This window comes from Vicia villosa, linkage group LG3, assembly GCF_029867415.1.
Source record: "Vicia villosa cultivar HV-30 ecotype Madison, WI linkage group LG3, Vvil1.0, whole genome shotgun sequence".
NCBI lineage: Eukaryota > Viridiplantae > Streptophyta > Magnoliopsida > Fabales > Fabaceae > Vicia > Vicia villosa.
In genome coordinates this window covers 39,031,630-39,103,718 of record NC_081182.1, presented here as the reverse complement: position 1 = coordinate 39,103,718, position 72,089 = coordinate 39,031,630, and the positions used below count along the sequence as shown (strand labels likewise).

General features: G+C 33.9%; 5 protein-coding genes across 8 annotated transcripts; 4 read left to right on the top strand and 1 right to left on the bottom strand.

Annotated features, from left to right (window-relative positions):
- The first annotated feature begins 30,255 nt into the window (after nt 1–30,255).
- LOC131655467 (putative F-box protein At1g58310) lies at nt 30,256–33,186 on the top strand. 4 transcript variants are annotated; one of them, XR_009299777.1, is made up of 5 exons: nt 30,256–31,268; nt 31,377–31,415; nt 31,464–31,616; nt 31,856–32,578; nt 33,029–33,181. XR_009299777.1 is itself a non-coding variant. In XM_058925333.1 (3 exons), exons 1-3 carry the CDS (start codon nt 30,336–30,338, stop codon nt 31,940–31,942), a joined length of 1,260 nt encoding a protein of 419 aa, XP_058781316.1. In that variant the 5' UTR covers nt 30,256–30,335; the 3' UTR covers nt 31,943–33,186. The 4 variants fall into 4 exon arrangements, 1 of the variants encoding a protein (XP_058781316.1); XR_009299778.1 differs by having other exon boundaries at nt 30,258–30,686; nt 31,161–31,268; nt 31,377–31,616; nt 33,029–33,177; XR_009299776.1 differs by having other exon boundaries at nt 31,377–31,616; nt 33,029–33,179.
- Nucleotides 33,187–42,401: 9,215 nt separating this feature from the next.
- Nucleotides 42,402–45,957, top strand: LOC131657904 (uncharacterized). The gene is made up of 3 exons (XM_058927254.1): nt 42,402–43,905; nt 44,047–45,058; nt 45,141–45,957. The coding sequence occupies exons 1-3, from the start codon at nt 42,402–42,404 to the stop codon at nt 45,955–45,957; spliced, it is 3,333 nt and encodes a 1,110-aa protein (XP_058783237.1).
- Nucleotides 45,958–46,175: 218 nt separating this feature from the next.
- Nucleotides 46,176–46,793, top strand: LOC131657903 (uncharacterized). Its single transcript, XM_058927253.1, has one exon. The coding sequence runs from the start codon at nt 46,176–46,178 to the stop codon at nt 46,791–46,793; it is 618 nt and encodes a 205-aa protein (XP_058783236.1).
- A 55-nt stretch (nt 46,794–46,848) lies between these two features.
- On the top strand, nt 46,849–48,301 carry LOC131655465 (uncharacterized). The gene is made up of 4 exons (XM_058925332.1): nt 46,849–46,936; nt 47,035–47,325; nt 47,406–47,507; nt 47,623–48,301. Exons 2-4 carry the CDS (start codon nt 47,119–47,121, stop codon nt 48,214–48,216), a joined length of 903 nt encoding a protein of 300 aa, XP_058781315.1. The 5' UTR covers nt 46,849–46,936; nt 47,035–47,118; the 3' UTR covers nt 48,217–48,301.
- An 8,474-nt stretch (nt 48,302–56,775) lies between these two features.
- LOC131655464 (probable indole-3-pyruvate monooxygenase YUCCA10) lies at nt 56,776–58,131 on the bottom strand. The gene is made up of 3 exons (XM_058925331.1): nt 57,520–58,131; nt 57,049–57,408; nt 56,776–56,952 (listed from the first exon to the last, which is right to left on the bottom strand). Exons 1-3 carry the CDS (start codon nt 58,129–58,131, stop codon nt 56,776–56,778), a joined length of 1,149 nt encoding a protein of 382 aa, XP_058781314.1.
- Nucleotides 58,132–72,089: the final 13,958 nt, after the last annotated feature.

Here is a 72,089-nt window from a genome sequence, read left to right as displayed (position 1 = left end):
GCTTTGCGGAAAAATAGGAATGATATGCATGCTATAAATGTCATGTTTATGCTACGCTCAAGTCTTATCCACATTGTTATTATAATATATTTATATATATATATATATATATATATATATATATATATATATATATATATATATATATATATATATATATATATATATTTATATGTAAGCATATATATGTCTATATATATATATATTATTTTTTTTCTTTTTTTTTTAGTAAGACTCTTTTTTCTTCTTTTTAATAATCCTTTTTGGTGAATAATTGCGAAGAAATTGAATAATGCGGAAATAAACACACTTTATTAATTCAAAAAACTTAAATGAAAGTACAATTTAACTTGTTCATATTGCAAAAGGAAATAAACAAACAAAGAAATTAAACTTCCAAATAAACAAAATAAAAAACTATAAATGACTAAGAACGCCTATGAATATCCTCCTTGAATTTGTCCACCATGTCTCTACAAAGCTCCATAAATTCTTTCACCGCTTCGGGAAGGATGATGGGAGAAGACTCCGCTCTTTCCAAACTCTTCGGAATGTCTAGGATTAAATCATTGCACAAATAGACTAGCTTATCGTAATTCTCACGACATTTCTCATATTCTTCAAGCATCTTGGGAACCATGCTCACATGCTCATTTGCCGTAGAAACAATTGTGTATTGTCTTTTCCAATAATCTCCTTCATCCCTTGCAGCCTCATATATCTCCCTTTGCCTTATAAACACTTGCCTAAGCGAGGCCATAGCTTGAAGTGCTCTATTGTACTCACCGGTGCGCTGTAAAAGTGCTTCTTCCGTGGTCAATCTCCTTGTGCGTTTGTTGAATGCAGTATAGGGCAAGCAACAAAGAAGATTTGGAAATATTGATCCAGGAATTATCGTCCACAGAGATGGAGAGATGCCATTCAATAGTTTCTACGGTTTTGAGCTCGGGATTGAATGAGAAAAAAGTAAACAAAGATATAGACAGGAAAAGAATAAACATATTCTTAGAAGAGAAATAACTTATCAGGAATGTAAATATATTCACTCTTCGCAAACATACACTTACCAACCCGTTATATTCAACCTACAATACTCATATATGTCATCACGTATCTCTCACATAAGAGTCCATTTCTGGAGCACAAACGAGATCATCTCACAACTAAGGTTATCTCTAACGCGAAGTCACGAGAACATCCGTATTCTCGCGTCGGCGATCTCTCGCGTGCCGCTCAAACACGAAAGCATTAAGTATAGATACCCACAGTGAATGCTAGCTCTAAATCTATCTCTAGAGTTCAGAAACTAACAGATAATCATCCTAGATAAGGATTCAAGAAGTTTATCTCTAAAGCACCCCAAATCCCCAACATAGAGCAAAAATCCAAGATAACATCAACACAGATTCGTAAAGCAAGTTAAATATAACATTATAATCGGTAAATCTACATAAGATTCAAGTAAATATACAAACAAAACCCAACCAAAGAGAAATACACAAAGAAGAAGAGAAATGAACCGAAGATCTCCCGGTTTGTCAGCTCCGTTCGACGCTCAATCCACCCCCGATCATCCTTATGCAACCTCCGAAGTTGTTTTCTAAGCTAATTTTGATCTAAGAATGAAGTTGATGGTGTTGGGACTCAAAAATACCCAACCCATGACCTAAAAATGTGATTTTGGCCCCTTTTAACGAGCTGCTGTCTTAGCAGGTCCACTTAGCGGACCCCCTCCGCTCAGCGGACTCAAAATTGCATCCAGACGCTGATTTGCTCCACTAGAGCTCCGCTCAGCGGACCGCCCTCCGCTTAGCGGAATCTGCTAAAAATCAGATTTTGTTTTCGCCATAACTCGAGAACCGTAACTCCGAATTGCGCCCGGGTCGAAGCGTTGGAAAGCTTATTCAATGCTCTATCCAATAATGAATGAATGGAAACCAAAATGATGATTTTTTTCATCCTTATTTTGAGTCTTTGGAAGTCCGCTTGACGGTGGCTAAGCGGGCTTTCACCAAAATTGCGAAATCGAAGCCGTGCCTTTGACACTTTATTCCTCAAGGTTCCAATAAGCATGAATACCTATAAAAACAAAGGAAAAACTATCAAATGGTATAAAAGTATATGAAAATACAACTATTCACAAAGTATACGTATTTATACAAAAAACAGGGAATTATTCAAACGGTATTAACAAAAGTATCGATAAGTGCCACTATTTACATACTCAAAACACCGACATTTTGGCACTTATCAGCGTTCTTCTTGTCCAGAATTGCGGGCTTCTTGAAGATGAAATTTCAGATTTCTTATTTCTACCTCTTGATCTTTAGTCCTATCTGTTAATTCAAAGACCACAGCTTCTAGATTTTTCTCGGATTCCGCTTTGTCATGGGAAGCTTTTTCGTAACGCCTCTTCCACCTTGCAATTTCTATACCCGCTTGTTTCAACCTTTCCTTATGTGAAATTAAATCAAAGTTGGCACTTAGGACTCCTTCGGTTGCAGGCTTTCTTTTATTCCTTTGTCTATCATTCTCTTCCTTAGCGGCTTGAAGCTCTTGGGTCTTCTCCTTAAGATCGAAGCGTAGTTGGCTTTTTTCGTTGGAAAGTCGATGTATGTCAAGCTCTAATTTTTCCTTTTCCTTACGGGACGCCTCTAGGGCAGCCTTGATTCCTTCTATCTCTTCGATAGATAGAGAAACAGGATTAGGAGAATCGGGCTTGTACGAGGGATCCACAACAAAAGGAAGCAAAATCTTTCCAACTCTCTCTTGAACCCATTTAGTGTAAGGTTCCTTAGCAACAACATTCTTCGGCCCATAGTTCTTTGTTTGAACATGCTTCCAAGCTTGAATTATTTTCTTTAATGTTCTTGGATCTCCTTTCCCATTTTCATGCAAAATTAACACTTCCACTTGTTGATCGGAAGGCTCACAATCCATAGAATGACCCAATTGGCGCAATGCTAACACGGGGTTGAAATTAATGCAACCTAAAGTTCCCATTAAAGGCACAGTGTTGAATTCCCCACATTTATAAATAGTTCTCTCAGAATTTATTTTCCTTGCAAACCAAAAGATAGAATCCACTTTGAGAGCTCTTAGTTTTTGAGACCATTCATGCCTAGTCAAATCTTTGATTAAATAGCTAGCCTTGTAAAGATGAGAAGTCAACCAAGAGTACAATAAATGAACAAAATAGGACATCGCTCCCCTTTTCTTTTCATATCGATCATGGATAGTGTAATACGGTGAACTGACTTTTTATCGATCGAAATGTCGCGATTAAGCATGAGTCGCCACCGACTTTTATTTTATCCAAACAAATTCAGAAAGGCTAAAAGAAACAGAAAAAACCTTTTAAAGAAATCTAAGTTCGGGGGGTAATTTATGCAAAGGGAAGGTGTAAGGCACCCTTTGCATCCATGGTTTTCCATGGGCTCTTAATTGCTTTGCTTGCTCGTTTTCAGAAAATGTAGATTAAAGAGGAAAAAATGGACTTTAGCTCGTAAATGAGCGTAGCCAGTTTTTTTGAAGAATTTTGAGAAAAGAATATAGAAAATTGAACATTGCAAGGCAATTAGGGGCAATTACCTTAAACTCAGATGATAGGTCTCTTTTTAGCCTTTCAGAATGAAAGGGTCAATCCTTGCCATAAGAGGGCAGGAAGCCTTTCGTTTGGAGGTAGAAGGGTCATCGAGATATCATTCGCCCAAAGACTGACCCATGCCATAGAGAGGCAGGTAGTCTAAAGGGAATGATCAGAATAGCCTTTTTCGTAGGCAACCAGAAGATACCTCAGCCTTATTCGTGGGCAACTTCCGAGGGTCGAGGTCATGTTAGTGTATCGAAGGCAGCATCATTTTAGGGTCTCATGACCTTTTATCGAGGCAACATGGCTGAGGTATCCTCATATTCGAGGGACTGGCTATTCTGCAAAAAAACACAAGGCAACAAGGCAACAAGGCAACAGAGAGGGTTACCCAAAAGTGTGCGTGTGTGCACAATCACGTGATTTGATTCAGTTATTTATCTTGTAATTAGTCATTCTAGGTTCAATTCGAGGTTATCACTCCCTAATTTACTAGCCACGCATTTAAATAATATAACCAAAACAGATATGGGGGAGGGAAATTGTAACCAGCGGATCCCCAATAGGGTTTGGCATAAGTAATAATAAAAACAGAAAATATCAGGGTTAGGGTTTAGGGTTATCAATACTCGTAGCTTTGGCAATCGACAAACCCTGAAAATTGGAAAAGAAGGAATAAACAGATGGGTGAGTGCATTATCAGTTCGGAGGCAAACGAGATTAACCCTAAAATAAAGAATAAATAAATTTAAAATAATAAAATAGGCAAAGGTACTTAGCTCTGATTTGATCTGATATGGTTGGCAGGGAACCTCGGAGCTAACCCTGAAAAATGGCAAAGCAAGTAATAGAGAAAGGTGAATGTATGCACAGTTCAGAAATATAAGGGCAAACCCTAAAATCAAAAGGAAACGAAACAGACTTTTAAAATAAAATAAATTAAATACTTAGCTTTGTGAAGGGCGTGGTGCACAGTCGGGGTGTATTTGAGAAGTAACCCTGAAAAGAATACACAAAAAGAAACAATATTTTTAGTGTAGATGTGATCTTCGTAAATCCAGATTAGGGTATGAATTAATCAAAATTAATAGAAGCAAAAGAAAAATCAATTTAATTAATTATTGGTTTTTCACCCTAATTAATTAAATTAATGGAAAATAAGTTTCGATTAAATCTGACCTACATATATTTTTAATTAATTAAAAGAAAATAATTATGGTTTTATAGAATTATTTGAATAAATAAATAAAAACCACTTTAATAATATGATTAAAACAATTAAAATAAATGTAATTATATTATTTGTAAAAAAAAGGAGAAATTTAATAAAACTATTTTATTAAAAGAAAGTATATATAAAAAAAGAGAAACAATATATATAAACATAAAACAAATGTTAAGTTATGTAATTAAATAAAAGTTAGAAAAACTTAGCTAAATATTATGGTATGGCGCATATGGAGGGATCTTGGTGAACCTACGCATTCTGGTCCTTCTGATTATGCCTTCAACAGATCTAACGGTTGAGAAGCGAGGGCGCATCATGGTCTTGATGAGGCTCGGCGCGCTGGAACTGTGGACAACAATTGGCAAAGAAAATCATGAAAAAACGTCCCCAGCAAGGATCGAACCTGTGCATTTGGGGACATGGAGCCTAAGTGCCAGCGTTCTGCCACTGAGCCAAGTGTTTTACGCTGTTTATGTAATGACTGCAATCCAAGTTAAACAAATAAACAATTAGAAGAAAAATTTAAAACAGCATCAGCGCTAACACTGTTCTTCTTCCTCGTTGGGCATTTGCGAAGAACACAGACACCTGCAGCAACGGTTTTATACCGTGGCCATAGAACTCTCTCCTCAAACCTGCAAATAAACGCCAATGAACGCAACAAAATTGCACAAATCGATCGTATAGGGCCTTGCGAATCCCATGAGGTCCTTAATTGAACATGAAATTGCTTCTATCGAATTTTCCCCAAATTTGTGAATATGAACCCTAACAATGGCATAATTCTATCCTCGCATCAAAACTTCAATCGAATCACTCAATTATCATCTAAATATCAATATTAACAAGATTATGCGGTTAAATTCGACTGGAATTGAGTGTATGTATAAAACCGAAAAAAAAGTTAAAGAAGAGAAAATAGTGAAACCAGAAACGTGACTCTGATATTCAGAATGCTATGCTTTTTTGTGGATGGCTTGGACGAATCAGTTTGCTCCGAGGAATTCGTAGAAACCCTTGGTATGGCCCTAAACCATCTAGAACCGTGATTGCAATTTCACTTTGTGTTATGGTTTTTTGACCTTTGAGTAAGGATTCCGGCTGCCTCCCAAAACTCTGTTTATTTTCTGATTAGGATTTGTTATTTATAGAGATGGTTTTTAGGTTACCAAGATGGACCAAATTTGTTTTAATCCTTATGATTGAAATCAATCAAAGATTTTGATTTGGAAGAGATTTGGAACTTGTTGATTCTTTTGACCAAGATTCACTTAGAGGCAAAGCTTCTCACGTCTTGTCGTTGGCTTTGGACCTCCAATGCAACTTGAATCAAGCCCATGTATTTTAATTGATTTACTTCATATTTTATCTAATTTGTTTTTGAATTTTATGCATAAAATCAAAAATAAATTAATAGATAGGAGAATAAAATTATGATGAAGTGTGAATCAACTTAGAAGGCCCATACATGTTTGGACATTAAACTTTAAGCCCAATAGCCCAAATTTCCAAGTTTGCTTAATTTGGTCCTTATGAATTTTCGCGTAATCAATCACCTTGTGCTACTTATAACTCGCTAAATTTTTATCGTATGGAAGTGTTCTAGGATTTTTTAGAAACCTTAGAGAGTCCTCTAACCAGTGTCTTTGGTCTCATATCAAAATGATTTTCCATCAGAGCGACAAAACCCTAGTTCCTTGAACATTGTGTAGGAGGGATGTTTTTGAGCCATGTGACTTGATTTGAATTTGAAGGAGAGAAGTAGTATGGGCAAATTTTGGGGTATGACAACTGCCCCTGTTCAATTATCTTAAACCGGAAGATGTAGAGTGGTTTGTAGGCCAGTCGGTATCTGAAGGTGGAAGATGATTGAACACTAGAATACCAAGAAATTTGCCCTAGCTGAAGTAGGGACTTTTGTCGGAGATGGGCTTGAAGATGCCATCCAGGTGTTTGGAGAAGATCTATGATGGAGATGGGCTTGAAGATGCCATCCGACTTGATATACTTGAGAGTCAGAATGTGTCGTACGTTAGACTGTTTCTGAGGAAAAGACTTAGGTTGAGTCGTACGTTAGACTGGGTCTAATTTGCATCAGCAGATGTCTGGAAAACCGTGCGTTAGGTCGAAGAATAAATCGTGCGTTAGACTATTCTCCATTGCATCCTCAGATGTCTGGAAAACCGTGCGTTAGGTCGAAGAATAAATCGTGCGTTAGACTATTCTCAATTGCATCCTCAGATGTCTGGAAAACCGTGCGTTAGGTCGAAGAATAAATCGTGCGTTAGACTATTCTCAATTGCATCCTCAGATGTCTGGAAGACCGTGCGTTAGGTCGAAGAATAAATCGTGCGTTAGACTATTCTCAATTGCATCCTCAGATGTCTGGAAAACCGTGCGTTAGGTCGATGGATAAGTCGTGCGTTAGACTAATCCGATTTGCATCCATAGATGTCTGGAAGGTCGTGCGTTAGGCTTTGCTTTGAATAAGATTCGAATCTTTGTAATGTACCTGTCACATATTCACTTGGTAACAATGTCAGTTTTATGCAATGTTTATGATGTATGTAATGAATGAGATGGGATTCTCAACAATAAATGGGACGCTTTGTATGTTATGCATGAATTATAACCGCATGTAATGTATGAATATGCTTATGACATATGATATGTGATTTATGTTGTCTTGATTGAGAAAATGGCTCTCTGTATCATTGTGACTTGGATATTTGATCTTGTTTTGATGATGTGTATCTGGGGATTTATGATTTTTGCTTGGGGATAACCAGTAACTTGATGTACCCTGACTGGGGATGAGAGATATTAATTACCCATGTCTTGGAGAAGAGCAAAGTGTTGGAGAACCGGTAGTGTTGAAGATATAAACTCTGTTGGGGAGCCATGTCTTTGTCGGGAGCGTTTGAAGATGTCTTCTTAATGATTACTCTGCGGGGAGGTGGTTTTGTGAACCTGGCTCTATGGGGAGACATGGGTGTCTTGAAAGTTGCCCCCAGTATTGTAGTAAATTACTACTCGATTCAGGACACGCCACTGAGTATTGATCAAGATGTTGAACTGGACTTGCATAGATTTGCCCTAGTTAGCAGGAACTTTGGAAAGATTCGCCTCGCGAGGATTTTTATGAGGTGTGCACGATGGGTGACATGCCCCTAGTACTTAGCATGATGCCCCTGACTGATCGGGACATAGCTTGAAACCCACTTGGGATGCACGCCTTTGGCTGTTTGGCATTTTGAGAGACTCTCGGAGTCTTGACTTGATTTCCCCAGATTGATTGGGCACAGCGTGCCATGCCCCTTGTATACGTAGAGACATTGCTTTTCGGAGTAATCTTGTCTATCGGGATAACTTTCAGTCATTAGTTGTACCCTGTGCAAGTTCTTTCTGATGCTAACATTTGAAATTATGTAGCAGAATACGTTTAATAATGAATTCATGAGATGCAATGCATACGTTTGTCTTGAGTTTTTTGAAAGAACATTAAAGCAAAAGATGTAATATTTGTAAAAACGTGATATTTGTGACAACGTGACGTTTGTAAAAACCGGATATCAACTTAACATTTGTAGTAAACCTTAAGGAGTCAGGATACCTTCTTGGTGACAGTATGCTTTCGAACTTACCATGCTTCAATTAGGACTTTCGAGGGTTGTAATGTGGCTTGGTTCACGGTTTAAGAAACAAAGGATAAAGGCTCAAAATTTGATTGTACCCACCCCTCTTCGTGATGATCTTCAGTCCTAAACTCAGTTAATTCAACTCATGCATTCAGGTTCCAAGAGACTTTTGGATTTGCACCTTTGATAATGACGATGGTTCACAAGCAAAGAGAACTTTTGAGATGGCAGTCACTTCTTCCTTTTGGTAGTCACAACATTGTGTTGTTCAGGAATTTATTGACTTCTCTTTTTTCATCTTTTTGATATCCCTAACTTTTGCCTGAACTGTCTATTTTGGAGTTAACAGTCAGCGGGACGCCTTGATTTTTGCCTAAGTCTTCTTTTTGATTTTTGACTTAGTAGGCTTTTCTTTGTATGTATGTTTTTTCCATTTTTTCTCTTTTTTTTGAAAGATATTGACTGCCTTGTTTGGATGATTGGTGAACCGTCCTTGTCTTTTGATTGACATCTCCAACACTTCTTTGATGTGTGCGGATGAGCGCTTGTGATTGAAACCTTTGTTGAAAGGTGTACTGAATGATTCTCTTAAAATAGAATGCACAACCAAATTAATTGAGAACTACCCTGCCCCAGGTTATGATCAAGGGTTTTAATTAGCACAAGAAAGGAACTTCTACTTCTTAGGCTCAAAGGGGTTGACGAGGGATTAACATCCTTATATCTCCACTGTTTAAGAATTGAAACAATGCCTGTACATCGTCAGCATAGTCCGCTCAAAAGCATACTGTATGAGGTTGCGGTATCATTTTCGTCATCCTCCCTCAAAAGGTATACAGCTTTAGCAAGAGTTGAGTATCATAAAACATATGCAAAGTAAAGATGCAGTTTAGATGAGTGATAGCGAAATAATTTATTCAAGACAAAAATATGCAATGCACTGATGATGATTATTAAAACAGATAATGTCTATCATAAGCCGAGTGTTTAAACAAACAAAATAGGAATTGCGCATGAAAGTAGGCCTAATGATCCAAAAGTTCGCCCGTCTAAACGTCAATCCGTCTTGTCATGACTAGTCATAGGAGCAGTGATTATCGCAGGAGTTTCGGGAGGGTTGAATTTGATTTCCACGTTATCGATTAGATCTCGAATCTTATTCCTCAATGTCCAGCAATTGTTTTTGTAATGTCCAGGAATGTTGGAATGGTATGCGCACCTCGCATTGAGTTTACAGCCAGAGGTGTTAGAATTCTTAGGAGCATCCCTCAGAGTAATCAATCTGATCTTCAACAGATGTTGTAATGTTTGAGCCGACGACATATTGATTTTGGTGAATTGACGCTTAGGTGCATCTGGCTTGCGTCGTTGTGGAACTGGTGTAGAGATTCAGAGTATCTGGGGTTCGAGCTTCAAGAATGTGTATCTGATAAGAATGTTTCAGAATGTCCGGGGTTCGAGCTTCCAGAATGTATATCTGATTGGAATGTTTCAGAAGTCTGGGGGTCAAGCTTCCAGAATGTTCATCTGATTGGAACTTTCAGAATGTCCGGGGTTCGAGCTTCCGGAATGTATATCTGATTGGAATGTTTCAGAAGTCTGGGGGTCAAGCTTCCAGAATGTTCATCTGATTGGAACTTTCAGAATGTCCGGGGTTCGAGCTTCCGGAATGTATATCTGATTGGAATGTTTCAGAAGTCTGGGGGTCAAGCTTCCAGAATGTTCATCTGATTGGAACTTTCAGAATGTCCGGGGTTCGAGCTTCCGGAATGTATATCTGATTGGAATGTTTCAGAAGTCTGGGGGTCAAGCTTCCAGAATGTTCATCTGATTGGAACTTTCAGAATGTTCGGGGTTCGAGCTTCCGGAATGTATATCTGATTGGAATGTTTCAGAAGTCTGGGGGTCAAGCTTCCAGAATGTTCATCTGATTGGAACTTTCAGAATGTCCGGGGTTCGAGCTTCCGGAATGTATATCTGATTGGAATGTTTCAGAAGTCTGGGGGTCAAGCTTCCAGAATGTTCATCTGATTGGAACTTTCAGAATGTCCGGGGTTCGAGCTTCCGGAATGTATATCTGATTGGAATGTTTCAGAAGTCTGGGGGTCAAGCTTCTAGAATGTTCATCTGATTAGGATTGATTTGTTGATGGTATTTTCCTGACCAGTTGGTCGACCTGAAAGGAAAAGTTAGTTTTGTGTGATCTTATGAATGCCGATGCAATCTTTTCGAGGATCTTTAGGAATCTAGTTAGCAACATTAGAAAATGGTTTGGTCGCGTCTTTGTCTGAAGAAATCTGAACTTTGTCTTTGAACGTCTTTCTTTGAGAATCAGCTCACCATATCCAGTGGGTCATAGCCTCTGATTTGGGATGCTTGTACTTTTGAATTTGAAAGCGTATGGCTAGAGGAAAATAAATCCTCTTGCCCCTTGATAGGTATCGAGTCTCTGAATTGGAAGGTATGTGGCCAGAGGAAAATAAATCTTCTTGCCCCTTGATAGGTACTGTGTCTTTGAATGGGAAGGTGTGTGGCCAGAGGAAAATAAATCCTCTTGCCCCTTGATAGGAATTTAGTCTTTGACAAAGACACATGAAATTATGCACCCTAAATTCCTAAGATCCTTGAAAGGGTTAGTTGAATCATGTTATGCTTATGATGTCATAATGTCATGTGAATGCAGTTCATTAGGCACAACGTGGAATAGTGAGGGCAAACAAGTCCTTTAACAAAACCTGCAAGGAAACAAAGGTTAGTATGTTAAGCGAATGCAGCTCATAGCGTGGAATAGTGAGGGCAAACAAGTCCTTTGACAAAAACTGCAAGGAAACAAAGGTTAGTAGGAAACACAAACAAGTCACACAAGTGTCCTTAGGTTTAGAGGCTCGCATGAAGTTCGCAGGTAAGTACCCTCCCCACTGAAGTTAAGTTGGTTCAACCTGTCCTACATAAAGATCGGGTTCTAGGGAGCTCATATCATTGACCTTTCTCGAAGGCGCTTATCTCAGTTCGGCAATCGAATCGCCAACCGAAAAGGTCCTGAAAGTCCAGTCCATATGAGTGTAGCTTCGAGTATCAACCAACTTCAGTCGGAACCAAAGCCAGCCATCTCGCTACTTTCTAAAAGGCCAAAGTCAAGTTCGACTAAGGTTCTAAGGGCGAATTAGTGCTTAATGACACCACGCGGCAGCCAAGCATTTCCTCAGGTCGGATCCCAAGGAACACCAGGACAAACCAATGTGTCACACTAACGATGGCCATCAGATCAACCACATCAGTATACGCTATGCAGTCTCATTGATCTCATGCCATTTACCTAAGGTACTCAGATCCGGGTTAGGATCTTTCACACAGCAAAATACCCAAAACAGCCCTGCAAAAATAAAGCAAACAAAGCAAACAATAGAATACAATTAAGTGATCCTAAACTTTTAAGGTAACCCCTCTTTTATCGAAATATATCCCCAGCAGAGTCGCCAGTTCTATAATACGGTGAACTGACTTTTTATCGATCGAAATGTCGCGGTTAAGCATGAGTCGCCACCGACTTTTATTTTATCCAAACAAATTCAGAAAGGCTAAAAGAAACAGAAAAAAACCTTTTAAAGAAATCTAAGTTCGGGGGGTAATTTATGCAAAGGGAAGGTGTAAGGCACCCTTTGCATCCATGGTTTTCCATGGGCTCTTAATTGCTTTGCTTGCTCGTTTTCAGAAAATGTAGATTAAAGAGGAAAAAATGGACTTTAGCTCGTAAATGAGCGTAGCCAGTTTTTTTGAAGAATTTTGAGAAAAGAATATAGAAAATTGAACATTGCAAGGCAATTAGGGGCAATTACCTTAAACTCAGATGATAGGTCTCTTTTTAGCCTTTCAGAATGAAAGGGTCAATCCTTGCCATAAGAGGGCAGGAAGCCTTTCGTTTGGAGGTAGAAGGGTCATCGAGATATCATTCGCCCAAAGACTGACCCATGCCATAGAGAGGCAGGTAGTCTAAAGGGAATGATCAGAATAGCCTTTTTCGTAGGCAACCAGAAGATACCTCAGCCTTATTCGTGGGCAACTTCCGAGGGTCGAGGTCATGTTAGTGTATCGAAGGCAGCATCATTTTAGGGTCTCATGACCTTTTATCGAGGCAACATGGCTGAGGTATCCTCATATTCGAGGGGCTGGCTATTCTGCAAAAAAACACAAGGCAACAAGGCAACAAGGCAACAGAGAGGGTTACCCAAAAGTGTGCGTGTGTGCACAATCACGTGATTTGATTCAGTTATTTATCTTGTAATTAGTCATTCTAGGTTCAATTCGAGGTTATCACTCCCTAAATTACTAGCCACGCATTTAAATAATATAACCAAAACAGATATGGGGGAGGGAAATTGTAACCAGCGGATCCCCAATAGGGTTTGGCATAAGTAATAATAAAAACAGAAAATATCAGGGTTAGGGTTTAGGGTTATCAATACTCGTAGCTTTGGCAATCGACAAACCCTGAAAATTGGAAAAGAAGGAATAAACAGATGGGTGAGTGCATTATCAGTTCGGAGGCAAACGAGATTAACCCTAAAATAAAGAATAAATAAATTTAAAATAATAAAATAGGCAAAGGTACTTAGCTCTGATTTGATCTGATATGGTTGGCAGGGAACCTCGGAGCTAACCCTGAAAAATGGCAAAGCAAGTAATAGAGAAAGGTGAATGTATGCACAGTTCAGAAATATAAGGGCAAACCCTAAAATCAAAAGGAAACGAAACAGACTTTTAAAATAAAATAAATTAAATACTTAGCTTTGTGAAGGGCGTGGTGCACAGTCGGGGTGTATTTGAGAAGTAACCCTGAAAAGAATACACAAAAAGAAACAATATTTTTAGTGTAGATGTGATCTTCGTAAATCCAGATTAGGGTATGAATTAATCAAAATTAATAGAAGCAAAAGAAAAATCAATTTAATTAATTATTGGTTTTTCACCCTAATTAATTAAATTAATGGAAAATAAGTTTCGATTAAATCTGACCTACATATATTTTTAATTAATTAAAAGAAAATAATTATGGTTTTATAGAATTATTTGAATAAATAAATAAAAACCACTTTAATAATATGATTAAAACAATTAAAATAAATGTAATTATATTATTTGTAAAAAAAAGGAGAAATTTAATAAAACTATTTTATTAAAAGAAAGTATATATAAAAAAAGAGAAACAATATATATAAAAATAAAACAAATGTTAAGTTATGTAATTAAATAAAAGTTAGAAAAACTTAGCTAAATATTATGGTATGGCGCATATGGAGGGATCTTGGTGAACCTACGCATTCTGGTCCTTCTGATTATGCCTTCAACAGATCTAACGGTTGAGAAGCGAGGGCGCATCATGGTCTTGATGAGGCTCGGCGCGCTGGAACTGTGGACAACAATTGGCAAAGAAAATCATGAAAAAACGTCCCCAGCAAGGATCGAACCTGTGCATTTGGGGACATGGAGCCTAAGTGCCAGCGTTCTGCCACTGAGCCAAGTGTTTTACGCTGTTTATGTAATGACTGCAATCCAAGTTAAACAAATAAACAATTAGAAGAAAAATTTAAAACAGCATCAGCGCTAACATTGTTCTTCTTCCTCGTTGGGCATTTGCGAAGAACACAGACACCTGCAGCAACGGTTTTATACCGTGGCCATAGACCTCTCTCCTCAAACCTGCAAATAAACGCCAATGAACGCAACAAAATTGCACAAATCGATCGTATAGGGCCTTGCGAATCCCATGAGGTCCTTAATTGAACATGAAATTGCTTCTATCGGATTTTCCCCAAATTTGTGAATATGAACCCTAACAATGGCATAATTCTATCCTCGCATCAAAACTTCAATCGAATCACCCAGTTATCATCTAAATATCAATATTAACAAGATTATGCGGTTAAATTCGACTGGAATTGAGTGTATGTATAAAACCGAAAAAAAAAGTTAAAGAAGAGAAAATAGTGAAACCAGAAACGTGACTCTGATATTCAGAATGCTATGCTTGTTTGTGGATGGCTGGGACGAATCAGTTTGCTCCGAGGAATTCTTAGAAACCCTTGGTATGGCCCTAAACCATCTAGAACCGTGACTGGAATTTCACTTTGTGTTATGGTTTTTTGACCTTTGAGTAAGGATTCCGGCTGCCTCCCAAAACTCTGTTTATTTTCTGATTAGGATTTGTTATTTATAGAGATGGTTTTTAGGTTACCAAGATGGACCAAATTTGTTTTAATCCTTATGATTGAAATCAATCAAAGATTTTGATTTGGAAGAGATTTGGAACTTGTTGATTCTTTTGACCAAGATTCACTTAGAGGCAAAGCTTCTCACGTCTTGCCGTTGGCTTTGGACCTCCAATGCAACTTGAATCAAGCCCATGTATTTTAATTGATTTACTTCATATTTTATCTAATTTATTTTTGAATTTTATGCATAAAATCAAAAATAAATTAATAGATAGGAGAATAAAATTATGATGAAGTGTGAATCAACTTAGAAGGCCCATACATGTTTGGACATTAAACTTTAAGCCCAATAGCCCAAATTTCCAAGTTTGCTTAATTTGGTCCTTATGAATTTTCGCGAAATCAATCACCTTGTGCTACTTATAACTCGCTCAATTTTTATCGTATGGAAGTGTTCTAGGATTTTTTAGAAACCTTAGAGAGTCCTCTAACCAGTGTCTTTGGTCTCATATCAAAATGATTTTCCATCAGAGCGACAAAACCCTAGTTCCTTGAACATTGTGTAGGAGGGATGTTTTTGAGCCATGTGACTTGATTTGAATTTGAAGGAGAGAAGTAGTATGGGCAAATTTTGGGGTATGACAGATAGTATAATAAATATTAGCGAGAATAGTAGGAGTTGGATCCTCATTTGAATTTCTGAAGGAGGTAAAAACATGAATTGCAGCATCATCAACATACTCCGCCTTGTTAGGCAACAAAACGACACCAAAAATCAAAAGAGCTAAAAAATGTCCACAAATGTCCCATTGTTTCTTTTGAGCATAAGACATAGCTTGAGCTTCTAAATAAGTTCTTTTAATTCCTTGTATTTTGCCATCAGTCTTGTGATTAACTTCTAAATCCGCAGCGGGCACTTCCAAAGCTTTGGCCAAATCAGAAATCTCAACTCTTTTTCCAGCACCTGTATAGAATTCTTTTTTAACCCTTGAAAACCCAAGCATAGCATCCATCTCCTCCAAGGTAGGAGCCAACTGAAAATCTTGAAAAGTGAAACATCTAAGCGACGGATCATAGAACTGGATCAAAGCGGTGATTGCTTCTTCTTGAACCTTAACCTTGAGCAAGTCCAGAATATCACCATAACGGCCCTCAAACCTGTTCAAAGCAGTTGACGACATTTTATCCCTAATATTTCACAATTTCTTGATATTAGGCACTGAGACGGTAAGGTGGACAATAGGCTGCTTAGCATTCATTTTCTTGAATATTCACCAAAAAGAATTATTATTCTTTTTTATTCTTTTTTTTCTTCTTCTTTTTTTACCTGCGGATAAGACATGATAAAAAATGCATATGATGTATGATGCATGCAAACAGTTATACACAAAAAAAACACAATATAATAATAATAAGCACATATTCAGCATATAATCACATAGGCCCTAGGTTCATAGGTTCGACGTAACGGCTCGGGAGCCTACCCTTCCCATAGGAATGTTCTAGAAGGTCTCATGGGATCGTTCGTAGCCGCCGAGACTTTTTGTCTCTTTGGATTTTGGAACAACTCATTGGTCCATGAGGTTCGAATTTTAGGGGTTGGTTCCCAAAGAGATCAGCTAAATACCCAATCCAGCCCTCAACAAGGTCGAGCCTCGTATCAGACCTTTCCGAATATTTAACCCACTCAGAGTGGAATTATAATAAGACTCGTAGGCGATGTAATTCCCCTCTAGTCTTAATTATAATCCCACGCTTAGGCTTAACGGCAATAATATATAACCCAACAGTGCAGATTATATAACAAATTAACATTTTATGCAGGTATGGCAAATAAACATTTAATGGAAATAAACAACAATAAATAAATAAAACAAAAATTAAATATTTATTAAAAGATAAACCTTCCCCCAAACCCTAAAAGTGGCAAATTTGCCAAACCCTAAAATTCGCCAAACCTAAACCATTAACCACGAACCTAAACCCTCTCAAGCCTTAGGAGCATAATAATTCACCTATAGTGTTGTCCTCAGCAGAGTCGCCAGCTGTAGCAACCTGCCCTAGAATTGAAAGGTTTAGAGTCGCCACCTATTCTGAAGGGCGAATAGGAAACCCTACGCAGATATGAGATCGGGGTAAGTTATTATTGTCAGGTTGAGGGAAGGTATTAGGCCCCCTCAACCCTTTCCTAAAGGCTACATTGTAAAGTTAAAGGTTTATGGCAATATTTATGAGGTTTATAGCTAATGAATTGAAAAGGGTAAAAATTGAGATTTTTAAAATGAATTGAGATTATAGGGTGGGAGACTCGCCTTGTTACCAAGTGCCTACGTATCTCCTTATGGAGAATCACAGTCAATGTAGTTCGGGGAACAGGGTTGTACGCCTTAGAATTAGAATTTATGGTTTGAAATTGTTTAAAGGCTTTTTGAGTGGCCTATCGCAGTTTTGAATTTGATTTGAAGGTAAATTTTTTTCGAGGTTTGGCATACAACCCTGATTTGATATGTCACCGTTAGATGCGATGACCAATAGATTTGGTCAGTATAGCTAACAGATTAATGGTCATTGCTGGTTACTCAGATCGATAGGTTCGATCATCGCGGACAGCAAATTAAATGTGTTTTAAATTATGTATATTTTTTATCTCTCGTCTAATGCGACTATAGCTTTAGTCGGGTCGAGGAGAGAATTAGTAAGAACTAATTAAATTATTATTCCCAAATAAATTAAATTAATCAAAATTATTTCTCGTCTAATGCGACTAATAGATTTAGTCGGTTCGAGGAGAAAATTAAATTGAGTTATCAGAAAAAAACAATTAAACAATTAATAAAATTATCAAATAAAATTTAATTAGTTTTTAAATTAATTTTTTCTTTTTTTTTGTTTGCGCAAGGGGGGTGCATTTTGTGTTCAAGGTAGGAATTTGAGGGTGTTAACGACAAAGAGGTAAGCCCATTAAGGTTTTAAGATCCGTTGGATCGTGTGTGGGCGCATGCGTGGTATTGCAGTGCGTACACAGATCTGGGGCGTGGAATTTGGATATGATCTAATCGTATGGTTTGCATGTGCTATGCTAGAGGTGTATGGTGGGACACACGCAGCGAATCAAGTTCGCTCACGCCGACAGGTGGCCATTAGGAGGCCAAGTGTCAATCATCGGACGGCGGTGATAGCCATCACCCAATCCCTTTCCCCTCTTTCTTCTTCATTCCACATTTCCTTTCTCTCTCTGTTCTCTTCGTTCTCTCTACTTCTCTCGTCTCTCTCTCTCTCTCAACCCTTCAAACCTAACCCAGAAACCACCTTCACACCACCGTGACCCACCCTTCCAACCACCACAAACCCCAGTTTCCGATGAAGATTCAGATGAATCTTCATCATTCCCGACCCACACCTTCATCTAAAACCCAACAAACAATGCAGAATAACAACCCTAATCCCCAAATTAAACCCGAATTCACATAGCATTCTTAAATTCGACATGCAATTTAGAGATTTAAACACACAAAGCAAACACAAAATCACGCAAGCATCGGAGCCCTAAGCTAATTTTGACGGTGGTTACCTTGTGTTCTTGATTTTCTGGATCGTGTAAGCTCCCCCTCGCTCTAATCCTCTTCTCTTTTCTCTGTTTACAGGTTTGATTGAAGATCCAAGTTCTAGGGTTTGTGCTCGCGGCGGCGCAAAAGATATCCTCTTTTCCAGAATTTTTCCCGACCCTTTTTTTGTCTTCTTCTATTTCTTTTATAACATTAGATTAAATTCATTTAGGAAATTAGGGATTGGATTCATTATCAATTTCAGATTTGATTTGCTTTTAGGTTAGAGATTGATTCGTTTGTAAATTGGTTGTAAAATTTTTAATAAAAATTATTTGATTCGATTCTGTTTTGTTAATATTAGATTTAGTTTATGTTTTAATTTGATTGAAGATTTGTTTGCATTTTGATCTATGGGCCTGGGTGTTGAATTCGCAGCTAGGGTTTGGTTGGTGAGGGAGCGGCGGCCACTAGGGTTCGCGTGGAGGAAGATGATGAATAGTGGCCGGGTCGGTTTGACCCGGTTCACTACCTTGGTGCGTTTGGCCCATGTCATACCCGGCCCATATTTCTTTTGTCTTCTTTTTTTTTTTCCGGCCCAGACGAACAACAACAACAAAAAAACCAAAAAACACACAATTAACTCATTTAATTAATTAATAAATCATTAAATAACTTATAATTACAAATGGAATTAATAATACTAATTACTAATATTTTCAGTAATACTGATTTTTAACTAACATACTAATAATAATCAAACTAATATTAATGCATTAACATGATTAAATTAATACTATTGTATTAATAATAATTAAATTAATACTAACATTAACTAATTAATACTAATACTAAAACCATAACAATAATTAACAACAATATTTGTTTTGATAATCCTAAAAATAGAAATGGTAAAATATAATCAGAGAACCAAGGAACAAAGAGAAAACCAAAGGGATAAATGGGCCAAAGTAAATTGGATCCAAATACTTGCTACCCACACCTCATTTTACCTTAATTAATTTATAAGGGGATTTTATAAGAGATCGAATTTAATAATAGATATATTAAACTCTATGACTCTTAATTTTTAACACCTTTAATAAATCAATAGATGTGAATTACAACGGGTAAATTTTGGGGTATGACACGCAATTTTAAGCTAAGGAACTATTAACCGTCTAAAAGGTTAAGCTTCCAACTTTAAAAAGCTTGATTAATGGATAAGTGTTCAAATATGAAGCGATCAGAATGCTTGGTTCTGAAGACTATCTCCAGCAGTCAAAAGTAAAAAAAAAAAACATTATTCAAGAGATCAGAAGGATGTCGGTTCAGAATCTCTGACAATTGACAAACATCTCTAATAGTTTAAAAATATTGATTAAGCATTGAAAATAATTACAATAAAAGTAATATACCACAACTATTTATTTATTACATAAAATAAAACATTTGCAAAAAAAACTCTATTTGTCCCTGTACGCGCTTCAAATAACACATTCAGTCATATCTTTATCCCTGAGTACCAAATTATAAAGCGACAATTTTCTTATTCACATTGAATCATACTCACCATAAGAAAAATACCATAAACAATAATAAATCACTTAACTAATCAAAATATAATTATTAATTTTTTTTAATTAAATGCAAGGTGACCATAACCACTGCATGAGACACAACTTATATGACACATTTGAATAATAAAACTCATTTCAGAGACAATAACTTCCAAACAAGCTCCTGCCACAAAGGCCGAAAAACGTCAATGTAAAATCCATTCCAATGGAAAAAACAGCCATACAGGCTCCTGCCACAAAGCCCAATAGCGGCAATCTTGCTATAAAGGCTATTGCCACACATGCTCGAAAAAAGCGTCAAATTTACCACAAAGGCGTAACACAATAACTTTTCTATAAACATTCTACATGATGCATATCTCAATAATATAAGCCAATCACCTTTGAAAAATCACACATGTGACTAGAGAATACCATAATCAATCTCATGTATATTCCTTTTAATTTATTTACGATGCAAATATAAAAATCTCACTATTTCAATGAAATAAGTAACAATGCCAAAAGAATCTACTAAAAAAATATAAAAGACCAATTATGGTAAAAATACAAATAATAATATAATAATATAATAATATCAACTAATAACAGTAAATATATATATATATATATATATATATATATATATATATATATATATATATATATATATATATATATATATATATATATATATATATATATATATATATATATATATATATATAGGACATATCTTATGAGAATGCTATATTTATATGAGAATGTGAGAATGAATCTCCACCATTTATTTTAAAATTCAATGGTTGAGATTCATTCTCACATTCTCATATAAATATAGCATTCTCATATAATATGTCATATATATATATATATATATATATATATATATATATATATATATATATATATATATATATATATATATATTGTGAATCTTGTTGTTAATTAGGATAAAATTCAATATCAATTTGTGAGACAATGAAAAGTCACAACCAACATAAATGGTCTACAACAATAATAAATAGCATTCACAATTCCTAAAGAACAAACCCTATTTTCTACCCAAGTGTTTCCCAACCTCTCAAACTCTCAATATATGATTCCCAATTCCTAAAGAACAAACCCTATTTTCTACCCAAGTGTTTCGCAACCTCTCAATATAAGATTCTCAATCCCCTTAGATAACGTTTCCCAACTCTCAATATAAGATTCTCAATCCCCTTAGATAACGTTTCCCAACTCTCAATATAAGATTCCCAATCCCCTTAGATAACGTTTCCCAAAAACCTTTGTCTTTCTAAGTTTTTCCTTGGAATTTCCTAAACCCTTATTCTCCCTTGCTGTAAGCTCTAAGATTGTCACACTATAATAATAGAAGAAGAGATACATATTTATAATAGCCAAAATCCAACAAATTCATACCAAATCCCAAAAATATCTCCTTAATTGCTAGAATAAAATATATTATTATAATGCTATAATATCTCTCAAATATTTTAAATATCTTATAATATTTCTTAGGCTCTGTTTGGTAAGACATATTTTCGAGCTTATAGCTTCTGTCTTATGTCTTTTAAGCTTATATGATAATTTAGACCCGTTTGGTAACGTTCTTTTCATCACGAGCTTATAGCTTATTTTACTAGCTTATAGCTTATTTTCTAGACGCTATTTTAAATAGCGTTTTAGCTTATGTCTTATAGCTTATTACTTTTTCTTCTTTTTTTATTCTTATTATTTCAATTAAAATCCGTTTTTAACCCTTATAATTTAATTTAATTTAAAATAAAATAATTATATATTAAATATCTTTTATGTCATTTTACATTTATAAGTTAATTAAACCGCTAATTTTACCAAACACTTCAATGAGCTTATAAGCTATCAGTCTCAACCATCCGCTATAAGCTATAAGTCATCAGTCATCAGCCATCAGTCATAAGCTATAAGCTATCAGCTAACTTGTCAGTCAACCGCTATTTTTACCAAACAGACCCTTAGACTGTTATAAATATATATCTATAATATCTTTTAGACTATTATAAATATATCTTATAATATCTTTTAGAATATTATAAATATCTTATAATATCTTTTTATATTAACTTATATGATCTCTAAATTAATATAAAATATTCTAACATTAATGAATGAATCAGTGAACCGAACCGACCGAACCCGATACTGTAAATCGCTCGAATCAGATTACTTTTCAACTTACTGAATTTTTAACAATCTCAAAATATGTTTTCTTTCTCTTCGTCAACAAAAGTTTTAAGGCATATTCTAACAATATCGATAAGAGAAAAAATAATTACATTAACCAATTTAAAACAAAATTAACAATATAATCCAAACTATGAAAAATTAATATCTTATTCTTTTAATTTAATTATTTATATTATTATTCTTTTCATATTTTAATAGGCAAAAGTTCTACTACTATTTTACAACACAGTTTTTATGTAGTACGAGTGTATCAGAAAAAAACTCTTATCGTGTAAGTTTTGTTTCAACAACATTGTTCTTGATAAGAATTTCGACATCACGGAAATGCACAAAAAATTGTAATGAAGAAAAATATTTCTTAGAGCTTTGTTTGAGTCTCTTTTGTGAAGTTGAAATATAGGAAAATTTTAGACTAAAATATTAGTCCCTCCGTCCCAGATTATTTTGCAGATATATTAGAATGTTTTAAAAAGTTTCAAGAAAAAAGAACTCAAAATTTAATTTTTAAGTCGATATTTTCATTATTTTTATCATTATCTTGTGAAATTTAAAAAATTCATATTTATTTTTTTTATTTTAAAAAATTATAAAGTTTCGTAAATAAATATTTTACAGTATTCTAAATATGTATGAAAAACTTATTCAAAAATTTAAAAATTAAAGGGTTATTAAATATTTTTAAAAATTTTAGAAAATAGTATTGACTAAAACTGCATGTATAAATTTTTTGTAGGAACTATAATATGTTATTTTTTAATAGAGACTAAAAATAAAATTTAAAATATTTATAAGGACTAAAAACATACTTAATCATTTATATTATTTAATATATTTTTCACTATTAATATTATTTCCAATTTGGCAGTCAATTATATCAAAGATAAATAATACTTTATAGTGTATATAAATATAATATAAATATAAATAGATAATCTATCATTATATATTTTATTTTGTTTTACTTTTGCTTATATCAAAATAATTTGATGATGGAAAAAAAATTCTAAATAACCATGTTTTATAAAAAAAATACAAAAAAAAAAAATCATGTTTTCAAAATATTTACCAAAATGTCTAGGTTTGGGTATCCGGTTAAGTGGATGCGCCATTTCAAATGGCGCATAAGTGTAAGTTTTGGGTGCATGCGCCATTTCAAATGGCTAATCATTTTTTTTCAAGTCTTGGCGCCAAATGGAATGGCGCATTAGGTCAAATTTTTTCTAATTGACAAATGGAAGCGGTAAAACTATCGTCTCCACATAAATTAGTGGTACTGAATTGTCGTTCGACGGATTCTAAGTTCTTGAGTTCGAGATAAATGGGTTTTAATTAAAAAATATATAAGTAAACATATAAACATAAAATAAATACATTCTTGATAGAGAATAACTTATATGGTTTGAATCTAAACTACTCCTCGCAAATTTAGATTTATCACTCCGCCACACTCAATCTACAATACTCATCAGAATCACGACATATCCCTCACATCAATGTCCATTTTTGCAACACCGACGAGAGTTTAACTATATTGCTCTTTCGACGCTGTCTCAAATGATCGAACAACACAGAGGCATTAAACTCTGATATTATGTGGATGTTAACCCCAGGCCTATCTCTAGAATCTAAAGCTAACAGATATCCCCCGAATCAAGACTTGTGATGTCTATTTCTATAACAACACAAATCCGAAGCATTTAAGCAAAAAGATCAAGGTAACACCGACAAAGATTTGTAAAGCAAACTTTATACAACAATAGAGTAACAAATATTCATATGTTTAGAGTAAACTTCAAAACAAATCCCACAAAATAGAGTACACAAAGAGAAGAGAAGAAGAGGAAACAAACATTTATTGGTTTGTTAACACCAATCGATGGGAAATTGGACCTCCGATCATTAAGATGCAACCCCATTTTATATTTCTTAGCCTCTATACCAAAAAATGAAGGTTGATGGAGTTGGGAACAAATACCCCAAAATCGTAACCTAAAAAATCTGTTTTCCCTATTTATACACTTGGAAACTCGCATAGCGCGCGCCGCGCGTTGGAAGGGCGCATCGCACGGTTTGGGTTGTCAATAAAAAACAGCTTTAGTAAAATTTTCATAAATTGAGAACCATAACTCCGATTTGCGCCCGGTTCTAAGCGTTGGAAGCATCATTTTGATGTGATTTTTTATTTGATTCTTCATTATGAGGAGATCATTTGACACAAAGAATATTTCAAAATGCATGGAGGAATCTCATTTGGCCTAAGCTTCAACATGGTGCCATCAACTCTGCATTCCACGCATGACCTATAACTTGTAATCATCCAACAATTTGTGGTGAGAATCAGTTGAAACTACTCGTTCATCCCTCAGAGTCAGATAACTCAGTTGAATAAATCAATCTTTATAAGAAAACTATATATTATTAAATCGGTTGAACTGGGTGACTGGAGCTTTAAAAATGATCACGACACCTAGAAAATATCTTAATTTCACATGTTCATTCATTAAATTCAAATTATAAATATAATGATTAGTCACATCAAAATCATACAAAATAAATACTTAAAAATTTTTTAAACCAAATCTAATTGCAAACACGAGAATTTTCGAAAATAGTTGAACAAACACTTTCGAATGATCGATTTTCTCAAACACATTCACATCCACACACTGATGGATGTAGAACAATGCATTCTGATCTTTCTTCCTTGTATTTCTTTGTGTGTTTCTATGTTCCTCCGTTGCATCTGTTGCAGCTGAAACATAACCTTCAGTGACAAGATCAAGCACATCTTGAGCACCGAACAACACACGCATATGAATCATCCAACGATTCCAGTTCTTGCCATCGAATACTGGAAGTTTGGTATTCAAACTACTTCCGGAACTCATCTTCAACCTTGTGCAAATCACTCAGATCTCAACAAACATAGTGTTTCCCAAAATCAATCACACAATGCCTCAGCGTTTCACTCGTGTTTCCCTACTGATCTGAACCGGAACTCTATATACCAATTGTTGGTGCACAATATGATGAAAGATAGGAAGAATGAGAGAATATATTTATTGCTTTGCAATGACAGCTACAAAAGATGTAAGAAAAGATTGATTACATATGACAACTACCACACTATTCTATTTATACACACAGAGTAGGGCCACATATGCAACATACTAAAAAAAACCTTTAATAAAACCTTGACTTTTTGTTGAATGGGAAATCCAGGCTAACACATTAGTACCAATATCCTCATGAGTAATATGGAATGGATTTGTGGTAGCAAACTCACAAGCAATAAGTAGCGCATGTGAAACGACAACCTCATCGGCCATTGTGCATGTGAAACAACAGCCTCATCAGCCACTTGTGCATCTGAATCAACAACCTCATCAACAAAAGACACCACAATTAAAACGACCCCTCATCTCTAGGCTGCTCGGCGTCGGGTGCTATGGGGTGCGCAAATTTGGACATGCTTAGCCAACAGTTTGTGGTGAGAACCATTTGAAACTACTCGTCCATCCCTCAAGATTCGGATAACTCGGTTGAGTAAATCAATCTTTATAAGAAAACTATATATTATTAAATCGGTCGAACTGGGCAGCTCGATCTTTAAAAGTTATCATGACACGAATATCTTAATTTCACATGTTCATTCTTTAAATTCAAATTCTAAATATAATCATCAGTCACATCAAAATCATACAAAATAAAAATTTAAATACATTTTGAACCAAGTATAAACATAGGAGCCACCCTCCATGGCGCCTATGTTCAACTTTTTATACCAATGCGCCACCCGAGGTGGCGCCAATGTTGTGAAGGAAATTAGGGTTTCCCATTTCTGGCGCATATGTACATATTTTGTACATATGAGCCATATGGGATGACTCATATGTGTTAGGGTATTTTCTACAAATATCCCCCAACCCCCTTTATTTTCCACATGTTTTCTCCATCGTTTTCTCACATTCTCTCCAATTTTTCTTGTCATGGCAGCCTTGCCGATTTTTAAGAGAGATGACCATGCCTTTTTCTCAGCTGTAAAACCTCCGATTAAAATGAAATTTTGGAACATTCATTCCATGAACCATCTGAATAAGTCGTTGTTGCGCTAGTTAGATGGGGAGTACGAAGCTGGTGAAAGCATCAGGTGAATTCAGAGGCAGAAAACGAGGACGTCTATTATCAAGGGAAAAACATAACGTTGGTAGGTTAAAGTTAAGAACGACATTGATGTCATGAACATGATGCATGAGACTGATGACATTGTTTTGATGGTTGTGATAACCTAAAACTGTAGTTGTTTTAATGTAACTAACTTATGCTTGTGTTTGTTGTTAAGCGTTGTTTGTGTTGTTGTTGTTTAGAGTTGTTTGTGTTGTTGTTGTTTAGGATTTTCTTGTGTTGTTGTTGTTTAATCTTTGTTTGTGTCTGTTAAGTTGTAATACCAATATGTTTTAGGAATAAAGACAGTCTAGTTTATTTCATAAAAGATAGTACAAATACACGACATACAATTATTAGTTGGTGGAGGTTGCTCTACGATTAGGAAAATTATTTTTATTGTGCCCGACTTGACGACATATGATACACTTTCTTACGATTTTTACATGATCATCCATTTCGATTCTGATACGCGTGCTGTCTGGTTGACCCTTTTTCTTTCACCGCATGTTGTCATTATTCCAAACTACCTCCCCCTTATACACATGCCAGTAATCCTCATTTTCCATAACTGGAAATGCATTGTTGTATACTCCGAGCAAGGTGTATGTATTGTAAATGGTAGATAAGATTTCTAAGGCATCTCGGTGCGCATACGAACATGCTGTCATGACATGGGAGCAAGGCATGCGAAAGGCTTGAAACTTTCCGCAGTCGCACCTTCCTTCTTCTAGAAGAACCCTGTATTCTTGTCTCAGTTGGCCCTCATTATGGTCAATTGTTTTTTTGACACTGAAGGTGCGGTTGAATCGGTCGAAAGATGTAACATTGTGGTTGTTGGCTTTTGGCAAATTGTTCTTTCATAAATTTCACGCAGCTTTCGCTGAATAATTGTCCCAATTCTGAAACTGCACTCCACCGCTCAACTCTTCTTGCGAAAAGAGAAGCCATACTAAAGTAGATTGATCTCACCAAGGCAGTAATAGGAAGGTGTTTGATGCCCTTAAAAATACTGTTCATTGACTCCACAAGATTTGTAGTCATGTGCCCCAATCGTTGCCTGTTGTCGTAGGCCCTACTCCATTTCTCTTTGGCTACATTATCTATCCATCTACCTGCATCCGAATTTGACAATACGATTTCATGTCGATAATGTTGGAATGTTGGTTAAGTAAAATTATATCCAACATTGACAAGAGTCTTCCAAAGAACCTTATCCTTGATCTCCCGCATGAAATTTTGCGCAATATATCGAATACAATAGACATGTGTTAAAGGTGGGTCGTGCCAATCGTTTGCTGGATTGTTGTACGCACTCTTGATGGAAGCATGCCTATCTGAAACCACCCCAACAACGCCAACAAAGTCAACAGTGCCAACAATGCCAACAACGTCAACCAAGCCTACCAAGCCAACTAACTCAACCAAGGCAACATAGCTCATTCCAAGCTTAGTACCAACACCATAAGACCTCCAAACAACAATATTAATACCCTTACCAGATAGATTATCAAACTCCATACGTACAACAACCATACCAACAACAATCATATGGCTACACCCAACAATGACACGAGGAGGTCCCCTCCATATCCCATCTTAGCCCCGACTTGAGCCTAGATGAGGAATACGACCCAAGCCACCCAACAATCACCCAATCGTCACTTTACCGTAGCTCCCAACAACAACAATATGGCTACACGACACCCCAATCAACAATGTCTTTTTACCAAGGAAATTCAAGTGTCAGATGCTACCAACCGTATATGGCTACCCGATCACCCCCACCACCACAACAAAACTTTGAGGGCATGGGGAAACGACTCTTTGAAAAAAGTTGTAATGCATCTTTTATTATTTATATATATTTTTTTCGTATTTTTAATTATTTATTTAATTTTATATAAAAAAATTTAAAATAAAAAAAGAAGAAGAAAGTAAATGGCTATTGGCGCCACCCCACATGGCAGTCCATTTTGAGCTTGCACTAAGGGACCACATGGGGTGGCGCAAACACACAAAACTTAACACTAAGGCGCCATGGGGTTGGCTCCTATGTGTAGGGCACCCTCCCCGCCAAAACCTTGTTACTCAGGTAATTTTTTTAAAAATCTGTTTTTTTTTTTTGTAATTTTTTTTTTAAAATTGGTTATTTTAATTTTTCGCCCTCTTTTGTTTTCAAAGTATAATAAAAATATAAATAAAAAACAAAATTATTTTATCAAAAAAATTATTCTTAAAAAAAAACATACTTTTAGAAGAAACATAAAATTATTTTACATCAATAATATATATTTCTATTTTTCATATATTATCTTAAAAATTATTGTATCTTAAATTAAAAAAAATTAAAATGAAAATATTAGCCTGGACATAACCTTCAGTGAAAAGATCAAGCACATCTTGAGCACCGAACAACACACACATATGAATCATCCAACGATTCCAGTTCTTGCCATCGAAAACTAGAAGTTTGGTATTCAAACTGTTTCCGCCACTCATCTTCAACCTTGTGAAAATCACTCAGATCTCAACAAACACGGTGTTTCCCAATCCCACAAAATCAGAAAATATGATTTTGTTACGATTCCGCTCACGAAATCAATCACACAATGCCTCAGCGTTTCACTCGTGTTTCCCTACTGATCTGAACCGGAACTCCATATACCAATTGTTGGTGCACAATATGATGAAAGATAGGAAGAATGAGAGAATATATTTATTGCTCTGCAATAACGGCTACAAAAGTTGTAAGAAAAGATTGATTACAAATGACAGTTACCACTAGTCTATTTATACACACATATTAGGGTCACATAGGCAACATACTAAAAAAAATACTAAATTACTCTTTAATAAAACCTTGACTTTTTGTTGAATGGAAAATCTAGGATAACACATTAGTATCAGTATCCTCATGAGTAATAGGGAATTGATCTGTGGTAGCAACCTCAGAAGCAAGAGGCAGCGCATGTGAAATGACAACCTCATTGGCCACTGGTGTATCTAAAATGACAACCTCATCAACAACAGACACTACACTTGAAACGACCATTCATCTCTAGGCTGCTCGGCGTCGGGTGCTACGGGGTACGCAAAATTGGGTGTGCTTAGCCAACAGTTTATGGTGAGAACCAATTGAAACTACTCGTCCATCCCTCAGAGTTGGATAACTCGGTTGAATAAATCAATCTTTATAAGAAAATTATATATTATTAAACCGGTCGAATTGGGAGACTTGATCTTTAAAAATTATCACGACACCTAGAAAATATCTTAATTTCACATGTTCATTCTTTAAATTCAAATTTTAAATATAATCACCAGTCACATCAAAATCATACAAAATAAAATTTTAAATGTAACCATCACATATGCAAACTTGTTTGTTGTTGCCAAACACATAAAGTTGAGTGTAAAACGACCAAGCTTCATACCAAACTCATGCAATTCACCCTCACTCTCACACAGATTGCAAAACGGAAAATTCCAACTTGGTTCAAACAAGACATTCCAACTTGGTTGACGCTAAGGTTGCAACGTTGTCTACAAAAGTCGAAGCATGACTTTGCAAGTTCGCCATTAGAGCAGTTGGCATCCCATATGGATAATTTATAATAATTATAGATAGCATAAAACCCGGGGTATAAGGGGTCTTGGTCTGGGACTTGAGTAGCCATAAGAGAAGTTGGGTTACTTATCGTATGGAGTAAGGTAACTGTTAGTGTCGATATCGATGCGAAAGCCAACACTAGATTTAGAATGGGGCCAATTACCCTTACGATATTCGAAGTCCCTACCGCACCAATCGTTGATGTGGCAAGTGGGTGACTCGATCTTTAAAAATTATCACAACACCTAAAAAATATCTTAATTTTACATATTCATTCTTTAAATTTAAATTTTAAATATAATCATTAGTTACATCAAAATCATACAAAATAAAAATTTAAATAAAATTTGAACCAAGTCTAATCAAAATAGTTGCAAAGTTATTATAATTAATCCAGTGAGTTTAGGGTTGCAAAGTTGTTAAATAGTACAAATAAAAAGGAGCGGGGGTATTATCTTCTAGATTCGGTAGAATTGGGTCCAAGTTTGAAATACCCGCAACCTATATATAGACAGCAATGATGGTTTTTGTTAAAGTGAAACAAACCTAAACCCTAACATGTTGTTGACTCATGAAACTGAAGACAGATTCGGCGATCTGCCAGATCCGATCGTGTTTCACATCCTCTCCTATCTGAACACCAAAGAGGCCTTTCAAACTTGCATACTCTCCAAAAGATGGAACAATCTCACAAACAATCTTCCAATCCTAATTTTAGATTCCGACCAGTTCGAATCTCTGGAAAGTTTCGACAGGGCATTGTCTCAAATTCTATCTGTTCGCAATGAGTTCGATGAGGACGACGACCATTCAAATTCCCTTCTCGACACTCTAGATTTGGCCCTCACCCCAATTGATTTCGGTGCCCATGATAGTTTCCCGTCGACTGACTTAATCCTCAAACACATGGTAAGGTATGCCCTTTCACATAATGTCCGGCGATTACGATACCCTATCACCTGTCATATTAATTCGTTTCCACCTATATTTGCATCTCAAACTTTAACTTCTCTTGACCTTACTGTTCCTCGTTGTTTTCAAGAATTGGGTTCAAGATTTTTATTTCCGACTCATCTCAATTTGCCCTCCTTAACAAACTTGACTTTATCATATTTTCGATTTGGTGCTGGCGATGATGGTTGTGCTGACCCCTTCTCCGCCTTTAACAAGTTGAATACTTTGACCATTATTCGTTGCGTTGTTGTTAATCCACGATTTCTTAATTCCTCTAGAGGAGTGTATCGAGATGATAATAATCAGCCATTAAAACTCCGCGTATCTCCATCAAATCTTTGTAACTTTTCTTTTACCGGTAATACAAGTCAAAAACTATGTCTCACCCATCTTTCTTCTCTTAAACACCTATGCATTGATGCTGAACAGGTTGGCTTTCGTAACTCTGCCATTCAAGAGGATTCTGCAGTCCTACTCAGCTCGTTGCAAGACCTTCCTAATATCAGATCATTGACGGTCTCTTCTAATACTCTGCAGGTTCGGTGGCTGCTATCAATTTCATTTATTTTTATCTAATTTCTCTTAAATATATTTATGTCTTTCATTTATTTTTATCTAATTTCTCTTAAATATTCATGTCTTCAGGTTCTATCTTTTGTTTCCTATTTATTCGAGGTTAAATTTACTTCCTTCTGTAACTTGGAGTCACTGGAAGTACAAATGAAACCGATTTTAGGTCAATTGTACGAAATTTTGTGTTTTGGCAAGTTCATGATACCAGGCGGCATTCAGCTGTATCAAGCCACAACAATCATACCTGATGGAGTAATTGACTGTTTGATTCAAAACTCGCCTTCAGCAAATGTTAGCGTCATACCATATAAGGTATGTCAAGTGTGACTCACTTGATTTTGTTTTTTCTTATACTTTTAAGTCCATTTGAAATAGACATAAGATGGTTGGTTTGTTCATATAGAGAGATAAGGCTAGGTTGTTGTCGTTGTTATAAGTCTTTAAGTCTGAATTCTTAATCAAGCTTCTTTAAGTTCTTGTGAGTTAGTTTGATTTGCAAAATGATAGTTACTGCAAGTTCTTAATAGTTTTAAATTTCCAATTGAAACCAGATCCAAGATCCAAGAGAAGTAAGAATTGGAGGTCCTCGTTGGAGGAAATTCTATGGTAAAAAGCATACAAAAGCTAAACAAATTTGATATGCTAAACTTCTGTCAGAACACCAAAATCAATGGAGGCGAACCATCAGAAATCTTTCTCGAGATTTATCTACTTTCTTGCCTTCTAATTTATTATTATATTTTCTATTTTACTGCAAGTATTGTATTCAAAGATTTATTTATTGTGAATTTTTTATTTATTTTCTAGATAACATGTTTAATTATTTTACTCTCTTCATTCTAATGTATTATATTTTCTATTTTATTTGATCTAGTATTAGACCTCCAGAGGTCTTATTTATTGGAATATTTTGTTGAATAATGACAACTAATGACATAGTATTTTATAAGTCACATTCCCGTGGTGTTACTGATGAGACAGTTTACTTGGGGAAGTTTCTCTAAGTTAGATCTATTTCTATATTTGGGAAGTTTTTCTCTGTTTAGCAAAGGATAAGTTAGATCCATTGTTTAGCAAAGGACAAGTTTGATCCATTTCTATATGTTTTCAAACACGGCGTTACGTTTGATTATATTGAGTATGCGGTATGGACATTGGAGAGTTAATCCACTTTGGATGTATGATGTATGTTGAATTGATATCAACAAGTATATTTGCGATGATTTTCTACTAATTTTGGAGTTACAATGCTTGACGTCAACAATACGTTTATGGTATGTGTTTTCTACTAATTACTATGTCCAGTTTTTTATAGTTACACTTACAGCATAATTAGGACAGTGAAGTGACTTTTTCAACTTAATTGATCAAATCTCTGGATGCAAAACATATATTAAACTCCTCCAACACCACCCATCAAATGACGTCCATGAAAATGAAAGATAAGTAATGAAAAGAATATGACTCTCTTTTACTGCTATAATCAAATCTCGGTTTTACAAGTTGTCGCGGCGTCGTCCAGGAGAGAGATTTCCTGAGTTGCAAGGCAGTGATAGCTGGTAGCTCCGCTGCGGGAGTTCATCGTCTTTTCCGGACCTATTTCTTACATTTTCAGATTTTTGTATTGTGGTGTATTGTTGCAGCTTTACAAGTTCTTGAATCTGTATTGTGTAATTAGTGACTTGGTGGAATTTTGATTTTTTACACTGTCACAAATTCTGCAGGTTTTTGTTGAATAAGGTGATGGTGTAAGTTGGGATTGTGAAGGTTGATGATTAGAGGAATGATGATGAATTTTTTAAGGTGGTGATGTTGTTGAATGAAAATCTGATGAAATTTTAGTTCATGATTCTGTGAGTTTGTTTTGTTACATGTTTAGTGTTATGGTTAAAAGGTGATAATGAATGACAATTTTTTTTTGTTTACATGAGATAAAGGTAGTGTTAGAATTTATGAATGGTTTACACAGGTTACAAAATGTGTAGAAAGTTCGTGAATTGGTGGAAATAGGTACAAAATTTACTATATGAATGTATATGTACAGTGTTAGAAAATGGTAGTTTTGGGTGTGTAGTTGACAAGTTGGTGTCATAAAGAAAACAGTGTAAGTTAATAATTGAGTAATGCTATTCATACACCACTTTCTACACCAAATACTTACACCCAACACTATTCACCGTATTTATACGGTGAATAGTGTTTTTTAAATAAAAATATATATTTTATGAACAGTAAAATATTATTATATTAATAAATAATTTTTTAGTTTTTTTAAATTTGTGTCATTAACCAACTTTATAACTTCATTAATCAACAATTTACATTGCATTAACCAAATTTGGTGACTACTGTAAAGTAGGGGTGGCAAAACGGGCCGGGGCCCGCCGGGCCGCCCGCGCACCCGCCAAAAATTGGCGGGTTGGGTTGGGATTTTAGGCTCGCCGCTCGCCAAAGCCCGCCCCGCCAAAACCCGCCGCCCGCCATACCCGCCCCGCCAAAGCCCGCCGCTCGCCAAAACCCGCTCCTCCTCCAAAACTCACTTTTTTAAGTTAATTCTAGTAATTGCAATTCTTGATGGTTTATTTTATACAATTATTCATAAATATATATAATATTTTTTAGAGTAAATTTGCTAAAAAATTACTTTTATAAAAAATTGTTTTAAAAAATAAGTGAAAAGTTTAATTAAAAGGTAAAAAAAACATATTAATCTATTAAAAAAATATAAATAAAAATAGGCGGGTAAGCCCGCCGCCCGCCAACCCGCCACCTTGGCGGGGCGGGCATGATTTTGATGTCCATTTTACTTGGCGGGCATGCCCGCCCCGCTCGTTTTTTGGAGGGCATAAGGCGGGGCGGGCGGCGGGCGGGGCGGGCGGCCCGTTTTGCCACCCCTACTGTAAAGTACTGTTCATGGGTGTGAGAATAACATTATTCAAATTTGGTTAATGCAGTGTAAAAATTTGGTTAATACAATAATGAAGTTGGTTAATGCAACATCCAGGTATTAAAAATAATTTTTAGCAGTCACCAAACTTGGTTAATACAGTGTAAAAACTTGGTTAATACAGTAATGAAGTTGGTTAATGCAAAATTCAGGTATTAAAAATAATTTTTAGCAGTCATCAAACTTGGTTAATACAGTGTAAAAATTTGGTTAATGCAATATTGAACTTGGTTAATGCACGTTTGTACATGAACAGTGTCGTCCGTAATTTTAAAAATAAAAAATATTTTTTATAAATATTATTATTTTATTTTAAAAACACTGTTCACCGTATAAATACGGTGAACAGTGTTTGGTGTAAGTATTGGGTGTAGGAATTGGGTGTAAGAGTAGCATTACTCTTAATAATTATCAACTTTTTTATACCAACTAGTAACAAACCCGACAGGTTCTTGTTTTTGTTTGATACGTCTAGTTGTTTACTTAATATATTTATTTTAAATCAAAAACAAAATTTGAATCAAAACTTTTGGATCGTAAATAATATTTTTTTTATATAAAAATATTTAAATTAATAATAAATTTTTTCTCGTATAAAAATAATATTTATGTTTAGATATCATTTAAAAAAATATCTGAATAAAGAATAATTTTCTGTATATAAAAATATTTAAATTAATAATAGGTTTTTTCTCCGTATACCATTTTTTAATCAAATTTTTTTGGATCACTAAAACCATTTTTCATATATATAAATATTTAGATTATTAATAGATTTTTTCCATATACAAATATTATTTATGTTTAGGTATCGTTTACAAAATATTTGGATTAATTGTAAAATTTCGTATATAAAAATATCTACATAAATAATTTTTTTTCCCGTATACCTTTTTTGAATAAATTTTTTTGGATCATAAATATCAATTTTCATATATAATAATATTTAGATCATAAATAGATTTTTCCATTATAAAAATATTATTTATGTTTAGGTATCGTTTACATAAAAATATTTAGATCAATAATAATTTTTTTCTCGTATACATTTTTTGAATTAATTTTTTTTAGATCATAAATATCATTTTTCGTATATAAAAAATATTTAGATCAATAATAAATTTTTTTCCGTATATGAATATTATTTTTGTTTAGATATCATTTTTGTTTATATTTATTTCTCATGTTTACATTGATAACATATATTTGTGAAATGACATCAATAACAAATAATTTTTCTAATATTTAATTGTGCAAACATTATTTTAATTATATAAACTTCATTAATGACATATATTAATATAGTATTTTGAATCATATAAATTAAAGTTAATGATAAGTGACACACGTTTTTGTATTTTATCCAATAACACACATTTTCAAGTATATTTTAAAATTCATTTTAATTGAAATAATTTTTTTAAACTACAATTATTATTATTTTCTTAAAAAAATATTGTTTCTTAAAATAAAATTATATCAAATTATATTTCTTCTTTATTAATATTCAATTACTAAAGTTAATTTTTAAAAATTAAATACTATTTTAAATGTAGATTAACAATCATTTAAAATGATCATAATAATCTTTTTATTAAAAAATAGTTTATTGGAATATGGGCCCTTTACGAAAAACCCCCTTAAAAAAAGTCACATGGATGACCCTAAAATTTTGAAAATGTCACTATTAAAACCTTTCCCATGCCAAGTCATCCAAAATGCTGATGTGTCATTGTTATTCTGTTTTTTCCATTATTTTTAAATGTCACATGTGTTTATTCATTTATGGAAGGATATTTTTACCCTCACATATCTCTAATCACATTCACAGAAGAATCCAGAATTCATTCCTAATCTCCCACCTCACTTCACAATTAACAACAAACTTCTCAGAATCTGCAACAAGAAAAAACCAGTCGATTATGTAGCTATCAAATGAGTTCTTATCACATCGATTTCACTGACGAAACCACGTTTCTGCAACGTTATCACGATTCAAAACCGATTCATCTACAGTGATGAGATCGACCTTCACATCACACGCGAACGACATTCCACAACAGCGCTTAACATCTGATTCTCTTCCAAATTGCAAAACACCGATGCAAACTTTCCTCATCACGCATAACATACATATGTAGATCAATCCAAGCTTCAAACTCAGCTTCAACCTCGAGTCCGATACATTGACGCAAGCAATAACCCGGAGAGCAACCATACACGCGCAACCTTCAGAATTCAGAAATTTTTACCCTCACGTATCTCCAATCACATTCACGGTAGAAGGAGAGGGAAATTTAGGGATTCCACAAACATGTTTGAGCTTTTAAGAATAGGGTTAGAAAATAACGTGAGGGTAAAAATGTCCTTCCATAAATGAATAAACACATGTGACATTTAAAAAAAATGGAAAAAATAGAAAAACAATGACACATCAGCATTTTGGATGACTTGGCATGGGAAAGGTTTTAGTAGTGACTTTTTCAAAATTTTAGGGTCTTCCATGTGACTTTTTTTTACAGGGGTTTTTTTGTAAAGGCCCCATATGGCAGGGGGTAAATAGGTATTAACCCTAAAAAGTAAAAAGTTAGTTGAAAAGTGAAAAGTGAATTGGAAAGTGAAAAATGAAAAGTGAGTTGGAAAAAATCAACAAAAGACATTTTTTGCCCCTAAATTATTAATTTAGACTAAGATAATAAAAGAGTAATTTTGTGATTTCCAGAACAACAACATATCTATTTTGGTGAATTCTTATCTACCCAACTCAAAAAGTTGGGTAAGTTTACCTCCTGTGTAAAATATCTTGAAAACAACAATTAATTGTAATATTTAATAAATAATTAATTGTGTTAAAATTAGATGGCATCATATGAATGGTTGAATGTACACTACCTAACTTTTTGTGATGGGTAAAGAAGTTGTCCCCATTTTGGCATGTGATGTTTTTTCCTAACTCACAGGCTGCCACATCAGCAGGTCTCTCCACAATTTTCCATATCAACATATTTTCTTCATCATTTAATTCTTTATTTCTTGTCCGTTTCACATTCTCATTTATTTTACCATCCTTTCGGCCTTCATTCCCAAATCTTCCCATGCCCATGGTTTCTGTTTTTTGTTATTCCAACTCCTTCCATTAAATGAATGAACGGTTTTGTCATCATTACCAAATATTCTTCTTCTTCATTATTTTCTTTTGAGATTATGCTTAAATTTTTCGATCTACATTACAAATCTATAATTTTCAGGCAATTTTTTAGAGCTGTAATTTTCTCTATCATTTTTGCGATCGGAACGAATTTGAATACGTGATAATATTTAGTACAGGTTCATGAAAATGGAGGATATGATGAGAAAATGGATGATGATAAATATTTTCAGTTCGGAAGAAAGTGACGGTGGTGATGGAATGATGGAGATTAAAAGAGAAGAAGACCAAATCTCTATTTCAATATCATATTATATTTTATTTTATTTTATTGGTACAAATATAATTTAAGTTTGCTTTGTTCTTTTTGGCTTTCCAAGTTATTCAGATTTGATCTCTGATTTTTTTACTTCCGTCGTTGTCAACAACAACAAATATTGTCATTCATATCATTGATTCGGCGGATTAATACTTGGCCGATAGATTTCCTTCTCCTTCCATTAATGCTTGTGATATTGCACGGATTCCCATTGGTTGATGTATTTTTTTTGGGGTCTTGCTAACCAGTGCCCTCAAGGCAATGGTTAAGACTTTAAAATAGTAAACTTATCTCGGTAATCTGCGCATTTAATGCCTTAAAAATTGAAATATTAAAATTTCTCTAAAATATTTTCATTCTTAGGAATGCTTAACCATTGCCCCGAGGGCACTGGTTAGCAAGACCAAAAAAAAATACATCGACCAATGGGAATCCGTGCAATGTCACAGGCTTTAATGGAAGGAGAAGGAAATCTATCGGCCAAGTATTAATCCGCCGAATCAATGATATGAATGACAATATTATTTGAAATTTGGAATAGTTCATATAATCAATCATTTCTAAATATAAAACTGGTTAAGTAACAAAACATTTACAATGTCATTAATTCTTTAATTTATAGTAATTAGATTCGTTAATTAAATTTATAATATTTAAATATTTTTTATTATACTATTAATTATATATTCCCTAATTATTCATTTGAAACCCGTAAATACTTTTAAAATATTTTATTTGATTTCAATTTCAACTTTTTGAATAAAATTATCTTTAATTGAGAAAAAATTATGATAACCTAAAATAAATAAAAAGTATAAGATTTTGAATAAAATATGTTTCTTTTTTTTTTCAACCACTTATTCACTTTATATATCACATAAGAATATTCAATCTTTTCCTTCCCAATTCATGATGCCTTATTTCTTGATTTATTCGTTCCCATAACCGATTTTTGTTATTCCAACTCTCTCCATTATTATTGTAACCAATTCTATTCCAATATTATAGTTAAGTTGTGCATTTCAAAACCTTTGTATTATTCAGTTTAATGCATTTTAATAAAGAATAATTAGATTTAAATGATTATATATATATATATATATATATATATATATATATATATATATATATATATATATATATATATATATATATATATATATATATATATATATATATATATATGGGAGCGTATCCGGTGAGAACTGATATTTTTGTGAGAAACGAGAACTATCGAGTCAGTTGCGGGACCATCTTCCCCTTCATCTTCAAAAATGGCATTTATGTGATGGTAACCATCTTCAGGATTGTTAATCTTGGCAGATGCATTGAAGTCAGTAATTTCAGGCTGCTGAGAAAATTGACAGGGCTGATAAGCCTCTCCTGGTTGACTATTGCAATATCAACCATTTGATTTGATTAATGCTCAAAATTTAATAATTCCATATAAAGAACACTTTATAGAATCCTTTTCTATTACTTTTAATATTTAAAATTTTCATAAAAATTGAATCTTACCAAAAATATTATTCTATATGCTATTTAATTTTATATCCAATATATCAAGTTTAATTTTTTCATGTTATCTCGTACTTTTTTTTTTCAATCTCTGTTGATTCTTTAAATTTATTATAAAAAATAAATAAATCATATTCTATATTTTGTTTATTGTTAGAGAGTTTTGATATTATTTATCTTACTAAAATAGACTATGACTGTAAAATAGATATGTCTAAGGTATAGAAGTTTATTTAATTTGTTGACTAAGAATTTTATTTTTTTTATCACCTATATATTGATTTATTAAAACTATTAAAGAATTTGAAATTATAACCTACATTTAAGGTTGGATGATTTATTTATTTACAAGTTAGGAAATTATTATTTTAACAAGTTCTACTAAATAAAAATACATTATTAATTTATCATCTATATTTTTATTTGATTAAATTATTTCTTTTATAAGAAAACAATATTTTCATTTGATTTATTCTTTGCATTTTATTAAAAATATTAAAGAATGTGAAAGTATTACCAGTATTTAAATTCTGTTGATTTACTTATTTACGTGTTTGAAAATTTTTATTTTTACAAATTATACAATTGTGACTATTTTAATAATTTATATTATTGTTATAATATTTTAATAGTTACGATCCCTCTTAACTATTGGCAAATTATAAATTTTAATCTTATTATTTATTTATTTATTTTCAATATAAAATTATCCTTCTTACAAGAATGAAAATATTTTGCAATCTGCTACTTGAAAGAAATTACAACTTCATAAAAAAAAATTAAATAAATAATAAAATTATAATTTCTAGTTTACCAATATCATAAAAAGTCTACAATTATTAAAATATTATAAAAATAGTAAAATTTATTTAAAATAAATCAATCAAATTAAAATATCCAAAAAAATCGTTAACAATACAAAAATATAGAATATGATTTTTTATAAATAATAATATCTGGAACTCCCTAAAAATACAATAAATCACTACAAGAAATCTTTGAAATAGCCAGGGGTTTTAGCCAGGGGTATACCTTCACGCAAAAAAATAACGTTGCTTGGGGTTAAGCCCCTCGCAAAACACAATTTAAAAACAAATACGCATACCTAGGGGAGACCCCTCGCAAATAGGAGAAGAGGGAAATTTTGATTTTGAAAATTTGCATTGCGAGGGGATACCCCAAGCAAAGTAAAGTGGCGCCAAAAATAAAATTCATTCTGCAGCTAATACAGCATTTAGCGAGGGGATAACCCCAAGGAAAAAAAAGTACAGATTTTAGCGAGGGGTAGCCCCTCGGAAAAAAGACAGTACTGTCTCATTAACTGGCGCAAACAGACTGCGCGTGCAGTCTCTATTTTCAAGGTGAAATTTGCGAGGGGTCCCCCCACGCCCCCTTTGACCGTTTCATTTCCGTGGGGCAGCCCCTCGCTGATGTCTGACCCCATGTGCACGCATTTACTTCATCTTCTCTGTTTCCGAACGTTACCCATTTCAAACCTACATATTTATCTTCTTCTTCCTTTAACCAAAATACCCATTCATCTCAACTTCCTCACAACCCCATTCATCTCAAATCTCATTCATCTCAACCAACAACACCATAATTTGAAGGTAAAATTTCTCCTCTACTTCCTCTAAGTAATATTATACATTCTTTTTCATTTAAAATATAATCTAATTTTGTTTTTTTTATACAACAATTGATTTATAGAAGACAAAATCTTGGAAGAAAGATCTTATAATTTGAAGGGAATCTTCAGGCTACAGGTTATCTTCAATTAAGGTACACATATAAAATTTTTGAAATTTTTTTATATGTGTTTATGATGGAAGTGTTTATATATATATATATATATATATATATATATATATATATATATATATATATATATATATATATATATATATATATATATATATATATATGTGTTTAGATTTTTTTATATGTGTTTATATTTTTTTATATGTGTTTATGATGTTGTTATATATAAATTTTATATATGTGTTTAGATTATAGTTTATATTTTTTTTATGTGTTTAGATTTTTTTATTTAATTTTTTCGAATTTAATATCATAATTACAGTTTATTTCTTTTAAAAATAACAGATTTATTGATGTGAACAATAATATATTTGCTGATTTTTTAAATTAGTAGTTTAAATGTAGTATAATAAAATTTATGTTTAGTATTAAAAATAAGATTATGTTTGGTATGTTTTTATATGTGTTAGTAAATATTATAATCTTTATTTACAAAACAGTATTTATATATTAAATAAAAAAATACGATTTTTATATATTATACAAATATTATTTAAAAACAGTATATTTTATAAAACCAGTATATTTAAAAAAACGATTTTTATATATTATAAAAATATTATTTAAAAACAATATATTTTATAAAACCAGTATATTTAAAAAAAACGATTTTTATATATTATAATTTAAAAACAGTATATTTAAAATGGTATATAATAGTTTAAAAACTGTATGTATTAAAAAATCAGTATAATAATATAAAAATAGTATGTATTTGGAAATAGTATGCATTAAAAACAATAAGTATTTAAAAAAACAGTATAAAAAATTTGTATAGTTAGTATTATTATATCAAAAAAACAGTTTGTAAATTTTGTACTTTTGAAATTAAAATTATATTTGATAGTTTATTATATTTAATATATATTTGATAATTTATTGTATGTTTTAAAAACAAAATATTTTTTTAGAAACAAATATTTTTAGGACTAAAAACAAGTATATAGTTTATATATGTTTAGAAAAAGACAAATATTGAATATAATTTTATTGTATGTAATAAAAAATAGTATATACAAACAATATATTTATTAAAACGGTATATAAATTAATAGTATATATATATGTTTATATCTCACAAATTTGTGTGCTTTTGTGTATATATATAGTTTAAAAGCAAGTATGTATGTTTATGACTAAAAACAAGTAAATATATTTTAAAAACAAATATTTTTTTAGGACTAAAAACAAGTATATAGTTTATATATGATTCACATGTATATATATTTTTTTAGGACTAAAAACAACTAAATATATTTTAAAAACAAATATTTTTTTAGGACTAAAAACAAGTATATAGTTTATATATGTTTAGAAAAAGACAAATATTGAATATAATTAAACATGATTCACATGTGCAGTACGGAACATTACCAATTCTATCGTAGTTGGATGTATGATAGAATGTTTCCTGGACGACGTGGGCTTAAACCACTTTTTATGGAAGGAGTTGCCGCGTTTCTCTCGTATGCGTTTGCTCAAGAATGTTGTCGCAGGGAAGGAGGGGTAAGGTGTCCGTGTTTAAAGTGTGGTTGCAGAAATATTATTAGTGACCCTAGTGAAGTGAAGCGTCACTTGGAGAGAGTGGGTTTTAGGCCAAATTACTGGGTTTGGACATCTAATGGGGAAACAATGCAGGAGATGAATAGAGAGGCTTCTAGCAGTCAAACACATATAGAACCAGATATAAATAGAGTTGATCCAGGGAGTAGTTCATCACATATGCAGTGCCAGGAGCAATTTAATCTCGTCGAGGAGATGTTCACTGACGCATTAGGGGTGAATGTGGCGTATGATGAACCACAAGACTTAGATGGAGAAGAACTCCCGAATGAGAAAGCTCAAAGGTTTTATCAGCTGTTGAAAGAAATAAATATACCATTGTTTGAGGGGTCTTCTGACTCTAAGCTATCAATGTGTGTGAGACTTTTGGCTGCGAAATCAAATTGGAATGTTCCTGATCAGTGTTTAGAATTCTTTGCGAGATTGATGTTGGACGCGACTCCTGTGAAAGAAAACATGCCTACAAGTTATTATGATGCAAAAAGGGTGGTGTCGAAGTTGGGATTAGAAGTTAAAAAGATTGATTGTTGCATTAGAGGTTGCATGTTGTTTTATGACAACGAGTTTGGTACAAATGATGGGGAATTGGAGGAATGTAAGTTTTGCGAGAGTCCGAGGTATTTAGTTAGCAGTAAAGGAGTTGACCAAAGGCAAAATCGCGTTGCAGCGAAATCTATGTTCTATCTACCAATAATACCTAGGTTGCAAAGAATGTTTGCATCAATGCACAGTGCAAGCCAAATGGCATGGCACCATACAAACAGAATTAGTTCAGGCATGATGCGACATCCATCTGATGGCGAGGCATGGAAACACTTTGATAGAGTTCATCCTGAGTTTGCACTTGAACCTAGGAATGTCCGACTTGGATTATGCTCAGATGGTTTCACTCCTTATAATTTTTCAGGAAATGCATATTCTTGTTGGCCAGTTATTGTTACCCCGTACAATCTCCCTCCTGAGATGTGCATGACGAAACCTTACATGTTTTTGACATGCATCATTCCGGGACCGTCGAGTCCAAAGGCTGGAATCGATGTTTATTTGCAACCTTTAATTGATGATCTCAAGAGGCTGTGGGTGGGAGCGTGGACTTATGATGTGTCTCGTAAACAAAATTTTAATATGCGAGCGGCTTTGATGTGGACAATTAATGACTTTCCTGCATATGGCATGTTGTCTGGATGGGGTACACATGGTAAAATGGGATGTCCGCATTGCATGAATCACACAAAAGCGTTTACTTTGGACTTTGGTGGGAAAAGTTCGTGGTTTGACTGTCATCGTAGGTTCTTACCTACCAACCATGAATTTAGAAGGAATAAAGATGCTTTTAGAAAAGGAATAAAAGTAAAAGATCTACCTCCCCCTTGATTGTCATCGACTCAAGTATGGAATAATGTTTGTGACCTACCAAAATTCACAGACTATGGTGAAGCACGTAGAATTAAAGGATATGGGGTTGACCACAATTGGACAAAAAGAAGTATCTTTTGGGACCTCCCATATTGGAAGGATAATTTATTGCGTCATAATCTTGATGTTATGCATATTGAGAAGAACTTTTTTGATAATGTGCTTAACACGGTGATGGATAATGAGAAGACAAAAGACAATGAGAAGGCTAGGAAAGACATGGAACTTTATTGTAATCGAAAAGAATTGGAGTTGAAACCTCGACCAAACGGAAAATTATTAAAACCCAAGGCTTGTTACACTCTTACTCCCCAAGAAGCAAAAGCTGTATGTCGGTGGTTAAATGAATTGAGGATGCCTGATGGTTATTCTTCTAACCTGGCAAGATGTGCTGACGCCAACACTGGGAAATTGCATGGAATGAAAAGTCACGATTGTCATATTTTCATGGAACGATTACTTCCAATTGCATTCAGTTCACTGCCCAAGAATGTGCTTAATCCACTTACTGAGATCAGTCAATTTTTTAGAGACATTTGTGCTTCAACTTTAAGAGTAGACGACATCATTAAATTGGACCGAAATATTCCTGTCATTCTTTGCAAGTTGGAGCAAATATTCCCGCCAGGTTTCTTTGATTCTATGGAGCATCTCCCTGTGCATCTTGCTTATGAAGCTTTTCTAGGTGGACCTGTTCAATATAGATGGATGTATCCATTTGAACGATTCATGGGTGATTCAAAGCGATCAGTTAAAAATAAGGCACGAGTTGAGGGATCAATTTGTGCACATTATATACATCGCGAAACATCACATTTTTGCTCTCATTATTTCAATAACATGATGTTGTCTCCAAGAATAATAAGGAACGAAGTTAACTTCAGTGAAAGAAGTCAATTTACCTTATCATTTTTCGGCCGTCCCGCAGGGAAGAAGAGTGAGCATTGGCTTTCACAAAAAGAAATGCAATCTGCTCATGTTCATGTGCTGATTAACTGCGTTGAAGTTAAACCATATCTTGAGTAAGTATATTTTAAATTAAATCATGTGCTGTGTAATTGGTTAAGATTTACCTTCTCTAACCTTTTTTTCTTTTCGAAATAGGGCATTTGGTACCTACTATTATCAAAGCACAGGCGAACAACCATCGACTGGTTACACACATGCCTATTTTCCAACATGGTTTAAGCAGCAATTATCATGTATTGTTACACTAAGTCCTGACTTAATACATTTGCGAAATTTGTCTGAAGGCCCTAGTCAACGTGTAAATGAATGGCACACATATTTTGTAAACGGTTACAAATTTCACACTGAGGAATGGAGTGTAGGGAAGAAAACCGTAAACAGTGGTGTAGTCGTAAAAGGAGTTACAGAGGGTGGTGAGGACGACTTCTATGGGGTTATCACACATATTTACGAGTTGGTTTATAATTATATGGACTCGGAAAATAAAGTTGTCTTATTTTATTGTGATTGGTATGATCCATCTTCTAGAGGAACAAAAATTGATAAAAAGTATAACACTGTTGAGATTCGAAGAGATAGAAAGTACAAAGAGTATGACCCTTTCATTATGGCACATAATGTTAGGCAAGTTTATTATGTACCTTATCCTTCAATTACCCCACGGAAACGAGAATGGTGTGTTGTAATCAAGTCCAACCCAATGGGTCACATTGAGACTGATGAGTTAATGGAAGATGTTGCATACCAACATGATGAGATTTCACCTGTTAATGAGGTAATTGAAACTGAGGAGATTGTAAGTTTGTGTGATACTGCAGTTGAGGGTCAACAAATTGACGCAAGTATCTTGTTGTCAACAAATCCTATGGAAGAAGAGAATGAAGAGCTAGGAGAGTCTGAAGACAATAATATCAGATGCGATGAAGACAACGAAGATTATGATGATGAATGAATTGAATATGTAATATTATCTTGTGTATTTCACATATTATCATGTGTAATAGTATCTTGTGTAATATTAACTTTTAAATATTATCTTGTGTAATATTAAATTTCAAATATTATCTTGTGTAATATATTAACTTTCAAATATCATCTTATGTAATATTAACTTGATAATATTATCTTGTGCAATTATCTTTCAAATATTATCTTGTGTAACAGGAAAAGATGCCACCCAAAAAAGATGAAAAAGGTAAGGGTCAACTAAAGCCTCGTCGCACTAGATTCATTGTAGAGGAGGTTCCTAACTCAGATATGTTCGTTCCTATGCCACGCTCTACTCCACGCTCTACTCCACCGCCTATGCATCCTACACCGCCTATGCATCCTACACCGCCTATGCATCCTACACCGCCCATGTCTGGATCTTTCACTGGATTACTATCCATGCCCCCTGGATCAGGTTTTTTTTGTCCTCCTGGATACTCTTACCCCACATATTTTCCTACAGAGACAGGTGGATCAAGCATGCCATTACCCATGCATATGGGGACAGGTGGATCTGGTAGCATGCCATTACCCTTGCATATGGGGACAGGTGGATCTGGTAGCATGCCATTACCCATGCATATAGAGACAGGTGGATCTAGCATGCCATTACCCATTCCTTCAGAGGATGATACCAGTGCTCCTGGAGATACCAGTGCTCCTGGAGATACCAGCGCTCCTGGAGATACTAGTGCTAAGGAGCAAACAAAGAGGAAGCGTATTTTGAAAAAAAATACGACTCAAAAAATTAAGTATCATGAGGGCAGACTAAGCATTTATCCCGATGCAGGATCGTAAGTTTTTGTGTTTTTATATTATATTTTAAATATGAGTTTTATTTAATCATAACAAATATTATAAAAGAGAAGTACACACAATTTTGGGCGTCTTATGGAGCTGTAGATGAAGATGAGAGGGAAAAATGGTTTCAGGCATTTCAGGTATAATTTACTTATTCATTTTGACATTTCCTTTTTAATTTTTGTGATATTCATGATTCTACTTTATCTAATATTTTTAAATTCATACAACAATGTAGGAGCGTTGTGTTTGGGATGTTAGAGATGAGGCCGCGATTAAAGAAAACTTTCACACAAAATGTGCTGCTCGATTTTCTGATACCATGAGGAATGTTAGACTTAAATGGGAAGCAAAAGGGACACGTCCACGTTGGATAGGAGAAGATATATTCCCACAGCTTATTGATCATTGGAATTCTGATAAGTTTAAGGAAATATCTGAGCAGGCAAAGAAAAATAGAGCATCTGAAGTTGGTGGCTGCAACTATGCAGCGGGAAGTATTAGTGTGACTGAAGTTGCGCGAAGGATGGTACATAAATTTATAAATTTTTTATTAAACTATTATTTAAATGTTTCATTATGTATAATTAATTTTTTTTACTTATTTAGCGTGAAGAATTAGGCAGAACTCCACTTCTTAATGAGCTCCACATGGAGACTCATCTCAAGAGAAATGGAGAGTTTATTGACGAGCGCGCAAAAATCACTCAAGTAAGTTACTTTTATATCAAATATATTTTATTTATTTCTTTTATATGTACATAGTTTTATTTCTTTTATATGTAATAGTTTATTTGAATCATGATATCATTTAATTTTTTTATAGGAGAATTTTGATAAAGAACTTGCCATAAAGTTGTCAGAGCATCCTGAAATACCCGAACCACCACCGGGGTATCCTGTTGACCCCAGTCTTGGTTTTCAGACTTGGTATAAGGTTTCAGGTGGAAAGAAGAAAAATGGGAGAGTGTATTGTACTGGAGGGTATTCCAAAAATATCAAGCGGCGTAGTAGAGATTTCAAAATGAGATATGCTGATGGAGAAGGATCATCCACTCCACCTATATTAACCGCCGAAATGCTTGAAACTGTGAGAAACTTGGCAAATACTGAGGCAGCACAACAAGTAGCAGCAAGAAATTTGGAAATTGAAGAGATGAAGAGAAAACAATTAGAGATGCAGGAGGAAATGCAAAGAAGAGAAAGAGAATTACGGGAAGAAATGAGGAGAGAATTTCAGGAAGAAATGAGGAGGCAGACACAGGAATATCAAGAAGCAATGCGAATTGCAAATGAGCGGTCACAAAGGTTTGATCAGTTTTTTGCTTCACAAAATATGAGTGGTGGTGGATTTGGAGGAACTAGTGGATATGGAGGAGCTGATGAAGAAGAGGAGGAACAAGATGGGGGGAATAATTAAATTTACATATTTAAGTTTATTTTAATTTGTATTGAACAATTTGTGTTAATTATTTTGAACTTATTTTTAAATATTATTGTAATTTTGTATGGAGTTTAATTTTTAATATATTTGCTTAAATATTAATTATTATATGTATTATAATAATTTTGTTTTAATTTAAATTATTATATATATATATATATATTTTAATTTAAATTATATTATAATTATATATATATATATATATATATATATATATATATATATATATATATATATATATATATATATATATATATATATATATATATATATATATATATATATATATATATTACTATGTACGACGTTGAAAACTATTTTTTTTTTAAATATAAACAATTTGCGAGGGGCTAGTCCCCAAGCAAAAAAATTTATCCTGCATTTTGCGAGGGGCTAATCCCCAAGCAAAATATCTGACGCAGTCTGCCCATGTGCAGACTGCTAGCTGGTGCCTATTGCTGTAGCCTGCAGAGCAGATTTTTGAGTTTGCATTTAGCGAGGGGGTAACCCCTGGCAAATTAGCGAAGTGTTTATCCCCTCGGTAATGGATTTGCGACCCCCTGTTTTGCTAGGGAAGCTGTCCCCTCGCAAATTGTGCATTTGTGAGGGGTTTTTGCCTTTAGTGAGGGGTTTAACCCCTGGCAAAATGCAGTATTTCTTGTAGTGAATAATAATATTAGAATTCCATAACAATAAAAAAAATATGATTTTATTTTGCAATAGATATAAAGGATCAAGAGAGTTAAAAAAATTGTACGATATATCATGGAAAAGTTAAATTTTATATATTTATGGTAAAAATAAATAGCATATTGAAAAGCATTTTTGGTAAGATTATATTTTTATGAAAAAATATTAAACATAATAGAAAAGATTCAATAAAGTGCTCCTTATGTGAAATTATTAAATCTTAAGCGTTAATTGAATCTGATGATTGATATTAATAGTTCTCATTTCTCATAAAAGATATCAGTTCTCACCGGATACGCTCCCTATATATATATATATATATATATATATATATATATATATATATATATATATATATATATATATATATATATATATATATATATATATATATATATGACAACTTCTCTACCTATCACAAAAAGTTGGGTAGTGTACCTCCAACCAATCACATGATTCCATTTCATTTAATACATTTAATTATTTATTAAAATACTACACATGTTAGTTGTTTTCAAAGCATTTTACAAAGGAGGTAATCTTACCCAACTTTTTGAGTTGGGTAGATAAGAATTCACCATATATATATATATATATATATATATATATATATATATATATATATATATATATATATATATATATATATATATATATATATATATATATATATATATATATATATATATATATATATATATATATATATAAAACCCACATGAGATATAAAAGAAATTAGTTGAGACCATATTTTAAAATTATTTATTTTATCTGTATAAAGTTTTTATGGCCACAATGATCTATTACAAAAATTATTTTAATATATAATTATTAAAAATATCGTATTGATAATTGTTTTAATAGTTTCTTGTCGTAATGAATTTTTATTTTTATGATCCTCATTTAAAAATAATCTGTTATTATATTTATTAAGTATTATTGTTAATAATTATTGGTCTTTAGAAATTAATTCTTATTCTTAATTTAAAATGTCAATTAATTTTTGCACCATATTATTCCTCATAACCTCAAAAGATTTGAGACATTATTCCATTTTACTTAAAATCATTATTGATGGTTGCAATTAATTAAAAATCAAATATTTACAAATACCATATACAATTTTTTTTTTTAACAAATATACTTTGATTAATTCAAAAAATTAGTTTATACAAGCGATCCAGAGTGGACCCAGCCACTCAAATAGTGTTCTTAAAGACTAAATGACCAAAATTAACAAAAAAAAAAACTAACAATCTCCCATCATTAGGGTAGCTATATGTTTCCTAATCTTCTTATTCTTCCATCCTCTATAAACTATGGTGTCTATAATGTTTTTTTCCTATATTTGTGGTGTCGACCTCATTGAACTTCTATTATTCCTCATTTTCGAAAGTTCGTAAATAGTTTTCGTTGTCACCATTTGTAATACACGAGCTCGGGGGCCTTTCTTTGTAAGTTGGGTTAGCCACTAAATCTCTTCATGCCAGCCGCTGGGACTATGATTGATGTAACACCCCATTTCCCCATCGCGTGATTAAATAAACAATCAGAGTAATTACAACATAACAATCATTAACAAATGGGATGCTACATCGAACATCATACAAATATTGCTCATATTTTAATTCAAAGATGCATAACACATATAATCCAGATGAACCGACATAAAAGCAAACATAGAATTCAACTCCTTTTCATTAATACGGCGGAAATAAATCAACACCATAAACCATCAGCTCATGCAATTTAAAATAACATCTTCCCAACATAGTCAGAAGGGTGCTCATCAATTTCAAAATCTTCAAAATAAAAAATTCATAACATAAAACAAACAAGCGTTCATCCCCAGTGTTACGTATCAGAGCACGACCCGACTCTATCTACGCGATACTAGGCGACGCTTCATACCTCGGCTACTCTAATCCTTGTCACCTGCAAGTTACCCACGTAGAGGTATCATTCAAACAGAAAGGGTGAGATATCACAAAAATCTAATAAATCATATAATGGTAACTATGCAATATATATATCTCATAAGTATTAATTAAATTCTTACATCAGCGGTTTATATCACATTCATTAATCCTCATATACAACACATACACAAGCACATTCAATCATCATGCAACAAACACCTTCGTGTTATGACACTGACTCGACGCCATGCATGTGGTACCATCAGGGCATAAGCCCTCTTCAAAATATAAATAATGGACAATAACAAGGCGTAAGCCTTCAACAACAGGGCATAAGCCCTCAACAATATGCCAATTCAAGCCAACACCAAGGCATAAGCCTTCACCGAATAATGCATGTAACTTCGACAATGCAACAACTTAATATACAATTCCCAGATCATAAGCTCTCTACAAAGTGCCAATTTGGCCAACAACAACGTCATTAAGAAATATCAATCAATATCATAATGCAACAACATTCATTCACCATTTACACATGTCAATCAACACAATCAAACATCGGATACTCGTTACGGTACTCTTAAATATCAGTTTATAACGAACGCCAGACTACACATTTTTAGAGTTTTTCTCAAAAGGTTCTTAACCCAGTTTCATTAGTTAGGAAATATTTTTAGCTTCGCTAGGGTCGAAACAACACCTAAATCGAATTTCTGGATCAAAAGTTATTAATTTTTTTGAAACTTGTCAGGTGTAACCGGTTACAACAGGGCTGTTACCTGATTACGCGTTACCGTCATTGCATTCGCTATTATTCACACTCTATTGTAATCGGTTACAGCAGAGCTGTTACCCGGTTACAGCACCCAAAAGTGCCCAGATTGTCTATTTTACCACGCTGTAATCGGTTACAGCATGGCTGTTACCCGATTACAGCGTACCCTGAATAAAAAATATCAGTTTTGACAGCATTTTACTCTATTTCATTCACCAAATTCACACCAATTCAACATATCTTTTAATTCTTCATTTTACAAGTCTAATAACAGTGTTCTAAGACTATCCAATTGCACATAACACACACATCAATTCACACAATAGTATTTCAACAATTAATCAATTTTAACTATCATTGGCTAATCTCTTATTAAAACTTCCTCATAGAAACCTAACCTATGATTATCCCCACATACCCACAACTATACCACCTATTAGAAGGTTGGAATCCCACCCTTACCTTAGTAATTTCTTCAGCGAAGATTCCTCTCCTTCAGGTTCAATTGCTTTCTCTTCTTCTTCCTCTATGCCATAGCCTTTTCTCTCTCCTTCTCAATTCTACGATAGGTTCAGCAAAATTATGTTTTCACTCTTCCTTGTTTTCCCAATTATGGCCCTTATAAGACATTCCCCCTTATGCCCTCACTTAACCACTTAAGATTACTATTATGTCCTTCACATATCTACACAAATTATTACTATTTAAATTACTATTATTCTCTAATAATAAAGTGTTCCCATTAATTAATTAAATATCCAACTAATATTTAACCATTGCTAATTTTTCATTTAATTCTCCTAATCGTTAATCGAATAATACTAGTGGTCACCTAACTTCCTCTACTCTTACATCTACCCTTTTCTAAGGTAACTACCCCATTCTAAGGGTACCCAACACATCAAAACACTTAACAACACATATACTTCACATTACCGTATAATAAAAAAATAGAAAATCAATTTAAATAAAATAAGGCGTTACAACTCTCCCCCACTTACAATATTTTCGTCCTCGAAAATTACCCCGTTCAAACAATCCTGGATAAGACTCCCGTGTAACACCCCTTTCTAATACCCCAAATATTAATAATTAAATAAAAATACATAGTAAATATGCATATAAACAAGGGGCGTCACAACGACGTTTACAAAAACAAAAAGCTTTTAAAAACCAACATCGCATTTTATCAATAATACAAATTCATTTGGTTATCAAAGTAACACAATTCATTTAGTCTAAGTTAACAAAATATGCATTCGCAGCGAAAAATAACAAATACTCATGATTTCCATAAAATGATTCATGTCCCATACCATGATCATATCTCACATGTTATCCGTAACATGTCATCACCTCAAATCCAAAATATTTGGCACTAAGGCCTCATCCAAAAAAGTTTAAGAAACCTATATCATATTACAGTTCCAAGATAAAAACATGAGTTCAAATACTCCTAAATCCAACCCGTGTTACATAACCATAGCATTGACACACTACCTAGAATCACCGAATAATCGAGACTCTCTCCGGCTAAATCCACACGCAAACTAATCTTCGGAACCTGCACGTTACTAACAAAGGGCAACATTCAAACAGAAAGGTGAGAATTCAAATTATCATAGAAAGCATGAAATGATAAATGCACAATATAAACAAGCATACATTTCATAAAGTCATCTCGTTCACAACATCATGTTTTCACATTCACACCACAACTACTAAGTTTATCATTAAACAATTCAAGTTTCACTTAGCAAATAATCAATTCCACACAACACACATTGCAATTTCACACCAAATACATCTCACACCGACGCGTGCGACTCTATGCGATATACATTTGGATCCCTAAAGTTATCGTTTCCAGCAAGCCGATTGTCATTCTCTACAGACTAGATAACCACCTCAAAGCTCCATTCGGCGTTAGATTCAGGACAAGTAAATAATCTTTGCGAGATTACCCAACATTTCCACTTTCAAAGACCCAAGCTTATGTACATTTGCAACCAATCAAGACTCATGCATTTAAGACGATCACACTATCTCTTAAACTACACAATCATATCTTTACAACTTTGCACAACATCACAAAACACGACATAAATCCAATCTCCACCAATCAATTAGCATTTAGCAATCAATCAAATAATTCATGAGCAATTATGCCACATAATAATCCATAACATAATTGCATAATTACATGTCATTTCTCAAGTAACATTCATAATTATGCAAACAAGTGCCAATCACTCATATTCTAGCATATAAACAGTTATTCAAGCTTCAATACACTTCAAACGACACATAAAAACGAGTTGCGGATCAAAAGATACAACAATTCAAAGTTTGGAAATAAAAGGCAGCCCGATAAGCGGACCTAGCCCGCTAAGAGGAGCTGCAAAAGCAAAAAGCTTCTGACATAGGTCGCTTGAAGCGCGCTTATGCCTTTTGACTCCGCTGGATGCTCGCTAAGCGGACTTACAATTTCATAGAAAAACACATCAAGGTGCAGAACTGCGAGACTCACAATTCACTAATTCCCATCACTTCCAAACATCAATAAATATCATATAGAACCAGCATTTATCATTATTAAACAACATACATCATTAAAACCAAGTTTAATCATACAATTTAATGGAAAATGACCTAAATCATACAATTTCTAGGTTTTCATGAAAATGGAATAATAGAAGAGAAACACACAATCACACAAAAATTACTCAATCATACATTCCACAAGAACTTGGATTCTAACCCTTACCTCTAGCAAAATCCACCTTCTTGAAAAAAATCTACAAAATCCCCTTTGTTCTTCTCCTCTCTTCTTTCTCTCTTCTTTCTATCTTCTAATTTTAGGTTATGAGTCAAAACTCTACTATTACCTCTAACTCCTTATTGGGCTTAACCCATCCAATTAAGTTTTTCTATCTCACTTGAGCCCCATTATTTAATTCTAATAAAATTCTATCATTCTACTTAATTAGCTATACTAACTTATTAGCACATAATTAAATAATTACCACTCAAACCACAATTAAATCACACAAACAATTATAAAACACTACATAAACCTAATTAAAAAAAATTTAATAAAACTAGGGTGTTACATCTCGCATCGAGATTTCTAATTCCCATGTCATGCTTTCACCGGTAGCTCCTTCCCAAACTACCTTCACGAGGGATATATCCTTTCCCCTCAGCTTCTTCACTTCACGGTCCTCAATCCTTACCGGTAACGTCGCAACTGTAAGGTTGTCCCGTACTTGTATATCATCCATCGGAATCACATGAGACGAATCCGAGATGTATTTCCGAAATTGTGAGATGTGGAATACATCATGCAAATTCGACAGATTAGGCGGCAGAGCCACTCAATAAGCAACAACTCCCACTCTTTCTGAAATTTGATACGGGCCAATAAAGCAAGATGTTAGCTTTTTCGATTTCAATGCCCTTCCAACACCGGTCACTGGAGTGACTCTCAAAAACAAATGATCTCCTTCATCAAACTCAAGATCCTTTCTTCTCTTGTCGTGGTAACTCTTTTGTATACTCTGTGAAGCCTTCATCTTTTCCTGAATTAACTTCACTTTCTCGGTTGTTTGTTGAAAAATTTCAGGTCCAAGCACTACACTCTCTCCAGATTCAGACCAACACAATGGAGTTCTACACTTTCGACCGTACAACGCTTCGAAAGGTTCCATTCCAATACTAGAATGGTAACTATTATATGTAAATTCTATTAGGGGAAGGTGACTATCCCAAGCACCTCCTTGCTCAAGCACAAAATTGATAAATTCGTAGCATATATAGTTCCTATTTAGAAAAGGGACAAATTTAGTCAAAATCAATGTCCCAGAAATGAATTAGAATGAAAAACACAGTATATTCCTTATGCATCAGAGGTCAAGAGCTTGATGTATTCCTAAACATGTACTGGCCAAATATCAGTTTTTTGTTGGTATGTTGGGCTGATATCAAAGTAATCTTTGAATGGATCATAGGAAAGATGCAAAGAAGGTTCTTAGGTAGTTACAAGGAAAATGAGTACATGTAAGATTTAATGTTCGTATTGTTTGGCACTTGTGAATTTAATTAAGGTTATTTTTCTACTTAGTTTTGTTATCCTTATTATGTTATATATGTTATTGTTAATATGTCATGACAAGGATATCTTTAAAGATACAAAAAATAATCATTATTGTATCTCCTAGAGTCATTTGAATTGGGTTGATCCATGACACATGGAAGGAATCAAGTTGATTAATAACTTGTGACCGCCATTATCTAACCATTTGAGTTCTTTAAAGATAATAACTTGATGCTTTCAATGAATGGTTCACAATCATGGTATAATATTGAAACATCAAAGTTGTCATATGAGTCAAGTGGGAGACTGTTGGATTATTAAATAAATATATTATATTTGACTCATGTGAATAATGATTTGACTTTAAATGAAACGTGACCTAATGTGATGATTGTTTGGGCGTAATGATAGTTTAGCCAATGGAATTTTTATTTTGAAATTAAAAATAAAATTCAAACCTCTCTCATCTTCCTTCATGATTGTTGGGAATATGCTTATTAATATTTTGCTTAGAAAATAGGAATCAAAGGAATATAACGCATACATAAGAATTTTCTTTCCCATAAAACAAAATATTAGTATCTTTATAATCAAAGATACATAAAAGAAAAATGAAGAGTGGAGAGAAAAAATCAATAAAGAATCAAGAACCGAACAGAAATTGACATCATGGATCTGGGTATGTTTTGTTATTGTTTGATAGAAATTCATAGAGTTGTGAAAGTCTTAATATTAAGATGCAAATAGAATTTAACCTAACACATATCACATTTCAATTGTGTTTGTTTTGAAGTTTTTAATTCTTCTTTACAACTAAAGGGTTAAATTTTATTAACAAGAGAATAATGATATTTATATATATGAGAAATGGAAAATACAATGTGTTCATTGAATGATAGTATTCTAGAAGAGATTCATTACATAATATAGATTCTAAGAACTTGTTATAACTAGATAACAACACAACTCATTATTTAATTCTCAATCTAGATTTCATTAATTAATGTAGAAACTAAAAGGGCATACACGACTTATTCAATGCATAATACTAATTAATTTTTCAACTTAAAAGTTTGGTTGATGTCTTCAGCAATTGCCTCAGCATCCTTTTTGACTCCAAACAAACCTTTTCTTGCAAGTCCAGCACAGTACAATCCATGATCTCCCTTCCAATGTTTTGGAAAAGGATTTTTAGGAAATCCCTTTTCATTAAGAGCATATTTATAATCCTTCAAAAAAATAAAAAAATAATCAAACAGTTTATAATTACAAAGAGTTTGAGAAAATAAAGAATAAAATTCAAAGAAGAAAAAACAAAATTGTACCTTTAGCCATCCATTAGCTACACTTTTGTAACCGGTAGCAAAAATAATTGCATCAAACTCTTTCTCCACATTGTTTTCAAAGATAATATTTTTCTTCACAATTTTCTTTATATCTGAAGGAACAACCTTTATAGCTCCTTCCTTAATTTTTTCAATGGTTCCAACATCAATAACGGCAGATTTTCCAGTAGTGTTTTTGAGATACAAAGGTCCTTCTTTAGGACGATAAATCCCGTATTTGGAGAGATCGCCATATTTGAATTTTGCTTGTAGTGTAATGATTGTATCCACTATATAAACAGGAATATATTGCACCAAGCGCATCCCTAAACGAATCATATCTCTGGTGAAGACATGAAGCTACACAAAAAATTTATTAAGCTATTAATATTATAACAACACATTTATTTTTCATTAAACTATTATTGGACCTAAGTTGCATGAAAAAAGTAAATAAAGAAATGTCTTTACCGGATTTCGAATAACAATGGAAGTGTTAGCACCCCAGTTATGGAGATCATATGCAATCTCCATTCCTGAGTTACCACACCCAACAACCAAAACATCTTTTGATTTATATTTTGAACCAGATTTGTAGTTCTTGGAGTGTACCACATCTCCTTCAAATTGTCCTAATCCAGACACATTAGGAATAAAACCTTCACTATTTTCACCAGAGGCAACCACAAGAAACTTTGCCCCATAAACTTCTAATGTACCTTCGATGGTGTTTTTTGCTTCAATAACCCATTTGTTTTTAACTTCATCATACTTAGCAGACTCAACGACACGGTAATAACGAGGTTTTATGTCAAAATGATCAACATATTTATCTATGTATTGAAGAAATTGGTCTTTGGTTAGGTATGTTGGGCTAGAGGATGGATGTGGCATGAGGGGTAAAGAGCAAAATTCACTAGCTAAGTGGAGGTTCAAACGATCATAAGCATTTTTTCTCCAAAGAGAAGCATTGCACTCCTCTTTTTCAAGTATGACGTGAGAAATGGAGTTTTGACTTAGTAAAGCTGAAATTGCTAGGCCAGAAGGCCCACCACCAACAATTACAACAGTGAATTCTTGCATATTGTTGATAATAATCTAGGATCTAGGATCTAAGTATCTTCAATGTTTTTATTCAACTAGAACTTGTAGAATTTATAAGCACTGGTGGAAGGTTAAGAATAGGTTTTGGCGCATCGGTACATGAATGTAAAAATAAAAAATTTGTTCATAATATTTTGGTTTGACCGTGTATTCAGATAATTACTATATGTTTTTTCTTTTCAAAACTTTCTATATGAAAAACGTGTATATTCATGTTTTTCTCCCTCTCAATGCAGTGTATTCTACATCTTAAAAATGGTATAAAATAAGGTGATAAGATTACAATGTTTATTCATCTAGATTTCTATTCATGGTAAAATCATATTGAACATATTCAATGATTCCAGTGTTTTAAAATCTGAATTAAATCGGTTAGACCGGAAATTGGTCCGACAATCCAATAACAGCATATGATCATATTTGTAATTATTCTGGTTCACTAATTAGATTAATGAAACGGTGAATTTCTTAAATTAAAAGATTGATCTTTATATGTATATTTTTAATTCATCCAAACAATATATTTTTGGGTGGAGTAAAAACAATAAAAAAAATATGGCAAAATACCCTTTTTGGTCCCTTATGTTAACCTCAAGGTTCATTTTGGTCCCTTAACTTCAAAAAGTGTCATATTGGTCTCTTAACTCTTCAAAAGGTATCATTTTAGTCCTTTTTGTCATATTAGCGACGAAAATAGCGACCAATTTTTGAGTTTTTCCGTCGCTAATGTGACAAAAAGGACTAAAATGACACCTTTTGAAGAGTTAAGGGACCAATGTGACACTTTTTGAAGTTAAGGGACCAAAATGAACCCCGAAGTTAACATAAGGGACCAAAAAGGGTATTTTGCCAAAAAATATTTGAAAGAAACACAAAAATGTTTCTCCTCCCTTACTTAAAATTTTTTAAAAATATATATTGATGTATTTATATATCTTATTTAAGTTTATATATTTTTTAATATGTATTAAAATTATTTTTAGATTTTGATTTCTAAGAATATTTAAAACTTGTTACGTTTGGAAATAAATTTTTTATGTAAGATTGTTATTCAATTTATTGGCATGAATAATTTTATAGTTTTTTTAAAAAATTTACAATCATAAAATTACGTTAAGAAATCTATTTTATAAATATTTTTATTTTTTATTTGTATAAATCAGAGTCACGTGGATCGACAAATAACTTATTGATCTGATCAATAATCCATTAATCTAATAATTTGATTAAATTTATGCTGGTTAGAATTCTAAAACATAGCATTATACTGAAAATGTTGTGTCAAATATGTATTAAAAAAACAATACTCTAAAAATAATATCAAGATTATTATTAATTTTAGTGTAATTTATCGTTTTTCATGTCAGTCAAAATTACATTTTAAAATTATTTAGACTGCATATTTTTCATTACTCTTAATTATGTTCTTTTTTTTTCTTTTCAAATTATACATATTATTCAATTTATAAATTAAATTGATGGGAAATATATGTTGATATTATAACTGAAATGATTTCCAGTCACACTGACCAATTGAAATTGTTTGAGTAAACTTGCATTAAAATATGATATACAATAGAGATATACATATTTGTAGTAGAAATTTGAAAAACTATTTCTTTTAATGTGATGATATTTAATGTGAAATGCTTCAAAAATGAATTAGATGTCACGGTTTAAAGATAATTTATAGATTTCAGTGTTGAACTTAATGATAATTTTTCTTTGAGTTGACAATTTTTCTTTGGTGGTGAGGGGATTTACTCTTCGCATTTTTTTTTACCATTTTTTATTTTTTATGTTGTTATTATGCTAAGTGTAAAATCATACATTAAAGTCTTCTCAAATTTGACTGAATTTTTTTGTTTTTTTTGTTTTTCATAAGAGTTTTAGATCTCGAAAGCGATCGGAAATAGTATATAGAGATGAAGTGATTGTTGTTTGAGGGTGGGAAGTTATAAATAATGTGACAGAAATGAGGTTTGTTTGAACACCCTTGGTTTTAGAAAGGGATTGTTGTTTAAACACCCTTTGAAATTTCCAACTTTGACTTTTGTTGACTTTTTGATCTTTGATTGATTTTCTTGAATTTCTTTGATCAAATGAATTTAATAATCATATGTTGATGATTTTGATCCTCAAAAGTCCATAGTTGACCAAAATTCCAAAAAGTCAAAGGTGATTTCCAAATGAATTGTAATCTTCGAGATTTCAAATGAACCAAGCTCTTCTCTTCAAATGAATGATGTGAGTGGATTATATTGTTTAATTGAAGACCCTTGAATCATGTTTTAAGACATGGAGCCATGCCTTGATCAATAGTCAACTCTCCAGGTGAATTAAGTCAAAAACCCTAATTGTGGATCAGATGAAACTAGAAGTTGTTGAACTGGAATTGAAGTACATCTTGTATTAGATATTGATGTAGGAATCATTTGAGGATGTTTGGGCTTTTTGGATCATGCTTTGAAGCTTTGTGAGTATTCTGAAATGAAAGCCTTGATTTCAGTCCTTAATAGGCTCAAAAACCCTAATCTGGTTACCTTGGTGGACTTGAGGCTTGATGCCTTAAGATTGGAAATCATAGGTGGATGAATGACACATCTTGAGTCCTATGATGGTGTTGAGGATCATTTCCATCTTTGATTGATCCCTTGTTTGAACTTCTTGACTTGAAACCCTAGTTTGAGTACTTGGTGAACAAGTGACTGCTTTGGGTATCTGCTTTGAGTAGATGGAGTAGTTGAAATGTGACTTCTCAGGGGGGTCAAAAATTAGGGTATGACAGATGCCCCAATTTAAGTTTCTCCTGTCGGGATGAATGAAGATTGACATCTTGGTCTCTGCTGAATGCGAGAAACTTAAATACAAAAGAATGCCCAATTTTGGAGCTCTCTCCTGAGATGTCGCAGTGACGATGACGTGATGCAGAATTTGGAAACTACAAAGGATGTTGTGATGAAAGATGACTGTATGGCAATTCAAAACATGATTTCCCATCTCTTTTTAACTTAGTAGTTTTACTTAGGGAAAAAAGTAAATAAACCTCCCCTTGTTTCGGATTTCCAATAGCGAAACTGGTCTCAATTATCTTTGACACAAACCCCCCCTTGTTTCGGATTTCCAATCACGAAACTGGTCTCAATTATCTTTGACATAAACCTCCCCTTGTTTCGGATTTCCAAATCGTGAAACTAGTCTCTGTTATCTTTGAAATAAACTTCCCCTTATTTCGGATCTCTAAATCGTGAAACTGGTCTTATTTTCTTTGGACGATATCTCAGATAAAGAGAAAATTTCCAAAGTTCTGATTCTTCATCAGACTTCTCGCCAGGATCTGCCGGGAGATGCCAACTGACGTCGCACAATTTCGAGGTGCTAATGTCTGAATTTGAAAGTGGACAAACTTTCTTCGGAAGAAAACTCCCATACATCGACTCAATGGGGACTCTCGCTGAGAAAGCGGGCAAACTCTTTTTCGGGAGAAAACTGCCATTCGTTTGATTGAATTTTTGAAAGTGGACGAACTGTCTTTTGGAGAAAACTGTCATTAGTTGATTGAATTTTGAAATTGGACGAATTGTTTTTAGGAGAAAACTGCCATTCGTGGACTTGGTGGGGAAGCTGAAGAACTATTTTCGGAGAAAAACTGCAATTCATCGGCTTAGATGTAAGTGGAAAAACTGTCTTCAGAGGAAAACTGCCATTCATCGACTTAGTGTGAAAGTGGATGAACTGTCTTTGAAGGAAAACTGCCATTCATCGATTTTGTGGCCGGGATTCGCTGGAGAAGTCCCTGGGATGTAATAAGACGGTCATTTGTTGACCGTGGCGGGTAATTTCGTCTTGTAGAAACAGTGCCTGGTTAGGATTGCCATTTTGACTTGGCTGGCGACTTCACTGGTGACGTTAGATGGAGATTTTTACTGAATGGGTAACGCCTATTTGTCTTTGAAAGAAATTCTGTTGGGAATTCCCTCATGTGGCCCATGTGGTTTAGGTGATGAGATGACCAAGACCTGACTAGACTATGCTGACTATGCAGACTTATGATAAATACGTGAAGCATGAATGAATGTTATGTCTATGGTGACAAAAATGATTATGAAATGTGGAAGGAGTTTCCGTGGACGTGAAATCCTTGTTATACGGCTTGAGTCTTCTTTTGTTGATCAGAAGATGCTTCCTCTTGAAAGGTGAAGATTGCACTCCATTAGGGATACCTGGCTACCGGTTTCCATTGTCGAAGTGAATTAAAATGAGTTGAAGTGAAGATCCGTGATCGGGAGACGTTCGCAAAGTGATCTTTTTGAGGAATTTAAATCCCTCGAGTCTCGACCATTTTTGGAGCAAGTGTTGGTGTTCTTCCTATTATTCACAAATCTTAGAAAGAAATACCACCTTTTATTTTTGCAAGTAAACTCACTTAATTTTGAAAAAGTTTGTTTCATGAAAAATGACTATCAGACTTTAAATATGCTATTTTAAGAGACTGAATAAACACGATTGCAACTAAGAAGGCACATGGCTCAATTTGTTATTTATATGAAATGGTAATCAGCGAACGGCGTGATTCCATGGAGTATTTACAAAATTGGAAATTGGTAATTTAAGGGAAAATGGCCATATTGAAACGTTACGACCGTTATGCTTCCCTTTAATTTTTGAGTTTTGTTGTATTCGAGCTTCGTAGAAGATGACCTACTGATGATGAATGCTCTGCGATGGATTTTCTGGATGATTAAGTCTGTATGAACGCAGTTACTTGCCATATATCCCTAACTTTTGCGTAGATTACCCCTCTCGGGTTTTAAATCTACCAGGATGATTAATTTTTTTTATGTCTCTAACTTTTGTCTGGATCGCCCTTTCGGGTTTTTGATCCATCGAGACGCTCTTTTTTTTCCTAAGTAGCTCTTTATGAGTTTTCAACCTAGCGAGTTGTTCTTTTGATTGTTTAGGCAAAGTATTTCTTGACTGCGTCGATGTTTATAGGACGAGTGAGTTATTCTCCATACATAGTCATGAGTATTAAAGCACCTCCCGAGAAAGCTCTCTTGACCACATACGGACCGTCATAATTAGGAGTCCATTTGCCCCTAGAATCTGTGAGGAAAGGCTGAATCTTTTTTAGCACAAGGTCGCCTTCTTTGATCGCACGTGGTCGAACCTTTTTATCAAAAGCTTTCTTCATTATTTGCTGGTATAGTTGTCCATGGCATAAAGATGTGATTATCTTTTCTTCGATTAAATTCAACTCATCGAATCTGTTTTGACACCACTCAGCTTCTGTTAATTTTGCCTTCATCAAGACTCTCACTGATGGGATTTGAACCTCTACGGGGAGGACTGCCTCCATGCCATTAACAAGGGAGAAAGGAGTTGCTCTTGTTGAGGTACGGACAGATGTATGGTGTCCATGAAGAGAAAATGGGAGCATTTCATGCCAATCTTTGTAAGTGACGACCATCTTCTAAATGATCTTCTTGATATTTTTGTTAGCTGCTTTTACAGCTCCATTCATCTTGGGTCTGTAAGGAGACGAGTTGTGATGTTCAATCTTGAACTCTTCACAAAGTTCCTTCATCATTTTGTTGTTTAAATTTGACCCATTGTCAATGATTATCCTGCTAGGAATTCCGTAATGACCGATGATATGGTTTTTGATGAACCTGACCACAACCTGTCTGGATATGTTTGTATATGAAGCTGCTTCGACCCACTTGGTGAAATAGTCTGTTGCTACCAAGATGAAGCGATGTTCATTCAAAGCTTTTGGCTCGATCATTTTGATCGTGTCGATTCCCCACATAGAGAAAGGCCACGGGGAAGAGAGGATGTTAAGAAGGGCTGGTGGCACGTGAATTCTATCAGCGTAGATTTGACATTTGTGACACCTCTTGGCATATTGGTAGCAATCTGAATCCATGGTCAGCCAATAATATCCTGCTCTCACTATTTTTCTTGTCATGGTGTGTCCGTTGGAGTGAGTACCAAAGGAACCTTCATTTATTTCTCTCATGAGCATGTCTGCTTCGTTTCTATCAACGCATCTGAGCAGAACCATGTCGAAGTTTCTCTTATGCAAAACATCTTCATTTAGGAAGAATCTGCCAACTAACTTCCTCAAATTTTTTCGATCTTTCTTTGATGTCCCAATAGGGTACTCTTGTCTTTGAAGAATGTTCTCGATGTCATGATACCACGATTTATTGTCGATGATTGCTTCTACCGCGAAGACATGAGCGAACCTATCAAGGCGCATGACATATTGTAATACGGTGAACTGACTTTTTATCGAAATGTCGCGGATAGCAAGAGTCGCCACCGACTTTTATTTTATCCAAATATCAGAAAGGCTAAAAGAACAGGAAAAACCTTTTAAATAAAAACTGAGTTCGGGGGTGGCCTCGAGGTTAACCCTGAAAAATTGGCACAGAAAAGGAAGTGAGTGTAGGCGGAGTTCATTATATTTGAAGGCAAACCCTAAATTTCAATAAAATAACAAATATTTAAATAAGGATTAAATCGGGACTTAGCTTCGTAATAGGCGTGGCGCGTAGTCGGAAGATGTCTGATAATAATCCTGAAAAGTGCACAAAAAATATTTTTCAGTGTAGGTGTGATCTTCGTAAACCCTGATTAGGGCACAAATTAACCTTGGTTAATAAAATAATAAACTAATTGAAATAATACCAAAGTTACGGAGAAAAATCGAGAGTTCGAACCAAAACATCAACTAAATAATTATTGGATGTGATCCTAATTATTCAATTGATAAAAGGATCATTTAAAAAATAATATTGAATTTTAAATAACAATAAAACAATTACGAATAAAATTATGAAAACTCGAACTTTCGATAAAATAAATAATTGTAAAATTATTGTAAAGAAAATTAAGTTATAAAAATAAAAGTAAATAAATAATTAAAATAGTAAAGAAAACAAAATTAAAAGAAATAAGTAAAACATTTATATAATTAAAATTAAAAAAATAGAAAAAGACTTAGCTGGCTGATCCTGTGTGGCTGGATGTTGAGAGTTTATGGTGATCCTGCGAATTGATGTGCATTAGATCCGAAGTCCCAACACACGGATGGCTGAGATTGGACGTCCATGATGCTCCTCCTCTCATGAGGCGCATGGAATCCTGTGAGATAAATCATGGAAAAATAGGAGCAAAACCAAAGGATCGAACCCCTGACCCTCATGTGACCAGCGTTGCTCATTAACCACTCCAGCTAGCTGCTTCTATTGATATTCTACGCGCCTCAAAAAAATATAAGAGAAATGAATGGATATCATAAAAAACCGCGCGTGAAATTCGAATGGACGAATGGCACGTTGACACGCCATCGTCTTCTCCAACTGAACCTGCAACTTATTGATGAATTTAGCTACGAATTTGCCTCTATGTCGTTCGTAGCCAATAACCCTGTAAACCATTAAAAGCTTCGTACATGCATAAAAATGAAATCCAAGACCATGGTTCAACTCGCCTCATCCATATGAGTTCGTTGGTACCTATCACACCCCCAATTGGGCCCCAATCAAAAAACCCTAATTCAAAGCTTCAAAATTCGTTAATGGTGTATTACGATTTATGCACGGAAACAACAAATTATAAGCACAGAATCATTCAATACATCAAGATAAACAAGGATATGCACTCAAAAGTCGTTTATAATGCATGAAAAGGTGAAATCGAGACAAACCAGAATCGGCCAAACCGTGGTGAATTGAGGGCGATTAGGAGAGTGTCAGTCTTCAAGATTAGTTTGAATCTCTTCAATGATCCTCCAGGAACGTTTGGGAGTACTTGGAACACCTTGAATCTGCCTTAAACTCAAAATCACTTTTGAAATTTTTCTTGACTTTTTGGACTCGGGTAAGAGCTTCAAGCTGCAGAATTTTTGTGAACCCTGATTCTGAATTGTTTAGGGCATTTATAGGAATGCATTAGGGTTGCTAATCTTGGAGAAAATCCATTTGAATCTTTGATTGGCAACTTGGCAAAATTTGATTGAAAATATTACTAATTATGGCCATAATTTGATTCAATTATTCCAATTCCTCTTGGCACGAATTTTTGATGATTATGGGACATTATTTGATTGATACTTGGCTTAGAATCAAAGCACCATTATATCTTTCATTAATTTGTTATTTTATATAATTAAATTATGATTTAAATGAGTAAAAATCATAAAATAATCAATAAAAATACTATAAAATTGAAAGACATATTTTTAGGTCGTGCATGGGCTTAAGATAAAGATTGGATGAAAATAAAATAGGCCCATTTGGAAATATTTGGAATTTTGGACCTTTTCTCTTCACACATGCCCTTGGAAATAGGTGAACTTGTACACCTTGCCATTTCTTCATACTTCAACATTTTTCCAAGTTCTTGGACTTTTTAGAAACCTTAAAGAGTCCTCTAACCAATTTATTTGGTCTCATGTCAAAATAATTTTCCATACTCCTTATATGCTCTTTTGAAAAAGATGACTTTTGGTTGACTTTTGAAAAGGACCTATAATGTTTTGATCCATATCTCTCATATGAATCATTTTTAGACTTGGCATGTGAGAGACAAAATTGTAGAGAGTCCAATTTCCTTCAAAATTAGCTTTGGATGGAAAATTTCTAATGTTCCATGTAGGAGTTATGGCTGGTCAAAGTTCAGTTGACTTTCTCCTATGAAAACCCTAATTTAGAAACTTTTGCAATTGTTGATTTCTGATCTTTCCTTGATGAACCATGATCAATTCTTGATCAAATGGTGAATGATACTTCAATATAAGGATGTTGACAAAAAAATAAGGAGTTTTGACTGTACTTTGACCATAGTTGACTTTTAGGTCAAATCAGTCGACCGTTGACTTTCTGAGCAATTGAGTGATCAACTCTTTGAATTGAGACCTGAATTTTGTCATGGAAGTAGTTTGGGATATTATAAACCATATAAGATGCCTTTGAAATTTTGATCCATTGACTTTCTTCAGAACAACAAAAAGCCTAGTTCTTTGAGCCTTTGCTTAGGAGGAGGTGTCTTTGAGCATTGTGCCTTGGTATGAGTTTGAATAAGAGGAATGAGATGGGCAAATTTTGGGGTATGACACATATATTTTGGGAATGTCATTCCAATGATTTATCCTAATCATGGAAGAGAGTGTGGCTATTGCATCAGCCAGATTGTTTTCTTCACGAGGAATGTGATGAAAGTCTACTCTGTCGAAGAAAGGAAACAACCTTCGTGCGTAGTCTTTGTAAGGGATCACCCATGGATGACGTGTTTCCCATTCTCCTTCGAACGATTATATTATTTATTCAGCTGAACATGAATGTGACTAGAGCATTTATGAGGATCCAATCTCATTTATAGAAGCCGTGGAAAATGTCAAATCTGGAAAAAATAGATTGATGCTATGATAGAAGAGTTGAAATCGATGGATAAAAATAATGATTGAGATCTAGTTGAGTTGCCTAAGGGTTCAAAATTAGGTTTTTATAAATGGATCTTCAAGATCAAACTAGACTCGAAAGACAATATTGAAAGATATAAAGCTAGACTCGTCGGTAAAGGTTTCACTCAAAAAGATGACATTGACTACAAAGAAGGACTCCTTGAGAATTATTTTGGCTTTGGTGGCTTATTATGACTTATATTTTCACACAAATGGATGTGAAGACCGTTTTTCCTATTGGTAACTTGGAGGAAGAAGTGTATATGGCTCAACCTGAATATATTTTACTATAGGAAAATAAAGCTGACTGTCTAAATTAAAGAAGTCAATATATGAACTAAAACAAGCTTCCAGGTAATGGTATCTTACATTTAATGATAGTATTTTGTAATATGGTTTTGTAGTGTCATATAGATCAGTGTATCCATATGAAGACCATTGGGAGTAAATTCATAATTTTGGTCTTATATGTTGATGATATTTTACTTGTTGCCAATGATGTTTGTTTGTTACATGATGTAGTGAAGTTTGTCTCTAATAAGTTTAAATGAAAGATATGGGTGAGGTATCCTATATGAAAGGAATAGAAATATTATGTAATAGATCACAAAGATGGTTGGGAGTGTCTCATAAAGGCTATATAAAAAATATTATAGAAATTTCGAATTGATAAATGCTTAGCATGGATAGTTCCTATTAATAAAAGGGACAAGTTTAGTCAAAATCAATGTCCCAAAAAAGAATTGGAATAAAAAAACAAAGTATATTACTTATGCATCAGAGGTCAAGATATACGTTTTTTTGTTGGTCTGTTGCGATGATATAAAAGTAATCTTTGAATGGATCATAGGAAAGATGCAAAGAAGGTTCTTAGGTAGTTTCAAGGCAAAGAGGGAGTACATGTATGATTTAATGTTCGTATTGTTTGGCACTTGTGTATTCAATTAAGGTTATTTTTTTGCTTAGTTTTGATATCCTTATTAAGTTACATATGTTATTGGTAATATGTCATGGCAAGGATGTCTTTAAAGATACACAAAAGAATCATTATTGTATCTACTAGAGTCATTTGAATTGGGTTGATCCATGACACATGGAAGGAATCAATTTGATTAATAACCTGTGACCGCCATTATCCAACCATTTGAGTTCTTTAGATATAATGACTTGATGCTTTCAATTAATAATTCACAATCATGGTATAATATTGAAACATCAAAGCTGTCATATGAGTCAAGTGAGAGAATGTTAGATTATTAAATAAATCTATTATATTTGACTCATGTGAATAATGATTTGACTTTATATGAAAGGGGACCTAATGTGATGATTGTTTGGGCTTAATGATAATTTAGCCAATGGAGTTTTTATTTTGGAATTAAAGATAAATTTCAAACCCATATCATCTTCCTTCATGATTGTTGGGAATATGCTTATTGAGATTTTTGCTTAGAAAAGAGGAATCAAAGGAATATAACGCATACATAAGAAATTTGTTTCCCATAAAACAAAATATTAGTATCTTTATAATCAAAGATACATAAAAGAAAAAGGAAGAGAGAAGAGAAAAATTCAACAAAGAATCAAGAATCGAACAGGAATTTGCATCATGAATCTGGGTACGTTTTGTTATTGTTCGATAGTGTTAGAACAAAGTCTAGTTCCACATCTTTGAAATAGTTTTGATGATAACAAACACATATTTCTAATAAGAACATATATGCTCTCTAATCGATTATTTGTGTTTCAGAAGTTCTGAAGTAGAAAACGAAGCAGAAGGCTGCATTGAGGGAAGATTATAAGAAGAAGAAAGTATGAACCTTAGTCTCTCAGAATCAGGAGGCTACATCAAGAGAGAGGTTTACAAGAATAAGAAGATCTAATCCCTAAAGGAAGGTTATAAGAACAAGAAGTTCTGATGACTTTGAAGGAAGTCCACAAAAACAAGAAGTCATTGTCACTTGATCTCCGTTCTAAGAAGATCATGTTAGGAAAGTTACTACGACAAGCTCTCTAAGATCGAAGGAGTAAGGCTGTCAATTGCTCGGGTTTTGACTGTGATTTCTCAGAAGCAGAAGTTATGATAAACCTCTGATAAGGAAAACGCTTCTTGCACCAAACGCTGACGTAATGCTTTGATACATTATCCTCTGATACTTAGTTCTGTTACAAGTCATTAAATTCAAGATCTTCTATTAACGGTTGGATAATTAATTCTACGGAAAGAATCTCTATCTTTGGAAAGGTCTTAAATTATATTATTTCAACATTCCAAAGGTGAAAAGTGTGCCTCTCAAACGGTTCAAAAGCTTCACTATATATTGAAGACACTAATGAAGTTAAAGATAACATACTGACGCACAAACTATCAAAAACCTCTATTCATTCTCTTATTATTTTTGTGCATTGTTAAAAAAGATTGTGTATACATCACAGTTGTGATACAGCTTATTAGAAGCATATTTGTAAACACATAAGATTTTATTTTGTTATATTGTTCCTTGAGAAACTTGGTTGTGGTTTATCTCAAGAAGACTTTGACGGTTGTCATTGTGAAAGCTGTTGTAATCAAGTTTAATTTAGTGGATTAAGTCCTCGTAAGAGAGTGGCAAAATCACCTTGGCGGGTGGGCTGGAGTAGTTTGAGTTTAAACGAACCAGGAAAACCAAACGTGTCTTAAGTTTTTATTTTATCAAAAACCCAATCCAACCCCCCTTATTGTGTTTTTAGAACCTTAAATTAGCATCAGAGTGCCTGTTTATGGGTGCATACACTTAACCATGTTAGAAAAATATCCTAAACAAAAAACACCATGGTGGAACCAGTCAAGAACAACAACAATGACAATCATGATGATAGAGGCAAAATCAGTGGGAGACCACCAATGTTCCACAGAGAAAACTTCGATTACTAGAAAGACATGATCAAGAGTTTTTTCTAGCTCACGATGTTGATATCTAGGATATGGTAATGGATGGTTACAAACATCTGATCAATGAAAGTGGTCAAAATATTGAAAGAAAAAATATGAATGATCCACAAAAGAAAGAATTCATAAATCATCACAAGTCTAGGACTATACTTCTAAGTGTTGTCTCGTATACAGAATATGAGAAGATCATCAACAGAGATTCTGCAAAAAAACATTTTTGATTCTCTGAGGATGATGCATGAAGCCAATACTCAAGTTAAAGAAACCAAAGCCCTTGCTGTAACACCCCATACATAACTGACTAGTATATTATGCATGAAACGTTAAAATTGATATTGAGTACATACACAAGTCAAGGTACAATATTTGATCCATATAAAATACAACATGAAATTCTACTAAGTAGCACAATACATGAGTCTTCAATGGATCTTGCACAGTAGAAAGTCAAAACCAACGAGGTCTTCAAGCCGACACCACTTCAAGCCATCAATTCGAACATGCTATCTATCAAAAGCTACTAAACTGCCCTTGAAAAAATATAAATTGATTGGGGTGAGATTACTAAATCTCAGTGAGTCCTTCTATCCTATGGGTCCACTCGGTTATACAGGGTACATGCATCAACAAAACCGAATCCACCATTGATCCGGGGTTTATCCTCACATCCGGTACAAGTACGGAGCAAACACATGAATCGTCCACCATAGGAATCATCGCATCACAAGTACACAAATAGTACAACAAACACGTATGCAGACCCATACCCATGTACGGGGAATCCAGAAGCGCGTTAATGCCTCGACTAGGTTATAAAATACACATCCTCGATGAGTTACACCCATGCCTATTGCCAAGAGACTCGTATAAGCACACTGCAAGAATAGTTAAGTGGGTTCGCACAAGCCTATTTGGCCGCGAGATGACATTAGCCGAAATGGCGTCATTGTCCCGGTAACCACCTTTACGCACGTGTGTTCACACCAAGTACTGAACCGTCTTCTTGACACATGAGCCCATCGGGCGAAAGCCTAGTGCTTAGTCTACTTGACTTCACTAGAGGTGAGTTACCGATTATGTATTAGCCTACATGGCCACATAACCCCACCATACGGAGCACGCAAGTGTGTTAACGCCAAGTGAGTAAAAAGCCCCGTACGGCACTCACGAGCACACTGCAACAATAGCTCAGGTGTGAGCCCCAATGATCATAAGATCGAGCTATAACATGGAACACAAAGTCCGGGACACTCCATTGACCACAAGGTCGGAGTCATGTTCCCAACCTAGCCCCTGGCCTGCTTCGGTTCAAGCATACACAAGAATAACAAGCGCAAAGTCATATAAGACAAACAGATCCGAATGCTTAACCGAAACATTGGACATCAACACATTTTCATGTTCCATCACATTGCATTCATAAAAGCATTAAGGAACAATTAATAGTAGTTGCATTAGCACATTCATGATCATATACGACATAGCATGTTCAAATATTATTAAGTCAACATTCTGGTTTGGGGACCTATTTCA

Bases quoted from the DNA above. Each gene is read 5' to 3' on its own strand.
- LOC131655467 (XM_058925333.1), top strand. From the start codon at position 30,336: ATGTTGTTGACTCATGAAACTGAAGACAGATTCGGCGATCTGCCAGAT. The intron at 31,269-31,376 runs GTTCGGTGGCTG...TCATGTCTTCAG, and splicing joins TCTCTTCTAATACTCTGCAG to GTTCTATCTTTTGTTTCCTA. The intron at 31,617-31,855 runs GTATGTCAAGTG...AATTGAAACCAG, and splicing joins TTAGCGTCATACCATATAAG to ATCCAAGATCCAAGAGAAGT.
- LOC131657904 (XM_058927254.1), top strand. From the start codon at position 42,402: ATGATTCACATGTGCAGTACGGAACATTACCAATTCTATCGTAGTTGG. The intron at 43,906-44,046 runs GTAGGTTCTTAC...CAAAATTCACAG, and splicing joins TTCGTGGTTTGACTGTCATC to ACTATGGTGAAGCACGTAGA. The intron at 45,059-45,140 runs GTAAGTATATTT...TTTTCGAAATAG, and splicing joins GAAGTTAAACCATATCTTGA to GGCATTTGGTACCTACTATT.
- LOC131657903 (XM_058927253.1), top strand. From the start codon at position 46,176: ATGCCACCCAAAAAAGATGAAAAAGGTAAGGGTCAACTAAAGCCTCGT.
- LOC131655465 (XM_058925332.1), top strand. From the start codon at position 47,119: ATGAGGAATGTTAGACTTAAATGGGAAGCAAAAGGGACACGTCCACGT. The intron at 47,326-47,405 runs GTACATAAATTT...TTACTTATTTAG, and splicing joins CTGAAGTTGCGCGAAGGATG to CGTGAAGAATTAGGCAGAAC. The intron at 47,508-47,622 runs GTAAGTTACTTT...ATTTTTTTATAG, and splicing joins AGCGCGCAAAAATCACTCAA to GAGAATTTTGATAAAGAACT.
- LOC131655464 (XM_058925331.1), bottom strand. From the start codon at position 58,131: ATGCAAGAATTCACTGTTGTAATTGTTGGTGGTGGGCCTTCTGGCCTA. The intron at 57,409-57,519 runs GTAAAGACATTT...TTTTTTGTGTAG, and splicing joins CCATTGTTATTCGAAATCCG to CTTCATGTCTTCACCAGAGA. The intron at 56,953-57,048 runs GTACAATTTTGT...ATTTTTTTGAAG, and splicing joins TAGCTAATGGATGGCTAAAG to GATTATAAATATGCTCTTAA.